Here is a 60,948-nt window from a genome sequence, read left to right on the forward strand (position 1 = left end):
ACCATTTCTGGTCAAATTATGAAAAAAACCTGACCACTTCCCCCCAAACCCCAGGACTTATCAGTCTGAAAGATTCAGCAAGGTAAAGTTTGTAAAAACTTACGTAGATTTAAGAGCCACTTCTAGAATCAGCTGCTAATGACAGACTTAGAGGTCCTTAAACCAACATAGTTACAAAAAATATTAATAGTGAAACGATTCAGAAAACTGCAAATGACTGAGGACTCTTTTCAACGGAAACCACTGCGAGCAAAGCTTTTGCTAAGGTGCCAGTGGTGAGTGGTTTGTGTACAACTTCTACTGAGATACAAGTTCCAGGCTTGCAGAAGACAGGACCAGCGGTTTATACTTCAAGGAAATGACATTATATACTGATGATTATTTTTATAGGTCTTCTTGTTGCTATTGAAACATGAAAGCACTTATCTTTATGTATTTTCCTCTATCTCTATCAACTAGCTGTAAACTCTATTTGATTTTCCAGATTCTTTTCAGTCAAATGTTATTTAATAAGGACTGTAGTGTATACAGAGCAGAGCAGCCAAAGAGCAGTTTTTAATTTGCAGGCTGAAGGAAGCTCTATTATAGCCAGACAGGGAGGAACTTCCTGGCCATTTTTTATAAACTAATAAATTTTTTTGAGAGAAGGCAGCTAATCTTCTCCATACTGCATGATTTCTCTTCACCTGGAACAGGAACCCTTTGCCAACAAAAGCAGAGCCGGTTGCAGAAAACAGCTCTGCTCAGCCTTTACGATCCTGTCTGCAGATGAAGGCGGGCGATAGCAGGATATGTTGCATATATATTTAAGTCCTTGCACCATTGTCAGGGAAGTGATGTGAGCTTCTGGGAAATCCATAGTTCCTCTTTAATATGTCGACAGGTTAACAGTGTTTTGCAGACTATCTGGCTGTGCAAGCAAGCTGATGTTTATATGGCTGGATAGTGATAATGATGACTGGATGGGATAAGTTCTGATTCCTTCTGGGCATATTATCTTTTCATCTGAGCCGTAAGCACAGGTATTGGCTTAATTTATCCTTACTAGCATGCTTTCATTACAGAACACCAATTCATTCAGCAAATTCCATTTACAGGAGTTTGTATGTCTTCATGTTTGCTCAAAACCCACCATACACTGCTTTTCTTTCATAACGAGTTTCGAGTTTGAGAACAAGTGCTCTGTTTAAAATCTTCTCCTTACTAAATGCTGGAGAAGTCTTTGAAAACTCAGAAGTCCCAAGTGATGCAACATTTTTCCTCCTATTCTCTGCCTGTGAAGAACCGCTTGGCTGCAGCAGAGTTTTGGCGGGGGGGGCCTGCAGGAAGGGTCCCCGGGTGCTGCCCACCCTCCCGGCCCCCACGCATGGAGTGGGTGGCCCATGCTGCACGTCATGGCCCTGCTGCAGGACGGGTGCGGAGCGGGGAGCTATTAGTGAGAGAAGTCAGACTGACTTCCTATCCTGTTTTTTGGCCTTTTCGTTCTCTCCTAGGGCATGTGCTCCAAAAAACAGTTATATCACAGCACAAGAAAGCACTGCAACCCTGTGAGATGCCTGCAAGCTGCAAGCAGAAGGAATAATTAGATTATTTCTCAGTTCCAGGAGGGAAGAACCAGGGACAGCCCAGTGGTCTCCTTCAACAGGAACTGAATCAGTACTCAGGAAGGACTTGGAAAATTATCTTTTTCTGATCACAAATTCTCCAGAAGCAGCCTCTTGGCAGAGGAAGGAAGTTTTCTCATATCTTAAGGTTATTTGTTGGAGGAGGGATCCTGGATAAATTTAGGTCTGTAGGGTTTTTCCCCGTGTATTTCAGAATGAATACACCATGTCCAGGCTTTTAATCTCTTTGGGCAAAACAGTGATGGTCAACATTTGTGTTTTGAGAGATTTCAGAAAGAGATTTCAGTGTTAAATAGGTTATGGGGTTTGTGTGTGAAACTACCTTCTTAGAACCCTTCTGCACTGCTGGCTTGAAATGCACTGGAAATCCCCTGCACCTATTGGGCATTTTTTGGCCAAGGACTCATTCTCTAAAGTACTATTTAAAAGTGATGCACAAGCTAAGAACAATCCAAAAGACCTTGTTTTAAAATTGTGACCAAGATTAAAACATAAATAAATAGAACCTGTTCAGCTCTGGTAATGGTAAATAAACTTTTTTTTTAAAAAAAATTATTTCTCCTTTCTTTCAAAAGTTACTTCCTTCAGTTTATTTATTTTTATCCCAGCTTTTATGTTTTTGTCCCTTGCCTTCCACCACAAGTGACCTCACTGGAAAGTCCAAGAAAGCCTCAACACAATGTTTGTAAATTCTCCCAAGGCAAGAAAAAAACCCCATTACTTCCCATGTGGTTATAAAATGTGATTCTATAAATGTTCTTTCTAGTGCTGATACCATTAGGAAAGAGCAATAGCTCCAGCTCTGGGGTAAAGTGCCAGTAAACATCCTCCAATCCTCAGCCATCAAACAAAATGCTGATTGTGTTTTATATTTTCCCCCTCCAAGAGTTTAATGTGCATCATTCATTGCATTGCTTTACCAACCTTGTCCCCTCTTAGAAAAACACATACTTTTCTTTTAAAAAGTCATTAAAAAAACCTAGCAAATGTAAAACCTGTCTTCCTTGGGAAGTTTTATGGGTGTATGCTGATTAGGTCTGTCTCTGTGCACCAGAAGCTGTGAGGCAGTCAGGTGTCAGGGAAATAACCTTGGTAAAAATCACAAAATCCTTGGGTAATAGGAGAAGGATGCTCAGAGCAAAGTGTATTACAAGAGCTGTGGACTGCGGAGGAGAAAGCCAGGCCACCACTGCGAAGGACAAACCACCCGAGTCTGAACACGGTGTAAGGCTGGAGAAGATGGGACAACCCCCCCCGCCTTGAGATGAGGTGGGCAGGGGAGAGGGCAGGGACACAGGCAAACAGGCTGGACGCGGTCTGGAGAGCTGGAAAGCGGGCAAAAGCAGGGCACTCCAAGGTGCAGCAGAAAGGCCAGCTCAGACCTCTGCAGCCAGGTAACAGAGGCCACCGATGTGAAGCCTGTGCAGCCCCAAGGGACCCCAGATGCCACAAACGTGCTGCGGCCAGTCTGATCTCAGCCTGCAAGAGCAAATACCTGCTTCCTCCTGTGCCACCCAGAGAGGGAACCAACCAGGACTGAGTCACGCCTGGTGAAATTCTGGGTGGTGTTCCTATGGGGGAAAAGTCGTTTGGATGAAAGTGAGACCAAGAACAGAAGGGAGAAGTACAAATGTTGCGTATCAGCAGAGGCGCAGAGAAGAAAATGCTGATGGCATTTCCATAGCAGCGTGGTGAATCTGTGGCGTGGATGTGCCCAGTGTGCCTGGGAACCTCTCGGTGCTGCTCGGCCAGCAGCACAAGTGAGTGCCCACAGCTGCACTTGGGTACCCCATGGGGAAGTAGAAGGAGGAAAAGACTGGAATGGAAGAAGGATGGAATTAAAAGAAAGTGGAATTGGGCTCTAAAATGGAAGGAAAGCAAGCCACAGTTGTCAGGGTGTCTGACAGGACGCTGGGATTGCAGGGTTGGGATTGGAGGCTCAGCAGCAGTGCAGCAGAAAATGCTCCAGTTCCCCATCCCCACCTGCTCGCTCCCAAATGTATTCAATTTTATTGTGAGATTGTTTTTAAGTCAGATTTAGTCCCAGGCAGGAGTGAGAGAGAGACATAGTCTGTCAGGGACAGACTCCTTGTTCCAGCTTTGCAGCCGGGACACGCTCGCATGACTCCACCTATGCAAACCGCACCAGGTGAGGCGGCACCCTGCAGTTTGCTGTTGAAGAAAATTCAGCTACAGTGGATTAAGTTTACAACACTGGTGAATTGACAAGTGCTTGCCATTTTCTAGTGAACAGCTCAGTAAGTTTATTTTTGCATAGAGGACATTTATGTGCTCTATGGTTCATGCTTCTTCTCTGACTCAAATTTATTCTTGCATCTGATGACTTTAAAGGTTTGTCCTATATTTTGTGGCAGTAAAGCTGAACTGCCTGTAAAATGCTTGTAACACCAAATTACCAGGACATTTACATTCCTAATTTAACCTGTGAAACCCAAGGGAGATCATGCTATGCTTGGGGATTTAAACTGAGCATTGCTGAAATCCTGTCCCTTGGTAGGTGAACGCTGGCTGCCGAGTCCATGGGCGGCTGGTGGCTGCCAGCAGAGCACAGAGTGACAAGGTGTCAGGCACTGTCTGCGCAGCAGACACCAAACCCACCTTTAGCACGTAACCCCTGTGCCCTCCCGGACATCTGCGCAGGCTCAGCCACATTTTGCACAGCCGGCCCCCCCGGAGGAAAGCAGGGAGCTGGTGCGATGCAAAACCAACCTGCCAGCCCACCGAGGGGAACACAGTTGCAATAGCTCTTCTTTCAGCCGGTCTGTCTTTCTCCCTGATCCCCTCCCGGGCTGCAGGGCATGAGACGCGCTGCTCCCAGCCGTGCAGCTCCCGCATACGTGGCAGGGGCATCACTAGATGGCGATCGAAGTTTTCAAACCGAGCTGGAGTCCTTTTAGGATTTGCACGAGGCTAAGGGATGTGGTTCAGGCTTTAGCTCCCCAAAATTGCTCTCCACTCCAGAGGAATGAGGCTGATTTTGGTAACACTGCTCCTGCAGTTCACAATCTGCAAAAACGTCAGTCAGAGAGAGCAGGAAAGAACTTAAATATTGTGTTAGTACTGTTCTGTACAGTGCCAGAATGATAGTCTAACTTCCCCTGCCTATACATAACCCTATGGGGCAGAAACTAAAACTTGGGCTGCTGATGGACCTCTTCAGCTCCAGCCATCACCCCCTTTCCCTCCTGGAGAGGTAATAAGACACATTATACTATACTTACACTTGTTTCAAGGCAAGAATCCAGCATGCTGGACTGGAGATATAGAGGCAGGTTGTGCAGTTGGAAGGCCTCTGTCTGCCAACGGGGCAATGCAAATCATCACGTCCCATTGCACCCGCTGCAGTTCCTGAGCACGGCTGAGCAACCTGAGCTTGGTCAACCGACCAGAATAATAACACTGATGTGCCCAGAGGGGTGTTTGCCACGTCATTCAGGAACAAAAGCATTTGGGCTCACTCCCAGGCGGCAGCATGCTGCCTTCCTACCAGTCAGCCATCCCCACAGCACTGCCCTGGCATATCTCCATCCTGCACTCAGGCTTTGGTTTAATTTAATTCTGTGCAAATAAAAGGGGGGGAAGAGGTCAAAGTGGAGAGGCCAAGAAAAAAATAAATTTAACTTTATATAGAATAAAAGTCTTCTGCAAGGAAGTCACTTGCTTGCCATTCTGGGTGTTAAGCTACTCCCCGGGGAACCTGTGGGAGGCATATCTCCTTATTATATGCTGCAAACGTGATTAACTTGTTTTTCTGTATAAATGACCCCTGTGATTCATTGTTGTCAGGCAACTTGCACAGAGTTTCAGTTCCAGTTGAATTTAAAAAATGGGTTGAGCAAATTGTTGGTGTTTTCTGGCCCATGATGCAAAATTGTAAAGTCACAAAAGGGTTAACTATCAAACCTACTTTGGAGTATTACTGAAGTTTCCAAGGCCAAGAATGTCAGTTTCTCACATGTTTCTGTTTGACCTCTGCTCTGCTGCTGCTTGCTGTGCTCTGCTAGGGGAGGAGAGATGGTATCCCAAAAGTGATGACATCCTTCTGCCTTGTAGCAGGGACAGCAAGGCCTGTTGGGACATTGAAATTTGTCCCCTGCTCCTCCAGTCCACATAGCACATCATCTTCAACATCGTCTTCATGGGCTTGCAGGGACATATTTTGATGGCCTTTACATGTCCCCATGCCCCAGATTTCCCCAATGACTCAGGAAACAACACACCTTGCTATAAGCACGTTGTCTCCTCCTGGGAGTTAAGGGCGAATATGGGCACAGGCAGGGTCTGGTGGCCTCTCTGCAGCGTGAAATCGAGTCGTCCCAGTGCCAGGGTGAAACCAAGAGCAAAAGCACTTTGCCGTGGGCTTCACATGCTCGTATCACTATCTAAATGACACGTCATTTTTATATACCCTGCAGCCCCACATCACACAGTGAGAGTCTGGATGAAATTGGACCCTGTGAGATAGATAGAAAGAAGAGGCCATTGTCTAGAAGGCAGTCTTTTCTAACTACAAACTTTCAGCCAGAAGGCAGAGGGTCTATCTGCATAGCCTTACAAGTTTTCATCTTCTCAATGGCTTTGTGAGCAGGAAAGTGTAGATGGGCACAGAGGCATCAGGAACAGGAGCGACCCACCAGCGTCCAGGGAGCCTGCAGCAGAGGAGGGATTTGCACCAGGGATGCACCCCCACCCCAGCCTCCGAGTCACCCTTTCAGTCACAGCTGGATCATTTTCAGGTAAAAGAGTCTGTGGAGCTGAGGGCAGAGAAGATTCATGCCCCCTGCAGCACTGCTCAACCACTGCAAGGCTCAGGAGCGGGGACACTGCCCTGCAGCACCCTGGGGAAAGGCATCGTCGAACATTTGCCGTGCTGGGGCAGACAACCTGGCATGTGTCACTATTAACAGCTTGGTACAGCCAGCTTTGGGTAAGGCTGGTGCTCACAGGTGACAGCCCCAGTAGTTGCTCTGGTTTTCCCCAGAAGTGGAAACCCAAACCACATACCCCGCCCCCCCCGCCCTCTGTCACTGTTCATAAACCAGATGTCTTTCAGAAAACATGCTGTCAGACTGTTTGAGAGAATTTTATGGGTTTTTCTCGTTTCTCTTGGCAATTCAAGTGTGTTAGCACCCACCAAGCATCTAACTGTGACGTGGTTAAGTGTTGGAAATCCTGGAACATCACAGAAGGCATTTAAAACACATTTATGTGTTTCTAAGGTGGTATTATGGAAAGAGGATGAAACCACGTTGTATCCTTCCTGACACACCACTGAGACTGGTAACATGAGCAGAAAGGCAGCAGCAAGCTGGGAGGGGAGCAGAAAGAGACAGGGCTGGGCAGCATGAGGGCTGGGTGAGGGATAGGAGCCATTGGTGGGGGGGACCATCGACAAGAAGGAGGGCAAAACCCTTGGGACACATCTGGTGTGGCTGCAAGGGCAGAGGGCTACCTCAAAAGGCAGGGGCTGGCGCACCAGAAATTCCCCCACCCGCTGGGCTGGGTTGCTGCCATGGCCAGGAATGCTGCTGGGCACTCCCCATGGTTCTAGAGGGTTGTCTGAGGGAAGGTCAGGACCTGCTTCTCCTACCAGTGGAAACCTCTCACAAACCCTGCTTACTCTGAGAGGCCTTAGGCTGAGCTAGCAAGCAGTTTTCTGCCAAAACAAGGGAGGTGGGATCAAACACCCTCCTCTCCACAACCAAGGCAAGGTCCTGGTGGTGGGATTTCCCTGGGACATTTGTACCTGGCAAAAAGGGAAAAGGAAATTCCCACAAGCTCCAAAGCTGTGTTTTGGACATTCGTAGTCAATGTCAGCAATTCGTATTTAATCTCTGTGTCTGGATAAGCAGCCCCCAGCCAGGCTGGAGGCAGATAGCCTGGCCCTCACCCCATGCCCTGGCAGAAATAACTGCAGTTGCACCAGCCTTCTCCCTTCAGGCTCCACCAAAAGCTCAGACCAATCTGAGAAGTTTTAGCTTTTTTTTTCCATTGGCAGTTCAAAGAAGTAAATGTAATTCTCTTTCTCCTGTCATCACCGTTTTCGTGTATGCTGGAGCTTCTGGTTTCCAGTTACCACCAAAAGCAGAAGTGGCATGAAAAGCTGTTCTCAGGGTATTTTAGGCTCAAGCAAAGTCAAGAGGTTTTGGAAACAAAACAGGGGCATTACGAGATAATTTGGTTTGTGCTTAGCTAAAGGAAAACCAAATTTTGACACTTGCCTATCCCTGTGAACCAGCCACATACTTTCTCCTCCCCCTGAAATACCCACGTGGTATCAGCATCCACAGCTCAGTTCCAGTTTTGCCTAGCAGAAAATGTTTGAGTAATAATGTTGTGCTGTTCAGTCAGAATTCCTGTCTGAAGGTCTCAAAATAACTGCAAAATTTTAATTTTGCCAAAGTAAGAGCTGAGAAAAACCAGATTTTCTGAACATGAGACCTTACCTTACTTGCCCAAGCTTGTGCTCTGTTTCTGCGATAGAGTCCAGCTATCCTGTTTCCTTAAGTACGTAATATTTCTTCACATTTTTCTTCAGTGAGTTGCCATATTTTGATATAGGTAGTAACTGTCTCTTTTTTGTAGTCACTTTTTTGTACAGATTTGGTGTTAGCCACCCAAGAAGGCAGCAGCAGAGCTGAGAACGATGCCGGAGTCCCTTAACACAAGGCACAGCAGTTCACCTGCCTTTCCCAGCTGTCCTGCCATGGACCAAGGATGTATAGAGAGGACCAGGTCATGCTACGGCCACTGATTTCTTCAGCCATTCAGATATCGTGAGAAGTGTTGGAATAGAGGCCAAGAGAAAGGCTCTGATTTTTGTTGTTGCTTTTAATCAGCCCTGAGTGTGTACAATGCTGCTGTGTAATGGAGATGGCCCGGATCCAGAAACCATGGAAGAACAAAGAGGTCAGGATGGAGAGATGAGATTCAGTTCAGTTTATCTACCTGTACACTTCTTAGGAGGGAAGTTGACAAGTTTCTCTGCAGAGCAAATGTGTTTGCCAAGAGCAATGACACCAAGTAAAGATTTGAAACTGCAAAGATCATCTGGGAGCAGTGAAAGCCTGTGGGTTTTTCTTTGTTTGACCAAATGGCTGTGAGCATTTCATACTGGAATAGGTCAGCACAGCTACAGCAGGCGATGGAAGATGCTTAAAGTGAAGAAGTTTTAGGTAATGTCCAGTGGAGTTTCCTGGCCACAGAAAAGGAGTGCAAAGTCCTGGCTGCACAATGAAAACAAACAGATGTTTCGAGACTTCGTGCTATGAGGACAACTTGAGGATGTGAGACCTTAGGGAGACATTCACAGCATGAAATCTATGTAGCTGAAAGACTGGCCTTTGGGGGCTGGATCTGGCCCAGCTGATCCTAGTCGATACTTCAAGTTAAAAAAAACCAAAACCAAAACCAAAACACCTTTTACTTTTGAAACTTAGATCTAGGCAGGGAATTGTTCTTGCAGCCTACAACCTACTGCCAGAGCAACTTCCCATTCAGCTCCAAGTTTCAACAGTTGAAAAAACTTTGCTAGCTGTGCCTAGTGTTACTAGACAGGAAGAGAAAAGTAAGATAGAGTAGCAGATACAAGAAGTCCAGAGGGCAGGAGAATGCGCATCAAGGAGAAAGGAAGTAGTCATGCTGATAAGGACAGTTATTAAGGAAATATTACAGTAAATGAGAGAACTGCGCCTGTTTCCGCTAAAAAATGTGATGATGTCAGACAGAAAGAATGAACAAAAAGCCCCAGGAAATCAAGAGGATTGTATGCAAATGCAGGCAGCCCAGGTAATAAAATGGAGGAGTATCTTGATACACCAGTGAAAGACATGAAATCAGCTGGTACAGAGATAACAGCAGCAGGAATGTCACCCGGGTCATAGGGTTGATAGCAAGCAGGAAAGAGAATAGCACCAGGGGAGGGGATGGAAAGTTTTCCTTGCTTCAAGAATGGGAAAGAAAAGAGTTTTGATCTGTGAAAAAATCAATTTGTCGAACCGACGTGTGCCTGCCACCCAACTGTGGAAAACCTGCCCGCATCTTTCAGCTGTATGGATGGGCAGCTGTTGTACACCCAAGAGGTCTCTAGTTGGTTGCATGAGAGATGCAAACAGGCCACATAGGAGAGAAAAAACACAGAGCCCTTGGTAGCCAGAGCAGCAGGGAACGGGCTGTGGGCTGGCAGGGCAATTCCCTGTCCAGGTATAAGTGTTGACAAGCTTACGAGCTATATGTTGTCCAAATCTCCTCCAAGCAGAAGATGCAGAAGCTGTTCGGAGAATCACCCCTCAAGAGAAAGAAGAAGGTGTGGAAAGGCTCTGTCCCTAATGGGATGAGTTAGTAGCTAAGTAGGGGTTTCAGGTGTAAGCAGGCGCCTACAGAGGCTGGGAAAAAGGACTGAGCAGCCGAGGTCATGCCTTGGACGTCTCAGAGTGCAAGGGGAAAGTGAGAGCTGTCATGAGGCAAGCTGAATCTGTCAAAGGACATCAAAACAAACAGCAAAGTATGGATTAAATTATGTGGAGAAAGAACTCACCGCAGAACTCTTCCTCTTTTGTGCAAGGTCTGCTGCATGATGCAGTAGTGCCCCGGGGAGGTGTTGCAAAAACCAGCAGGATTATACAGACATTTTCCCTGACAGTATTTTTACTACATCCTCTTAGTTTCTCCTTAGTTCTAGTTTTCCTCCAGTTCCTAGGGAAGTCTGGGCATAAAGAAAAAATAGAGAGGCTTTAGATGTAATCAAGGGTTGGCATTAGCTGATCAGGTGCCGGACTTCGGTTCCTATGTCCTTTTTAGGATCTGGCTCCAGACACCTTCCTCCTTTAAGCTCTCAGGAAATCCCCAGGCTAGAAGGGCTGAAAATAAAACTAGCCTAGACTTACTGGAATACAGAAAGGTGCTTGAAAATATAACAGAAAAAGAGCTTTTCTCTGCATTCAGGTGAAGTCTGAAAGTGGTTTTTAAAGTAAACTTTCCCCACTGCCAGCTCATTACTGCACTGATCTCATGCATAAGGCCTGAGAGAGACTTTTCCAAGAAAGTTGTCAAAGGGGTGCAAAATGGAAGCAGCCTCCACTGAGGGGGGGTCACCTCCCTTTCCCTGCCTTCACATGAGCTCGAGGTGCCCGAGGAGGGCCGGAGGCGGTGAGTCATGGGGAAGCTGGGCAGGGCAATACCAATTCCTCGGTGCCCATGGGTGCTCCCGGGGTGCCTCACCTGGCAGCAAGCACATGCAGCACCCTCCGGCTGCTGGGAGGGCACCAAAAACTATTGGGGCACCAAGCAGCAGCCTGGGAGGGAAGGAGGCAAAGCCTGGGGCTCGTTGGTCTGTGCAGGTGAAGGATGAGAGCAGAGTGGGTCTGGGATTGCAAAGACGAGAAGACACTGCATGAGGCAGATGAAGGAACTGGCAGGGATGTGGCAGCTAGGGTGGCTACCACCATGCTGGGGGCATGGGATGGGTCAGAGACAGTAGCCAGCTGCTGTATCCTTCCGACGTACACTTCCCACTACCAGCAGCAGAGATGGGAGAGGATCCTCTGCCCAGGGGCGGTCACAGTGCCCACACTGCACAGACCTGCTCAGCAGTCCTGCTGTGCTCCTCTGCTTGCAGCAGAAATCCACGTAGCTCACGTCCATGAGGCCGGTTTTTGCAGCTGGTATCACTCAGCCGTGGCGTTCGGGTCTTCTCATATTTCTGAAGTACTTCATCCACCGCTCTCCATCCCTCCTGCTCCAGGGAGCAGGGCAGGGCACAGGAGCTGGGAGAGTTTCTGTAAGGAGTCCCTTAGCTGCTGTTACGCAAAAAGTTAGACAAGACGATAATTACCCCTTTCAGTTTTAAGGTTTCTGAACCATTTCCTCTCTCTCTCTCTCACACGTTTGCTCTGTTTATTTTGCCCCTCTGCCTGAGCCAGTCCACAGCAAGGTCTGATCCCTGGGGCATCTCCACCACCCCACAGGGACTCCACAAAACCTTGCTGTGGAAAGCACCTCGAAGCTTGGGGAACCACAGCAGAGGAAGACACAAGACAGAGAGCATGCTGTTGCTGAAATGCCCAGCCCAAACCAGGGGGAGCCACCTTCCGTCCCGTGGTCCCAGGGGCCACCGCTTTCCTCTCGGGGAGCAAGGCAGGCTGCAAGCTCTGCCTCGCACGGGGCATGCGGACACGCTGCTCTCCGGGCACGAGCCTTTCCTTCCCGCACCCTGTGAAAGGCGAGACAAGCTTCAAGCACAAATAAATATTATACTGTGCTTGGCTTTCAACAGCAAGGAAATGAGCTGAGGACTCCAGCGCACATGGCTGAGAAACTATTTACTAACCGGGACAAATGCAGGAAGATATTCTGTCCCTGGCAGCACGCCCGTACAGTCACAAGCGTGACACTGGGAGTCAGCTACCCGCCAGGAGTGAGTCCGTGGGAGTTGTGGAGGTTGTGAATAATCCTGCGTGCACCGCCCTGGGATGGAAAGCTACGTGAAGCTCATCACTAGCAGTAACATAGCTCCTTAAATATGTGTGACTGCCTGTTGTCCCAGCAGACACAGGACAGACGTGCTCCATATGTGGTTTCTGAAGTGCACGTCTGGGACTACACTACTGGCTGCCGAGGAGGAGGTGGAGATAATTAGAAGGACCCTGCCACAAATGAGTAGCTCAGATCTCAAGTGTCAGCTGCCGCGGCTGGGGCAGGAGTGGGCTCGCTGAGTGCAGCAGCGTTCCTGTTCTGCTAGCTAGGTAGCTCCTTAGAGACTGCGCAGGACCTGGGCAGACACAAGGCAAGGGGCATGAAAGCATCAGCCTAGCAAAGCTGCAAGTCTCTTAGGGTACCTGAGGGCAGGGTGGCACAAACCAGTCTGTTCCTTTACTTGGAGGAGAGGAGGGATTTAAACTCAGAAACACCAGCCTGCTCAGCCAGGTGCAGAGAGCGAGCTGCTAATGTCCTGCAAAACAGGCAGGCGTGTGCAAGATGAAGGCACGCAAGAGACTTACTTCAAAGAAAGGAGAAACCTGTGTGCATGCTATGCATAAATGCATTAGGCAAATTAATAGGGTCAGACTACAGCGCGTGCCTCTGGTCAGCTTCTGCCTCCCCGGTGCCCTTTAGGTGCATGCATCACCCTATGGCCTTGACTCATGAGTTGACAGTGGAATGGCTTCAGATTTACTGTCTTGTGTCCCGAGAGGAGATGAGCTGGAGGCACTGACATCACTGGGAAAGTGGAAATAATCTTTAATCTTTCCGCTCTGTATTACAGCAGTATGCCAGTGCTCCCACAGGAGATGTGCTGGGTACCATGGCTGCTCAGCACCGGCTGAGGGCTAGCGCAGGACCCATTCCCACCGTGGTCGGCTTCCCACAGTACCTGCCATCTGAGCCAGCCCAGCACTGCCAGCACGCTGGCTCAGGGCAGGCACAGTATACAGGCCACCTCTGCTCTTCAGCACATTTTGGTGACAGTGCAGCTATGTCAAGTCTCATCCTCTGCTAAAGCCTTATACCCTTCCAGGCCTTCTGTTTGGCTCCTCTCCCAGCAAAACATTCCCTCACAGGGGCTGGCAGGAGAGAGGAGAGTAACCCTCATATCACGGCGCTAGCGCTTAAGTGGACTTTTCTGCTCAGAAAGGCACTGAGGTCCTGGTAGTCTCTCTCCCAGTGGCCTCGGAGGAGAGGGGTCAGAAGATGACTGAGTCAAGCTGGGGGAAGCATGGGGGGACAGTGCCCTGCAGACAGCAGGCATGTCCCTGCCCTGCAGCATGTCAAAAGTTGCCTGGATGGGGGAAACAAGGCTTCCTTCTGTAGTTTCTTCCAGGCACAAGAGATAGACTGGGAGAGCTGCAGGGACAGGGAGTAAAAGGCACTGTGTCACGGGGAAGTGGAAATTATAAAAGCCATTCCCAAGACCTTGCAAGATTGGGAACAGAGGTGAGGTAAGCAAGCAAAGGAGGAGGAACGGTCCCATGGCTCTGGGACACCAGCTGGAGGTGAGGGTGCAGGCAGATGCTGAAGGGAGACAAGGTTTGCCTTTTTGTGACTGCCTTTTTGTGCATCAGACTCTGCTCTCCATCCAAAACGTGGGTCAGCAGGCAATGGGATATAGGGTGGCTCAGCTTTCTCCTGCCTCCTGCCCCCCTTCAAGCTTCACGTCCACATGGAGCAGGACCTATCTGTAGTCCAAGCCCTGCTCCACACAGGGTGGATTACAAAGTTACACTTGGTTATTTGGGTTGTCCCATTCAAGCTTTGAAAATGTGTCCCTGTACCTGTAAAAATACCAATTTACAAACTTAAGGCAACTGACCTTATAAATTAGACTTGAAATTGTGCATGCAATCTTATGCACTCAGTTGGTTGCTCGTCTTTTCAAAACTCTGGTCTGAAACTGTTATGTTGCTGTGTGTGCATCACTTCAGCTTAGTATTCAGAGCCTCACGAGACTTGGGAGATGAGCACCCAGCAGGGAGTGTTACAAAGATGAGTTATCCTCAACAGGCTGATATTTAATAGCTGCACATGTTTCCCTGGTGTGTAACCTCTGCCTCATTTCATAATCTTTCAGGGGCAGAGGTGATGTTGCCTGAGACAACATTTGTGAATACAATACCGACAATATAATTTCGGAGAAGATGATCTGTCTTTATGGCTTCTGGTACAAATTGCTTCTGCAAGAAGCTTGACTGTGCTGTGATGACTTTTCACATAGTAGCACTATCCAGTTCACTAAAACCATTTCCTAAACATAAATAAGATCTTTTCTGATTAAAAAGGCACAATGAAGTACTGTAATCATCACTATTGCAAAATCTTGAAGAATAGTATATACTGAAATATGAAGGCTGGGCATGCAAAACGTTAAAGTCTAAGAGAAGGCAAATTCCAGCTTACAACAGCTGGAGTTAGCTGAAGTTTCCAAGGAACACCACATTTCCTTGCCTAAATCCAGAATTTTCCTCCTTTCCCCAGGCAGCTGAGGGATGAAAGGACTCTATTGCTGACCATCTCCAGCAGGCCTCCCTACCGTGCTGGTTTCATCTCTCCCGTGTCCTAACAAGTGGTCTGGAGGTGTGCATGCATGTGGGCTCTTGCTCATGGACCCACGGAGGGAATTGCTGAGTGGTTGCTCGGGTCCTCTGGTGTGCCATAACATGAGGCATACAGGGATGCCGGGCACGCGCGTTAACTCTGACTTCAGGTGTCTGAATGTGCAATGCTGCCCAAGCGCCCACCTGGTAAATCAGCGCTGGAAGATACACACCCCCCTTCATCATGGAAAAAAGAAATCCTTCTGGCTCCATTTACAGATTTAATGGGGTGCAGGAGGAAATACCACGCCTCTCTTTAAGATATGCATGCTCAGAGACACACCTCGAGGCCTCCTCCTTCCAGCTCATTTCTGACTTCTTATCAAACCTGCCCTTATTCACGTGCACTACAGGGAAGGGTAAGAGAAGATGCCACAGTTAATACTGGAGTCTTCCTGCAAGGCTGGAAAATAAAACCTAACTGGGCTAGCAGTTGCATAAAACAGTACAGAAAGGGAGCCAGACCTTCCTGAACATTTTTAACATTATTTGGGTCATTTCCCTTCCCTGAAATTTTGCTCTTTTGGCAAGACGAGTTGTTGATGTGTTGCAGCCAAAGACGTTTTCATACGTCTGTGAAAAAGCCAACTTGACTTCAAAGGGTACTTCCTTCCTTGCTTGAAAAGATCTTTTCTTACACAGAAACTGGTTCAGTTTTCCCTGAAAGTAACCCAGTGCATACATGAAAATGGCATTTGGCTAACTCTGCCTGAGACAGTGAAACCTGGTTTTCTGTTCTTTTAAAATTACCTACGCTCAGACCCACATGGATGCAGCATACGTGTCCCTCCACAGGGGGTTTGCAGGGCGAGCAGGGAGCTGGTTAGACCATACATCATTATACAGGGTTTCTGGATCATTTTTCAAACACATCCCTCAGTGGGAGCCTTCGCTGGCATCCCTGGTGCCCTGGTGTTGCTACCTCTGCATGCCAGAAAGCGCAGCCATGGTCCCCACGGTGCCTGGCCCTGGTGTCCTGGCAGGGTCTTGCCCGGCAGATGCTCCTGAAGGTCCCGCTTGTCCCTGGGCCACCAGCATCTGCGGGATGGGAGCACGGTGCTGCTGGGCTGCTGTCATCCCTGGGACATGGCCGCGCTCGCAGCCATGCCCAGGGCAGCAGCTGAAACCCACCATCTCCAGGCACTGCAGCAGGAGCTCAGTGGCCAATGGAGCCAGGGGTCCCCAAACATCTCCACCTGTGCCACTAGTGACAGTCAAGTCATCTCCAAGTGGCTGGTGACCAAGTGCAGAGGCAGACCCATGGTGCCAGCCTCCCCCAGCATCCCTCTGCGCCTGTGGCCGAGGGCCACCAGGCTGGCTGGCACTGCGGGATGTGCAGTGCTGTGACTCGCGGGAACCAGGCGGCGTTGCAGAGGGAGACTGTGGGATGGTCTGGCATGGGTGATGAGGACACCAAGTTCAGCTCAGAAGCTACTATTATTATGCACAAAAATAAGACACAACAGCTCAGTGGCTGGAGGGGATCTTTATACTGCTGGTGGATAAAGGCTCGTGAAGCAGCGTCTGCAGTGACAGTGTGGCACAGGGTCTGCTCAGGGTCAGCTCTGCCATGAGCTTACGTGTACCAGGACCACATGCAGCAGCTCCTGCTCACTTGCAGTTTAGACAGATGAGAGAGGAGCTGACAAAGGGAAAAGACTTACACTGGGAATTCACACACTGGTTTTGAAGACTTCTTCTTTGGACAAACTGTTTTTTTTCCTCTCCTCTCCCCTCCCCTCTCCTCTCCTCTTTTTGAGGGGCAGGGGAAGAAGGAAAGTTGACCTTGACTTACTGTAAGTGAGAGTTACAGGAGAAGGCAAGCCTTCGCACTGCCAGCAGCCTCAACAGGCCCCAGGCTGCTTGCTGGCTCCATGGAGCTCCAACTCTGCCGGAGGTTTGATGGATGCCTTCCTGCTGCCCCCTCCTCTTGGGCTCTGCATACATCTCTCCAAGTCCCTCCCAGCCCGTCTCTCATTTCCATCCCTCACCCTTCTTCAGTTGCATGCCACTTCAGTGTGTGTCTTGCTATCAGCACCAGGAGGGATTTTAAACTTTTCAAACATCACCATTTTTTTGAATTTTTCGTTTTGGCAAAGCTATGCCTAGCGTTGTAGTCTGAAAGTGGGCCATTGCCCTGCTGTGCATGGACACCATGGCAGCATCCTTCCTCTGAAATGGGCTCCTACTAGAGCAAGACCCACACCTGAGATCAAATTTATGGGTGACTGTGATGCTGCTGCTGCATGTAGCTTTGACGAGGATCAGCTATGCACAGCCATTTTCTCTTGCACATCTCACTCTGGGGCATCACTGGCTCATCCCCAGCTCTCTTCCCTCTGACAGCCTCTCTGCGGACAAACCCACCTTCTCCTGGGCACAGCTCAGACCGACCCCACGGCTGTGCCACCCCACCGCTCCAGTGGCACGTGGTGCTGCCTCGCGCGGGAGGTGTGGGGTGCAGTTGAGCAAAGGCTGGTGGCTGTCACGGCAGCTCGCCTCCTCCCCAGTGAGTCACCATGCCCCAGTATCAGTCGGCAGGGCTATTTCTGGTGGCCAGCCCAAAGCAGCACGAGTGCGTCCATGGGACTGTAGTGAGCCACTCCCAAGGTCCAGCTGAATTTTTTTGGGCGTTGCTGAGTTTGGCCAGCACATGCTATTTATAAATGACTTGTTTTCCTTTTGCCCAAATTATTAGCTTTGGATGGTGGCAGTTTTAGAAATGGACCTTGCTGGGCCTTTCCTGTAAGGAAAAGAAAAGGATGCTCGAGCTCCAATTAGTGCTTTGGTGCTTGTTCACTGGGAATTTGCAAAGTCCTTCCCTGGACATGGGATGCAAAGCAAAGTGCAGGAAGCCAAGTCCTCACCCCCGGTGTCTGAGCCTGCCTTCGAAGCAGCTGGTAGAGCCCCAAGGGAAGCTGTTTCCAGCCATCCACGTACAGCACTGTGTGGCTCCCTACACCTCAGTCCTTCCCAACTTGGTCTTCCCAGCCGCTGCAGGGGTTACACCTCCAGTGTCCCTTCCCCAGCTGCCTCTTTGCTTCTGCCATTTAGCCAGAAAAGCAACGCGCTGTTTTCCCCAAGGTCCCACCAAAGGGATTAGCGCTTGGCCGAGGTCCTCCATCCCCATCCTCACCACCACCACACACGGGCAGGGCTGGCAAACTGCTCTGTAGTACTGCAGCATCTCTCCAACTTCCATTTGGGTTGACAGGGAAGCTCATTTAACCCCCAGGCAAGAAAACCCTTATTTCTACTTCTTCCAATTGCTCCTCCCAGCCTCTTCTCTCCACTGACATCTTCGCAGGATTAGAAAATCAGGGGCCTGAGTTTAGGAGATAAGAAACGTGCAGAAACCAGGCAGCGAGCAAAACTCTCTCACTTGCAGGAGGCGTGGGAGACAGGAGGAGGGGGCAGGATGCAAAGATGCAGCTGCTACAAGAAAATGGGAAAAAAGGGACTTTGACTTCTCTCTCTCCTATGTTGTTTCAAAGGGATGACCTAAATCCGATCTTCCTTCATGAACAGAGTGGAGAGCTCAGCACTCCTTCACACGATCTCCAGAGCCGCTGTGGGCTGCTCACATCAGGAAGCCCTGCAGAGGAGCACAGTGGCAGGCTCAGCCTCAGGGTCACAAGCTGATCTGAGGACAAGAAACCTGCTAAGCCCAGGAAGAGAAAAGGCATGTCTGGCTCCCTAATTTCACCAGTTCTGTGAGCAGTGGGTTTCTGCACACACTTGTGTTTTCCTTTGCAGCTAGCATGAGTTTCAGTGTCCCCCTAGGAGAAAATGAAACTACACACCAGAAATTCACACAAACAGAGGCAAATCGTTTGCAAAATCCCACAGCTCAGTGCAGACCAGCCACCCCCCTGGGGCTTGTGCTGGCAGGGTTTTCTCCCATCCCTTTTCACTCCCTCCCCTTCACCTCCAGCTTTGATTGCTCCAAGTGCACAGCTGCTCAGGCAACCAAATAGAGAAACAATCTTCCCCCTCCCAGGTTATTTCTAACCCAGTTCATTTCCCTGATCTTGTTCCCCAGGTGGTGGCACAAACAGGTGAACCACAATGCAGGGATCAACCACTGTGGGATACACTGGAGAGATGTGATATGCTTGGGACGTGACGTATTGCTCCAGAGAGAAATCCCTGCTTAGCTGCAGCCTGGGGCTCACCTGAAAAATAGTCCTCAGCTATTAGAAAGCTCACAGAGCTGGTAGCAATGCTTGGTGTTCAGTGTACCTGAACAGCTAGTTATTGACTGTGTACCAGTCCTCTGAGACAGTATTTGTCATGAAGCCTCATACTGTTTAGACTTGTGGGTGTGCCTATACAGAGCTATTGGTTCACTCAGCCAAACCTTATCACCTATGTCTGGCAATACATAAACTGTAATTACTTTGGATAATCTGTCCACTTACTTCTTGTATAGTGTGAAGATACGTAACAGCCATATACTAAGAACAAATGAGCCAGTCCCCATGTGCAGATTTCCATGCTAAATTATTTAATTGGGTGGAGGAGAGGAGGGTGGCATCAAAGAGAAAAAAAAAAGAAGAAAAATCAGTGTAACATTTTTCAAATAATGGTAAAAGCCCCCCCCCAGATCTCATTGTTGAAGTATCTAGCCACTACGTAAGTATTTGCATAACATCTAGCCACTATTTGGTGGGGATAAACACCTTAACTTTGTGGAAGGGAAACTGGGGAAGAGATTTTGAGCTCACCTCTAGTTACCTGAAAAAGCTGCTTCCTACTAATTCTGTGAATCTCATTAAAGATCAAAAGCCATCAGCAAAAGACCAGAAAATTGAACCCAGGAGTCTCAAGGCAAAGGTGAGCATCCAAACCATTAGGCCATGTTTTCTTTAAGTCAGCTACACTGAAAGTCTGATCCCTGAATATCCTGATCACCACAGCCAGGATAAATATGAAGAGGGCTCCCCTATATAGCTCTCCTCAAAGCAGCTAGTCATCTAGAGATTTTGCACAAAGTAGTGGAGCAGGTGGGTTATTCCCAGCAGGATTTTTTGCAGCAATTAACATCAGGACTGAAGCACTGCACGTTGTACACAACTGCTGTGCAACAACCATGCAGTTGAGGAGTGTTGGAGTCTGAGAATGAGATTTTGTCAGAAACACTCATTGTCTGTTACCAAAATCCATCAGCAGTAACTTCAAACCAACTCCCCAGTAAGTGGAGCAATGTGTATAGTGTACCTGGGCGAGGGGAGGTTGGCCCAAATACAGTCATAGCCCCACACTGTTTTCAAAGATGACAGAACAGAGTGACCACGTCTTAAGGCACTGAGCTGGATTTATTCATTTGACAATATCAGTATCAAACTAGAAATCATCTGTTTAAAGATCATGTGTTAGATAGGAGCAGTATTAAATAACAGACATATGAAAAAGAGACTGTGCTTCAGAAAAGGTTCAGTGTACAACATACATAGTATGCCATTGTAACAAAAATGCTTATAAAGAATCATCTTAAGCATCAAAGAAAGTTTTATAAAAGTTTACGTTCTCATCCCATGGGATGTACAGAACTATGCAGTTTACATAGTTTTATTATCATCCAAAACATCATGTTTCAAATGTATGAGGCACAGTAAGAACAATATAATTCCATTTCCATAGGAACATAAACACAGCTTGTCACTAATGACACGCTTTCCAAACCATAGCATTCACGGCAATTATACACATGTACAATTTTAAAGTAATAAAAAGCAAGAGTCTGGAGCTCGCCCACTGTTACCAATAGGAGATAACATTTGCTCTACCCTTGAAAACTACTGAAGATACCCTTGCAGTAGCAGTAACATAGGAATCAGGTAGAGTCACTGCTGTGCTTTGTCAGGGTCAGCTTGCTGTGCTATTCCGAAAGCTAACTGATATAGCCAGTGAAGGATTCCCTACACCCACAGAGAAGTGGAACAGCGCTCTGCTTCACTCTGACTGCCCAGGGAAGATGCAAAGTTAAAACACATCCATAACCAAGTGATGCTTTGGCTCCAGAGATAGCTGATAGAAATTAGCTCAGCTTAAGGGAGGTCCATTAAGAATGACCAGAGACTGGCCAAGTCTCAACGACAGAACAAGACTGAACCAGTCTTTGACTGGTTAAATAAAGGACTTTTTTTTTTTTTTTTTTTGGAAGGTTTTCCTCTAAGGACAGCTCAGATAGACTGAATCTTACAGCCCACATGCTCAAATTTTTTTTTGACGACAGTATTTGCAAGCATGTACTACAAGTTTTATAAAAGTGCAAGGTCCAGCGCAAGAAGATATCCTGGATTAAGACATTCCCAGCAGTGTTCTTTTTGCCATCTTCTTGTTGGTCAACCAGTAGACGCACAATATCGTTGCTTGGGATCAGCTTATCAGAGCCCCTAAGGGTTTAGCTTAATCATCTGTGCAATTAAACACTATTCACATTTTGCAGCCTACAATGGCAATATTTTTATGTACAAATTCGAAAAATCAAGTCTTAAAATCAAGTTTTAAGAGGTAGAGGTCCAGTTCTGACCTGCCAACATACAACGTTACTCAGTCAGTCGTATTCTAAGGCTGGTGGTCCCCTAACAATATTGAAGTAACCAGCTAGAGCTCCAAGATCTATGTAGAGTGATCTTTGCCTCTTTAGCAGGTCTGACTCTTCCATGCTCCCGGTACACAACGAAGAATCTAAAAAGGAAAAAGAGACAAAGCACGTCCTATTGTTATTTTAAGGACAACATAACATAAACCTCATATAAAACAAATTAAAAGACACCAATTCAACCCACAACTCTAGGGCAAAGAAAGGTAAGCAGTTTGCTACTGAAGAGAGCGAGTGTGTTCAACTATTTCAAAAAAACCTCCATCAGCTGGGACAGCTAGGCAGACCTTCCTCATCCTTTGAGCCATAGTGCTAAAGGAGAGCTTGGTGCAAGAAAAAACTCTGCTAGCTTTCTGCCAGTTGAAAATTCCCCTTCATTACAGGGGAATTTTCATCTAAACAGATGACATCCTCTTTATGTTGCTGGGTGAGACAATACAGAACAAATACGAGACCACTGGTCTCATTTTTTTTTTTTCTTTTAAATCAAGGTCTGAAGAAAGCTTTGCAATGGCAGAACTCCTCTGAACACTTGTATAATGAGTGTTCTACAATCTCAAGCACCTAAACTAAAATTCCAGTTTAATGGTCAAATATTTTTTCATCTTCAAAAGAATCCGTTCAGATGGCCCGAGCTGGTTGAAGGATTACATACTCACAAAGCAAAATGCAGAAGGAGCAATGCCATTCTAGTTGCAAAGGCTGCGACTGATTTAAATGCTAAGTGGATTCATTGCAACAATTATGTATTACAGCACCCAAAACTTAGCATAGATATCTTTTCAAATACTTATCACAATCAAATAAACCACTTGTCTGGAGTCAGTTTTTAAATGCTTTTTGTCAGGACCCTCCAAACATATTTTCGAAGTAGAAGAAAAGCATTTTGAAGCCTGTTAGCAGGTTGCTGGCACCAAGTCTCTCTTAGTCTTGATACTATCTGAGGACACATAGAGTTTTCTAACTGGTTCATGTATTATCCTTCATAAAGCACCTATTAATGCACAAGGGAACTGTGTTCTATCCTACAGTTGTTTTTGTTTTAAAACAAAGGGCTTGCAGTGCTGACGCTCAGCAACATTACAGGTATGTTTTTGTGTGTGCCTTTACAGAAGCATTGGTTTTGGTGGTGTTTGTTGGGACTTTTTTTTTTTTTAAACGACGAAATCACTAGTATCAATAAAACATCTCTACTACTGTGGCAAATTAAGGCAATTTGGGAAAGCAGCCTAAACTTTGTGAAGAAGCGCCCTGAATGACTGCCAAGGCTTTTCCATAAGCCGGCCCTTCCGGAACTGCAGAATTCAAAGTTCTTCCCCTGCTGAAGTCAATGGGCGTTTTACATAACACTTAATAATGAGCTCTGGGTCTGATCTCATCTGATTGGGATTTTTACTGGTCTCTTTCCAGAAGCTTTTTGAGTTTCATTTGTTTCTAAACACTCACTCACATCAAGTTGTGACACAAAGTAAGATCTACAAAGTGCAAGGTAACTAAGCCTGATATCGTTACCTGTAATGTTTTCTGGCAACTGCAGCTCCTTCCTTGCGAGTAGTCTTTTCCTTTCAAACAATGCTGAGTCCAGACTCTGGCACCGTGGTTGCTCTTCTGGGGGTGGGTGTAAGGCTTCGTGTTTGAGTAAGTCTGCTGCAGACAGCCTATGATTAGGATTCCTTTCTAGAGCTGCTTCTAGCAACAGTCTCATGGAAGCGCTGCAGTCTTCAGCAATGTCCTCTAAAGGGGGAGCTTGCTTGTGTATCTGTCGGAATAAAAAAAGACCATTGAAACAGTTATTCCAAAAGCAATGGAAGAGGAAGTCACAGATAACCGCATGAGTGGTCTGGGAATTCCCCACTCATCATCTCCCTGAGGTGGGCTGATCAATTAGAACAGAACATGTAACTGCACAAAAGTTACCTTTTTTAAATCAGATTTTATCATAAATTTAAAAACTCAAAGCAACTCCAAGCAAGCCTAAAATCTGGTGCAATGCAAATTCACCAGATTTCTGTACCACATTGGAAGAACCAGAGAATCAAATTTGCCAGGCTCCAGCTTTATCTGCAACTTGTAAGCAAAACAGACAAGTAGAACATAAAATGTTTGATCAAGTTCCATGCTGTTCCAACCCTGTCCCTGCAGTAAACCCAAGGCCTGTAAATTGTACAACAAACCACAGAGATGACTCCAGCTCAGCCTCTGTCTTCCCCTAAATGATCAAAACCCAGTTCTTCCTTCCCCTCAAGCAAAAAGGATGATATCATCTCTCTGACAAATATTTTGATAGTTTTTATATGACTGGAGCTTTCCCAACAAGAGTACAGGAAACCCTTCAGCTGAAGTTGAGCTACAGCTTTGCTAAGGACACTTACAATATAGAGGTAGGATGGGTATGCAGAGCGAGGATATCTGTTCACCCAGGGTGGGATGCCGGTTTGCATATGAATAATAGTAGCTCCCATGCTGTAGATGTCTGCTTTAGTTGTGTGGCCTCTGCAGAGGATAACTTCAGGGCTCATGTAAATCTGTGAAGAATAGTCAAAAAAGATTCACCAACAGGGGAAAACAACAAGCATAGACGAATCGTTAACGTTTTGTGATCTGGCAAACCCCTCTCTGAAGAGATGCGTCCCACTAGCCCCTGCAGCCTAAAGACCGAGCACCATCCGGGGAGTAAGACTGTTCTGCTGTGCACATGACCACAATCACAGAGATTTTCTGGTTTGGCACCTGGACAGACAGACAGGCCCTCCCCAGCAGGCCACAGCTCAGTGACTATGGGACTTAGCTGAGCTGTGAGAGGCTGAGGTTCAAGCCTCAGCTCTGCTTCCTTCAGCCCAGTAGTAGGAACCTCATTCCTCCACAGCAAAAAGAGGTGCCTGAATAACCAGTTTATGTTGTGGGGCACTGCTGGGACCGCTCCATTCTGCCTGAACAACATGGGCATGCACTAGGCTGAAGAGAGAGGGTGACCTCACTGCTAGCCACCCAGCTAGGGGTAGGAGTCCACTCCTCAAATCCCTGTTACATTGGATACTGCACAATCTGGACAGAACTGACAGATATACACCTTCCTGTCTTCCTTACTCTTCTCCTCTGCCCCCCTTATCCAATAATCTGCGTGTTGGGGCATTATCCTAATAAACAGGACAGTGAGGAACAAGCCAGGTCTAAGGCAAGGCATAAATTACAAGCCAGGTCTCTTGAGTCCTGCTGCGTGCCCTTTCCACCAGGTTGCGCCAGAGCAGCTATTAAGGCAAGCATCACTCTTCCATCTTTTTTTTTTTTTTAAATCGAAAAATTCTAATCTCATCTAAACCAAAATAGAATTTCCATCCAAACATTTCACCGAAACGTCTGGATTTGTCAAGACTCTGAAGAAGGATGCGGTGGGAAGCTCCTGCCAGCTCCAGGCAGCTCGGGAGCGCAGCGGGAGGAGAACCAGCCGGGCAGGATGCAGGAGGCACACCCCGCGGTGCACGCACAGCTCTGCCACCAGCACTGGCTGAGGGAGTAGGTGTCAACACAACGCGGGCACAGCCCACAACACACTAGGTTAGCAAGCCACCCTATTTGCTTTGGTTTCTACTTTTCCCTCACCCAATTTCCCTCTAAAGGAGTCAAACAGAACTTTAATTAGTTCAAGTCATCCTGCCACAAAGAATCACATTAAGAGCCATTAACTGACACAAGAGCAGGAAGTTAAGTCATCACCCCGTGGTTTGACTACCTATTACCACAGATTGAGAACAGCTGTTATTCCAAGGAACTACAGCTCACTCAAATTCCAAGGAATATTTCCCAGTAAATCACATACCATATCTGCAAACAGAGCTTCAGATCGGAAGCACGTACAAAGGTTCAGCAGGTGCCTACAGCTGCCACTTACTCCTATCCACTGCTTTCCTCAGGGCTAAGATAGAGAAGGTACATCCGCACCTACCACCTTTGAGTCTCACAAGGAGCAAAGAACAGAATTTCTACTTTTTTTACAAAAGTCATTAGTAAATAGAGTGTAATCTATACAAGCAAAAAGCAGCTGCCTTCTTGAGGAAAAAAGGATGCTGGAACAAGAACCTGTCTGCAGTTAGAGTCAAAGTGTAAAACCAGTCAAGATGTACCTCGATTGCACAGGGCCAACACGCAAAAATGAGATGTGCATCCAAGCTGTGATTTCAGACTGATTTAGACCGGCCCACAACTCTGTTGCCACCAAAGCAGGCAGCCCAAGCCCCAGGTACCTTCCCATTCCCACTCCTTCCTCCCGCTGGGCTGGCACTTGTCTGCCAGTCAGACCAGAGACACAACCCAGCTAAAAACCAGTTCTTTTCTTCATGCTGTGCTAGTTTTAAATTCAGCATTCCTGCACATGAATCACACCTTCCACCTTCAATAATCCCAGGCAGACAACTTCTTCCTCGCCTCTAATGCCTGTAACTGGAGTTTCTTGTTATTTTCATATTTTTCTTTATATTTTAACAAAGTGACAGAAGCATAACAGAAAGTGTAGCATATGCTTAGAAAAAGTATTCCTGCAGAGCAGTTTCATGACAACCATGGTATATTGTGCTGTGTGCATTGTATACACACTGTTCAGAAACCCCAGGTTTTTCATGCTACATCAACCAAACAAAATTTAACTATCTTTCAACCGTTCTGTCCAGAATTGCAAACTATTCATTCACATACAGCAGATTCATTACATTTAGACTTTCTGTGGTATAGAAGCAAATAAAAATCCTAAATCCCTGCAGAACACACACAGGAGAAAGGTAACTCCAACTGCTACTTCCTTCGTGGACATGAGTCCCTGCCAATACCAGACGTAAAAGAAACCAGCCGGTTCATAGGCACGATGTTGCACAGCAGTGACAGAGCCCTAACGAGGGGTTGCACAATGACATGCAGAAACAGCACTCCTGGACAACTGCACCACTTCTTAACGCTGCACAATAGAGGGTGCAAAACTCAGGAGGACTTTTCCTTTCTTGAAAAAAAATCAAGAAAGCCTACAAAAGACTACAGGGAGCATTTGTGGGTGACTGGATTAGGCAGCCCACAAGGCTGAACACAGTGGAGAGGAAGATGCCTAGGAGGAAGACTGTGAGCAGAAAAACCTATAGACTAGCATTCACAATGTTCCTGTAAGTCTTTGACTGGTATCTGAAAATCTCCTTTCCTGGCGCTCTCTCTGCATGCAACCTTACTTCTGGCCTGCGATGCTGCGGCAGAACAGCAGGATTGCCAGTTCCCAGGACTGAGACAGCAAACAGCAGCATCGTCATGTTTCAGGGTTGTGAAAATTATCCTCTTTCTGAGGACATGACAGCAGGTGCTCAACAGTGCAGAGTAATTTTCTTCCTACTACATGAAGAACTAAGTGTTTTTGCAGTTGCTCTTCCCAATGTGAACTTGGCCTGTCTTCCAACAGCCAGGAGTGGATCAGTCCACTCCACAAACCTGGAAATTTCCTGTTTATATTCATCTCCATCCTTGGGAAATACCTTACACCAGGGCTTCCAACTCATTCCCACCATTTTCTTATTCTCATTAATAGCACAAAAAAACGCCCCAAACAAACAAATAAAACCTAACTCAAAATAAAAAGCCAACAAAGCACATACATTAAATGCCAGAAAGCATTTTAAGCTCTTAAGTCCCCTGACTCGAAAGACAGTGAAAACAAATGTTCAAGTATTTTCCCAAATATCTTGAAAACAAATAAACGAACAAGCCTGACATTCTGTGAAATCTTAGTTTATCCTACCCTTCCAAGGAGTGAAGTGCTCTTTCTGAGTTATATAACTATCTCCTCTAAATACATGCCTATGCTGTGGAAGACTATCAAAATGGTAAGCGCCAACATTTCAGCCGAAGTGTTTCCTGTAAAAAACCTCCTCCGGCATCAGAGAGTGTGCAAAGCCACATTTACAGCAGCTATCCAAGCTAGTTGTTGCTGCTTGACTGTTTGAAGCTCCAGCCCTGGAAACACTTGAGCATGAGGGTAGCCCAAGGGGCGTTGCAGGACCTCTGTGCATGTTCAGCCAAAGTTGCTGAGAACATTTAAAAGGTTCTCACCTCCATCACTGTAATGCCTAAGCAGTTTACCAGATAATCATGAATCGTGCTGTACGTAACCCCCAAAGAACGAGAAGGTTACATATAGATGGCAAACATAGTTTAGAAATGCTAAGGGACAAAACCCAGAGGTCTAATTTCTGCAGTTTCAAAGAAGGAATCAAACTATTGTGTTGAACAAGTCACCCCAGTCCATAGCTGGTATCTCAGAAGAAATCTTTGCTAGAGCAAAGAACCAAATTCCAGTCTGAAGCATCTCTGACCAGCAGCTGATTCACTGCAAACAACCCTCCTCAGAGCACTGTTCCTTTGTTTGACTTCAGTGAATCCCGATTTCTCTTTGACTTCAGATTTAAAAAACATTAACAAATGGGACTGCAGAGAAGGTGACATGGCTTTCAAAGTGTAACACCTGACTCTCCATTCACTAAGTTGAAAATAAAAATATAATTGAGATTATATTAATGTTTGTAATTTTTTATAAGTTATTATAAAACTCTTTTACCCAAGCTTCTACCTTCAAGCTCCAAATTTGAGCCTAAGCATCGCAACCATGGGAGTAATACAACATGAGGGCTTTTGTCCCTCTGGCTTCTTACCTCTGTTCCTCTAAGGTCTTTGGGATAGTAAATGTCTTCAGTCATTTGCACACTTAGGCCAAAATCCACCAAAACAGCCTTAGTTGACATAAAGACAATGTTGCTTGCTAAAAGAAAAACAAAAATGACACCATTTAAGTTTCTAGCACATTGGGCATTTATTTTACAACATGCTTGTTGTAAAAAAAGTTGGATGTTAGCCTGAAAAGGGAGATAAACACAATGAGTCTCTATAGCTGACAGAGTCCTCCTCCTAGCCAAAACAGGCCTGTTAGTGATTGGGTTCAATTTTAAATCATATCTTAAAAATCAAACTGGACTGGTTTACGTAAAAGAAGAATCAATGTTTGGTCATTTTCCTAGCTTAAAAAGAAAAAATTTAAAAAAAAAAAGAAAAAAAAAAGAGATAGAGATGAAGAAATGGCTGAGGGTAAGGGAGGAAGGTGGAAGACTGGCAGGCACATTAGTGCAGCGAGGGTTGCTCTGGAGATGTTTAATGGTGGCCCAGGTGGTGAGCAGGCTGTGCAGGTCTGGCTATAAACAACATATCTGTTGGTCACCAAGAGGTTTCTCTACACTAACAATTTAAATGAAGACAGAAGTAGAGAGGAACTGAGGCCACACTGGTCTCCTGCACCGGTCAGTGAGAGTGGCTCAGCGTGATGACAGAGAACTGACTATGGCGGCAAAAGTAATAAAAGACAGAGAGTTCCAAACTCCCACCAAATTGCAGCAATATCTAGGAGCTTAACTCACTTTCCTTCATAAAACTCTGCCTAAGGCACAACTTTGTACTGAGAGGCTTTCTTTGCAGTTGTATTTCTGATCACATATTTATGAACATAGCGCTCTGTGTAAGCCATCAGAAATTCTTGTTTGCTGTTTCAGAAGACGTGGACAAACGAAGTTGCCAAGTTACACAACAGAAACACATTTTCTCCCAGAGGAAAATGGGGGTCATTCTCCGCCTTGACAGAGCCCACCATGACCATCCAGTGGGAAGACGCAGGCTTGATTTCAGCGGTACTGGTTCCTGCAGCCATCCTTCACCTACCAGCCTCTTTACCAGTGCTACAAAACTACGTAAATAAATCTGTAATTTCAGAGATACTTTTGAAGATATGGATTTTAAACACCACATGAAAGACGGTGCAGAGGGCCACGCTGCCACAGCGCAGCAAGCTCTGCTGCCTGCTTGGGACTGCACCCAGCCCCAGCTTCAGCTGGTTTCAGATTAAAGCTACCCCCAGCAAATAACCCGAGATTTGCACCCTGGTGCCTCCAGGCCACCAGCCCCGAGCAGCCTCCATGGCCCTGGGCGGCCTCCACCTCAGCTCCTGCCCTGCATCCAGTAATACAGAAAAAGGCTGGAAAAAGCAAAACGTACTCACATCCACCACGTTCACAACGGGCTGGTTATCCTATCCACTATGTAGATGTAGTGGGTTGGGTTTTGGCTGGTTTAGTTTTTAAACCTTTTAATTAATGTCACTGCTACTACCAATTACAACAAACCCATAGGAAAAACTCTTACTACAAGTGAGAAAGCACAACTAAGGAAAAAATGAAACAGTTGTATAGTTGTCAGAATCTCCAAGGCTTACAGCTAAAGTACTGACTCATATTAACTAAAAAAAATGCAAAACCGAGATAAAAATTTAGCAATTCCTGATAATTGTCTTCTGTCACCTATTTATTGTAACACTTCAGCTTGAATATTTCTATTTTAAACCCTCAAGTTTAGCAAAAATTAATCTGCAGAAGAGATACGCCTTCATTAGAAGCATTGTTACTAGAAAGGCAGGATTTATCTGTCTGCGAGTGGAAGTAGTGATGGGAGAAACAGTATTTAATATTAAATGCGGTGCATTAAAATTAAAATTTAAAGCAATTTAATATTAATATATTTAACTTAGGTTTAATATCAATACATTTTGATTATTTATGCATGTTAATACCCAGAGCTTTTTAAAAGCAAACATATACTAAAATTTGAAGTAATTGTTGAAAGGAAAAAACTACAAAATATGTACTTAGTTCCAAAGTGTCTCAAACTGAGGAACAGCCATGGAGAAACATAAAACCTAAAAGAAGGTACAACTGGAAGGTGAGCATGGAAGTACTCAGGATGAATTTACATGGAAAGAGGGAAACTTCTGGCTTAACACAGACTGATAATTTCGCCCATTTTCTTCAGGTTTTTATTTCAAATAGAGTTTCTCAAGACAGGCAAAGGAACTATGACTCTCAAATCATCCTCTCCACTGAAGTGAATTAATAAACAGTGTAAATAACTACTATCTCCAGAACCTGACCTTGTCAATGTTGAGCATTATCCATCCCTCCCTCCCAGAGATGTGAGGTTATGCGCCTCAGCTCAGTCACAGACTCTCCATCGGACCCCCAGCCCAGCCCGGACCAGAGAGCACCCCAAGGAATCACACACACGTACGTTTGATATCGTGGTGGATAATCCTCTTGGAGTGGAGAAAGTCAAGTCCTTTCAGAATATGCTTTGTCACCCAAATGATTTCAAATTCTCTCATAGGACCACAACTCTCCAGCTTTTCCATGACAGATCCTCCCTCTCCAGCTTCCATAAAGAGATGGATCGTCTCATCCCACAGAATAGCACCGTATAATTCAGCAATGTTTTCATGACGGAAACATGCTTGTATTTCAACATCTGATGGTTTGAACTGTTCCACTGGAACCTAAAGACATTGAAACAAAATGACAGAAAAGCAGCTCAAAAAACAGGTTATCTGTACTAACACTAGTTATCCTACAGATTAAAATGGAAGAAGGAAGCAAAGCACTCCTATCCACTTGTTAAAATACGGAGCTTTATTTTGATCCTGTGATTTGTTCTTCCTTTCCAGTTGACATACATCCTGTTTAAAGTTGACAGTTTTTGGAATCATGCCCAAATAAAAAGTGCAATCTTCCAGAAAAAGCAATGTAGCAAGAGTTATTCCCATCAAAATCTGGTAGTTACGCAAAAGCTCTATGCAAACTTCCTGGTGAAGGAGATAAAAATCCCACTGCTTTTTCCATTAGCTTTGTGCAGGCTCATCTGCTCTACCAGAACTATACACCCATCTGACACGTGGATCAGTGCTTGCAGCACTCAGCGCAGTCTACAGACTAACCACGCTCAGGACCATTACTGACCTCGATTCAATCCTTATCAGCACTGTTTTATGGCTTGCAAGAAACACAACCTGCTTTAAAGCAAGCACCTGGCAGCACTATATTTCTTTAAAAAGTACTGACGGCAGATTGCTAAGACAATAAAAGCACTGTTTGCTTACACACGGAAAGGCTACTACCACTCCTTTTATTCTCCTTCCCTCAGATTTGTGGCTGTGAACCAAATAAGAGATCAATATTTTAACTGCAATAAGAAATACTGTTTGTATTTTCAGGAACATTAGGATGGTTTAATTCTGCAGTGGGTTATGCCAGAGTGGCACACTAATCTGTCCCCATGTGGATACATTGGCTGCAAGGGAAGGACATACAACTGCCTCCTCAACTCTTTCACACACAGAAGTAATACAGGTACTTATTCATGAGCTGGGGGATATAGAGCAATGCCCCAGCTGAGCTTTTACTGGTCCTAAATATATACTGATCAATTCAGAATAGTATGTTGAAAGGTAAAGTTGAAAGAAAACATTGGCTTGCATAAAAATAGGGGGGTGCCAAGCAGTTTTCTTGAGACATCTCACAACCTTAAGCTTAGTCAGTGCCCAAAACACAATGAGAGATGTACGTAAGCTGAGCTCTCAGGGACATTAACAGCACTGGAGTAAAGAAAACTTAAGTCTGAGGATCCCAGTTAAAGGACGAGATTCTAAAACCATCTGCAGCAACAGGGTTTTGCTACCATCTGCAGCGGGGAAGTGATCTCATGCTGGTATTTTACAACTGTGAGTACAACAGGATAAGTAGAAACTCCTCTATGCCCGCAGCACACAGTGGCAGTGACATGTACACCCAGATACTTTCAAAATGCAGAAACTTCTGCAGTCTCAGAGTCAAAAAATTAAAACAAGTTAGCAGTTAAAAAAGTGCATTTTTCTACCTTGTGTAGGTCAACAAAACCAAGATGATCATCAGCCTAACAGTGGAATTTGATGCTGACGTATTTGAAAATATACTGTATGTACTATGTCATACAATATTTGCTCAGAGATAAATCTGCTGAACAAACATACCAGTTTGCACGCCATTCGTTTCTTGGTTTCTCTATCTTGGGCTAAGTACACCTTCCCAAAAGCTCCCCGAGGAATAAAATCAGAGCCAATGTTCCTGTAAGTCAGCTTCCATGGAAACAGGAGCACATCTGAGTCAATTTGATAGCGCCCATTCTTGGGTGTGATCTGTGGAGTTAAATTAAAAAAAAAAAAAAAAATCACAATGAAGTTAAAACTACTTCAAGTCTAATTATTTCATACATGTAGTGGGGAAAAAAAATACATCACACATATATGTGCATGATGCATGTGATCTGTTCAGCAGTCTTTATTTAGAAACACCAAATGGGAACAGCATGTGAGGTGTGGCATTCATTCACAGCCCAGGCATCCACGTTTCTCTCTAGTGACTAACTTACAAAGTGTAAGTTGCAATTAATTGTCTTGAAACAACAACAACAGCAGCTGGGTTAATGAAATTACCCACCTCTTGTTATTAGATTTACCTGCACATGTTTGTCCTTCCTGTAATCTGCTAACTTGTTATGCCACATACCTGTTATTCACAGGCTATCTTATACGATGTGAGCAAGAGTTTCAGTATTTCCTAATATCACATGTACTGCTAGGGGTTCACATTTTAATTTTCCATCTTGTATAAGAGTTTCTGCTGCTTAATAACAGGTCAAAGAAGTCTGCTGTGATTTTACCAGCCACCACCTTCTAGTTTTATATTGTAGTTCAGTAAAAAAAGAGCAGGATTCACTCTGTCTGCTTTAGGTGGGTAATGGTGGGAACTGTGGTTGTCTAGAGCATCAACAAGGCGAGGGGGGCTCCTTCAGGAAGCGATTCAGAGCATCTAAGTCAGTATCTTGCTGTAAATCTTTCTCTGAAACAGCTCCCTCCCTCTGCACATAACAGAGAGACCAAACTCCTAACTACATGTGAGTACAGCTTGAGGTTTGATGTCATTTCTTCAGTCTCTTAATATTCTCTCAGCTAAAGAATTAGTAATGTTTCCTGTGAATGTGCTCCTAATTAAATTCAGGGATATACAGCATGGTCAGTATCTGGAATATCATTAAACTGTTTACTGCTACTTTATCAAGATTCTTGAAAATATGTAAAAGCAGATCAAGGATATTTATCACTTCATGTCTGTCACATGGCCTCACGTACTCAGCTCTTCAGCTACCCTTTTTAAGATAACAGCACATTAGGAAGATTATTTGGTTTAGATTTTTTTTTTAAGATGTAACACACATAATCCATCTGTGCTTTAACTACCTTAATATTTTTCAATTAGGAAAGTATCTTCTTGACTGCTAAAACTAATTTGTGACTAGTATCTGCATGAAATAATTAAGAACTTTGAAGAGTTTACTTTTGTGGAGGATAAGTTCTTAACTGTTGGGGGGATGTCTTTCAATAAAAAGTATTTTGCTTAGCCTCCCCTCCACTCATCAGAGGTAAAGGTAAAGACTCTAGCTATCCGGACATCTGACCTGCTGCTTCTGCATTTCAAGGGCTTGAGATTAGCTAATCCACATGGGTTACACCTGTCCTGGAAAGTAACACAGAATGAGTGGAGTGGATTTGGCAGAGCAAGAGGACAACGACCACCACACTATTCATGTTTTCAGGAGGCTTTCAGGACTCGTTCCTAGCCTGGTCCTGTGGAGTGAACGCTCCTTTGTGGCTGTAACACATCCTCCAGTTTAGTTTCAGCTGAAAGAAATCCAGCTTGTGCCCTCCAAGACCCTCTGTGACGCGAGCCACAGTGCAGTCAGTGAGGGTCACCAGGCAATCAGAAACGCTCCTGATCGTAACTAAAATGCTGCAGACATTTACAATGTAGATGCACCTGCTGAAATGCATGTACAGGCAATGCCCTGCCTCCAATCCTCAGGCGCTTAATGGGATCACGTGCACCTAATAGTACTTGGTTCATACCAATTGCATGCATCTGTAGAAACAATATGCAAGCAAAACAACCACGAGCATGTAGAACAGTGTCTATCCTAAGTATAGGAAACACTAAGTGTCATTTCAAAGTTACAGAGTTTAAAAGTGACTGTTTTGCAATACTGCAACACTCCCTCCAACTCACAATAAAGCAATACCCCCTGCTATTTCACACCTGAGTAACCAGTAAGCCTCAAGCAACCAATGTTCACATATAAAACATATCATATGCAAGATATTTAAGATGATAGATGTAGAACATCTTAAGAAAATAAGGCAGCAGCACAAACATCAGAGCAACTGATTTTAAATAGAAGTCCAATGAGCTACAGATACTTGTAGAACACAAATAATTTCAGGGAAAAAATTAACATATCTCAAAACAACTCATCTATACTTGAATTCAGCAGTGTGTGTTATCACCTAATACTGTAATTCTGAAAGTCACAGTTGACTGTATGTTTTTTCTCCTTACATTACTACTTTTTACATTTTGTGCAGAGAGAGTAAATTGAGTAACTATACCAAAATAGATCCTAGATCTTTATTTGGGAGTTTTGCATAATGAACTCTTTTTACTGCATGAACATAAGGGATTGGAAAACCTTTACCATCGTCCAAACCTGTAAGCCAACATAGCTGTAGCTTTTGCTTTTTTACTGCATGTCTCAAGTTGGTATTCAAAGTTGGGAAATATTTTGTAATATCCAGGGATACCAAGAGGCTACATAGAGTGGATCTTTCTGAACAACAGACCATTCTCCATAGCTGCCACAGGGGCTAGGCTTGATGACCTCAGAGATCCCCTCCAGTCCCACGTTTGCACGTAGATCAACAGCCTGACTGTTACTCCTGGGACCGGGAGTGATCTTTATTTAGATTCATTAAAAACTTCTAAAGCCTAAGGTCTACTAATTTTCAAGTTAAAAAAAAAAAAGAAAAAAAAAAGAGGCATACCATATTCAAGAGGATTCCAGATTCTTGCTGTCTGCATCCTTTAAATTGTTTGGCAGCATTAGACACCTGATTTGCAAAAGCAAGCAGGTCTTCCACAGTCCCATATTTGACGGAGGACATCAAAGAAACCTCCCTTTCACAAAACAGTAAAGATTCCGCACGTTCTTCATTTTGATTTGCCTCTTCACACATTGTAATTAAGCTGTCTTCATAGACGGCAAGGTTTTCCATGATGTCTATCACCTCAGACATATTTAAATTAGTTAGCAACAAGTCAATCTCCTCTTTGCTATCACTACCCGTGCTCATATACTCCATTACTGTCCACTTTGCAAAACCACTCCTGAAAAAAAAGAAACAAACCTGAAAACACTTTTCACCTAAACTTGTTTTAGCAAACTAAAAATGAAAAGAAGTCAACAGGGTGATAGACAGCTCATTAGTATACAGTTAGATTTAAAATTATTAATTTGCATTATGAAGAAAATCATAATTAGTAGACTGGGTGACGAAGAAATGGAGAAAAAGTCTTTCTAGTGAAATTTTATTTAGAAGTTATAAGTGAACCTCCCCTGTCACTTATTCTTGGAATTTACTTTGATAAAGCTTTTTGTTAGAGGAACTCGCACAGTAAGGAAGCATGAACTAGTTATGTTTTGCTGGATATGCAAAAATGAAGGGGCACCCTCAGTACAAATGAAGGACTACATTATTTGGAAATGAATGACAGAGAGAGATATAAATGTACTCAATTAGTTTATCCTCAAGTTTTTATGAGCAATTTATGTGATGTGTCCAGAAAGAAAAGGTGGTCATGGAGCAAGATCATTCCACTAGTAATAAACATCTGTTAATAACATTGCATAAAGCACAAGTCACTCACTACCTGAGATACACAATCCATCTTTTTTGCAAATAACTGATCAGAACTAGACTTGAACTGAAATTTTCACCAGTTTCAGAAGAAAGTAAAAAATTGAATTATTGTAAAAAAAATGAGCTTTTGAAGTAGTTTCTAGCAGTTTGTTCTGCCCTCACTAGTCCTAATAATAACTTTTTAAAAAATAAATCTTGACCATTTTGCTGAAGTGAACTTTCACTGCAAGAAACCGGGTTCAACATCCCAAAAAATCCCTTCCCATCCCAGGTTCCCACTTTAAGCCGGAGAGAGTTACTCTATTCAAGTTAAAAACATACGCATGGTCAGTCATTAAAATACTTACACAAATAGTTTTCAAGACATAAATGTGTAGAGCACTTACCTTGTATTTATCCTGGTTACATCACACAAAACCATCAAAAACTTCTCAATATAATCCCTAAAGTGGTCATGTTTCTTGAACCCGTATTTACCACCGATGATAATTTCACAGCGTTCTGTAGCAGTCTATTAAAAAAAAAAGCAAAACAAATAAAGTCACGGTGTACCAGCTCAAGCAGAAAGACTGGTTTATGCTCATATGATCATTTGCTTCACAGGCTCCACGGAAAGAAAAACTAGTAATCACAAGGCTGAGATAACAGGGGATTTTTCTGCAGAAAAAGATGACAGCTCAAAAAAGAATCAAGCTACTGTACGATCATCCAGATTTCCAAGTAGTAGCGAAAAATAGTTTTTCCATGGTTAGGTCCTGAGTTTTATTCTCCCTGCCTCATGCTTGTTAATAGCAAAGCAGCGAAGGATCTCCTTTTCCTCTAGCAGAACTGAGTAGAGCATGCCCTATTTAGAAAGCTTTCATTTCCCTTTTTCATAATCTACTGCAACCATCTATTTTCGGCAAAATCTAACAACCAGACAAAAAGACTCTTAAAGAAAAAAAATAAAGAAAAGCAGCAAATGCAACCTATTTATCTCAAGGACAAGCAGCAGACTCGGTCCCCTGAGGCCACGGAGCAATGCCGTTTACCCAGGTACAGTTTCTGGTTATGATCATTATCTTTCTTACCCTCCCCGCAAGGACGTGGAAGCTTTGTGGCACATATTTCTCATGGGTTAGAGTATTTACGTCAGCTCTAACGTTGAAGAAAACCGAGTAAAATGACGCGGCTGACTTGGCAAAGAAACTCAGACCATGTGTTGCGAGACGGAAAGGCAGGACAGGACAGCTCAGCAGATGCAGCACAGGAAAAGGCAAGGGGAGTGCCTGCGGTGCAAGGCGCTCCTTTTCAAACCTCTGGGGTGGCAGAGCAGCACCGTGCCCCCCCCGTACCCCCAAGACTGACAAAGTGACTTTCAGCAGCACTCTACACCAGTTCATCCAGCCTTGAATCAACCTGATGGCACCCCGAGCATTAGAGCAGCCGGGTAGGAAACCTTGCAGTCACTAGCACTGCTCAACCGGGGAGCACCCAGGCTTCATATCCGGGGTGCTAAGAGAGGTCAGGTTTTTCCAGCCTACACAAGCAAAAAAAGATGCTAGGGGTGTTTTCTAACCCCTAGCATCCCATCTTCCTGCTCTATACCCAAGCTAAAGGCTGTTAACAAAGCCTGAAAGTGTTTACTCTTTATTGTAAAGGAGATTTCTATTTCTCCCCACAGCAGGACTTTTATTCATTGGGGTTTTTTTTGGTGCTGAATTAGTGCGGGTGGAGAGAAAAGAAACAGTCCAGTCATAAAAGGAACTGAGAGACTGCATGTGTAAAGCCAGGTAAAGTCAAAAACTAGTCCTGAGGGACTTTCTGAAGAAAAACATGAGCCTCTAGATGCTCTAGTCTTTTGTGGATAAAGACAAGTACATATCACGATTAAACTAATAAACTCTGATGTTTTCATGTATAAGGCATCTGTACAGTTTAGACCAAATGCAGCTTTCCATAAGTGCCAGCTCTGCTCTGTTCCTCAAAATGTTCCCAAACTACAGGACAATAGTAATAATATTCTTGACAGTTTCACTACCACCCAAAAAGCTCTGAATAACAAGAAAAAGTGACTATAACCTGTGTGTTCCCAGTTCTGTTCTGTGCTTTTAGTGCTTGAGAAAAGCTGCAGACCCTTCATTTTTCCCTATATCTAGCAAATTCTAAACACTAATGTTTACATAATGAGAGCAGTGCCTTGACTATGTAAAATTGATTTTTTAAATTATGCAGCAATTTATGTATGATATTTCCACCAGTGGCAAAAAAAGGTGTCCATTTGCCAACAGGGAATTCATTCTTCCTTTTTATCCCTAAAATCCTGTACTAATATCTGTTGTGGGCTGTTAAGTAACATTCTAAATCATTCTATGCAATCCAGGTACATCACTAAGTATGCTTTACTTAGGTTCTCGGTTAAAAAGCTTTTTTTACCTACAGTGGAAGAAAAAACCTAAATGTAAGCACTTAAGTCAGTTGCTAAAGCACTCTTTCTCCAGATCTGCCTTTATTTCAACATCACCACAAGTAATTTGCAAGCCAAGAGTTTATTTCTCTATTTATCACGAGTGGCTTTTCCTTAAACCCTTTTTCTGAGAAGCATGCTGCTTGAAAGCATCCTTATATCCATCAGATTAAAATAAGAGTAACTGAATACCAGAGTTCTGAGCCCCTGTGGGATTTTTTTGTGTCAAGGAGCAACAAAGCAAACAAACAAACAAACCCGAATAAAACCTACAATAAAAATTACCACCCCCCCAAAAAAAACAACCAAACAAACCCAAACCCTAACCAAAAACTGCAGACTGGCTCAACACAATCATACATCCATAAAGATTTCTTGCGCTGCTTTTAGGGAATAATTTTCTGGTCTCAGTGGCAAGTAACTGTCCACCAGTGATGAAAAAAAAAGTCCTTATTTGCTTTTAAAAAAAGTTATCGACAAACCCTGAAAAACACACTCGCTTTGATAAAAAAGTTCTGCTGTTAAGGAACAAGAAATATGAACAATTTCAATTTCTGCATAATTCCAAATTTCCACTTGGGAAAAAGAAAAAACCTCCTAGCGCTGACAGTGTCAAAAAGCTCACCTCCAGCACGGAGCCGTTTCAGTACCCCCCTCCTCCCCGCAGCCCCCCTGGGGGCAGCACCGGTGCCGCAGACCACACGACTGACTCCGGTCCGGAGGCTGAGGGCAGCCAGGGGCCCGCCCAGCTGTAACCCCCCGCACCTCCGTCCCCCGCTGCCAGCCGGCCGGGCTGGAGGGCGAGCGGAGAGGCAGCCGAGCCCCCTCCGCAGCCCCGTCCCGCCGCGCCGGGGCTCTGCCGGCGCTTCTCCCCGGCGCTGGCCCTCTCCCGCCCCGCCGGGAGGCCGCGCTGCCCCCAGCCCCTTCCCAGCCCCGCTCCCCAGCCCCGCTTACCCGCGGGGCGCCAGGAGAGGCCGCGCCGCCCGTCCGCACGCAGCCAGCGCCGGGGCCGCTCAGGCCGGGTCCCGCGGGAAACTCCCCGGGGCGGGGAGGGCGCAGGTAGCGCCGCCCGGACCGGGGCGGCTCCGGCCAAGGTTTCTATTTCGGTTTCCTGGAAGGCGGGAGCGATGCGCCGCCCTACCCCGGGCGCGGAGCGGCGGGGCCACGCTGCCGTAATCCCGGCGAGAGCTCTCGTCGTGGCCCGGCTGGTGGCATCGGTGAGCCCCTTCCCACGGCCCCCGTGTGCACCCAGAGGGGATCCCACCAGCTTCCTGCACACACTTAGCTTAAACATTATCTGAATAAAACTTCAGCTGAAACTCCGGTGGAATTTAGGACAATAATGCGAAAGATCTGTTAGCTGCAGTAGGATTACTCTGGGAGACAGTAGCGCGAGTCTGGTAATTGCTAAAATCGGGCAGGAGTACATTTTATTTCCCACCCAAGAGGCAGTAACTCTTGCAGGACTGTGCTGCCCGATACCTTCTCTTCAGTGCATGAGTTTTTAAGGAGAGAAGTGGCACCTCTTGATCCCCAAAACCAGTTGCTGCAGCACTAGGAGCTGATGAGTTGAACCTGACTCCAGATCTCATGAGACAAGAGCTGTATTTTCTGTTTATTATCTGCACTATAATGACTACATGCTTGCCGAAGTCAATGGCAAAACTTTCATTATAAAGTTTCAGGACAAACACTCACCTTAGGATTCAGTGCTTATTATAAATACATACAACTCATTTTCTGTTTATATTACCCAGACTTACTGACTCCTTTGTTTAAAGATTACACTTCTGCTACTTCTCCTATGTTGTTCAAAATTGTCAAGGTATGGCACAAACGACATTCTGAATTGTGCAGGGATTCAGACAGACTCACTATCTGATTTTGTTTTCCTCAGCATCACAATTTATATGCGGAACACTGCTAGAAGGGTTAACCTGTGCTCACGTATGCTTTCTTCTCCAAAATATACAGATGATACATACATCAGCAAACCTCCATAAAGGAGTATGTATCTTCTTTGAGTCTGACCTTGTTTAATTACACTATTCAGTGCATTTGCTAAGAAACATCTGTGAAAAAATGCAAGACAGTTGGAGATGATTCAAGGAGGGAAAAACAGAGGAAGGAAATGAAGGGGATTTAGGAATAAGGAACAGGAGAATTAAAAAGGAGAGAGGCCAGGCCTGGGAGAGGGTAAAATTGGCAGCACCTTGAAAGTGGGAGGTTAAGGCTGAGTAACACATCCTTAACATGTAGCCCTCACGTTAGGAGAGCTCACCTAAGGTATCCTAGCATTTCAGGAACTCGCTAGGGTTGTTAGTTTTCCTAAACCCACAATTAATTTTAATGAAACCATTTTCCTTTTTTAGACCAGCTTCAAAGGGAAAAAGAGGAGGAGTTTCTCTCTCTCCACATCAATGAATTTAGGAAGAACAAGTCATAGAATTCCAGAGGAAACTTCCGTACTTACCTTGGAGAGATGGAGGAAACACAAGTTTCTGCTCCATGGCATGTGTTCATAGGATACAAATTGAAATGTAGTATTTTAAAAGCAACCTACTCTCTGTCTTCCGGATCATCCTGGGATACAAAACAAAGATTATAAAGCTATAGCAATTACCTACAGTCCCTGACTTAGCCGGAGGCGACCAAGAGCACAGCTCAGCAGTGAAGACCTGCTAACACACGAAGCAGTCATGTGGCCCCTAACATACACTACAGACGTACCCACGAGTTTTACACAAATCACTGGTTTAAGATATTAAAGAAAACAACGTCTTCTCCATTGCCCATCCAGGGAACCGCACAGCAGGCCAACAACAACTTCCCGGGCGCCCTGCAGCTCCGTGCCCCCACCATTGCCTTTCTGATCCCGCAGAACACGCGTCCTGCTGTCTCTAACGTAACCCCACTTTTGCACCCCCGGTATGGGACCAGACAAAGGTTTTATTTCCCCTTCAGGTTGACCTCCGTGCCCACCTCCATCCTCCTGCCCTCAGCTGGCGGGGCTCACGCCGGTGGTCACCGCAGGCCCTGGCAGCGGGGCGCGCAGGAGGCCCAGGCCGCTGTGTGCTCCCTCGCCTCGGGCAGGCAGCTGCCCCCCCCCCCCCCCGCCTTGGGCCGGGCCTGGCCTGGCCTAGACCGGCCGGATAGGTTTGCTCCCTCATGCCAGAGTAGGCAGCTGCCTGCTCTCACACGCCTCGGCGGCACCAACAGCCTCTCCCGGCGCAGGAAACGCCGCGCCCCTAACCCAGCGGCTGCCCGGTGCACCGTCAGCCGCTCCGCGCCAGACGGAGGAAGGCTGAGCCCCGCCGGCCGCCGTCGAACGCGGAGACGCGCGCCTGCGCAGAGGCAGCTGCCGGCGCTTGGCTGCCCGGTAATGGCGCACCGCGCGGGCGGGCGGGCGCTGTCCCTGCTGCGGGGCCGCCTGCGCCTCCCCGGTCCGGCGGCGGCCGGCGGCTGCGCGGTCCGAGGGCAGGCCCGCCTCGGCTCCTCCGGCGCCGCGGTGCAGAAGGCGCCGCGGGCAGCCGGCGCCGAGGAGGCGGGTGAAGGTAGGGGTCGCCGGGCCGGGCCGCGCCGCGTTCGCCTCAGGGCCCGGCAGCCGTGTGGGACCGGGGCGGCGCGGCTGTTTCTCCCGGGCGGGGATGAGGTCAGGCCAGGGCGTGGGGAGTGGAGTGGCCGCCTGTCGTGTTTGCGGCGGGCGGTTCGGCTCCGGGAGAGGCGCCTGGGCGCTAGCGGCGTCCCGGGCGTGATGTGCCCCTGGCGGCCCGGGCAGCTCTTGCCGGGGCGGGGGGGACCCCGACGGCAGCGAGGTTGGTCCCCGCTGTCCCGGCCGTAGCGCCAGGGTGCGGTCCAGGAGACCCGAATCCGCTGTCATTGTCTAGGACTTGGCTTAGCAAACGTAGAGGCCAGGTAGAAGTAAATGAAGTGACAGCGGTTATTCCCCAGAAACCCCTGTAAAAAGACACAGGACACGCCTGGCTGTTCACCGTGCCTTTAGTGCAAGGCAGTAACTGGTGAGCGCTGGCCATCGTTGGTGTGCTGTAACCTGGGTGTACCGTGTAAATTACACTTAATGCATTTGTGAGCGTGAGGCCTGTGCTTCTACTTACGTTCATGTTTCAAAGCTTGAAAAACATTAGGTAGCAACTTTTTTAGAGAGAGAGATGACATCAGGCTGTATGAACACAGTTTCACAAAACCAACAGTCTTTTGCTGTTTATATCATTGTGCTAACAAATATGCAGTAAATTGGATTAAGGAACAATTCCAGATTTCAGTTAATCATTCTTGTTTTGGTGTATAAATGTGATCATTAGCCTGGCTTGCTGCATGACTATGTGAATGCTTACATTAGCATCAGCATGCACAGAGGACAGTATTAGAATATGTACGAACACCACATGGAGGATGGGGTTGTTTCTTCCACCAGTAGTGTTGGTATATACCTGCTTAAAATAATTGTGAAACTCTGGCACGGGCTGGAAATGTTATGGAACAGGGGAAGAAAGCAAAGTGGACTGCCCCTCTTGCATTTAAAATGCTTACAACGACCGTTTGGATGTGATCATCTGCATCTGTGCTATGCTCAGACTCTGCAAACGTCAGCAGAGCGGGGAAGAGATGTCAGAACACACTGCTGTAGTAACTAAGCATGTTTGGGTAGTAAATCAGGCAAGAATCACATAGCCACGCTGGCCTAATGCAGAGAGCTGTGGGAGTGGAGAAGATCTGGGTTCATCTGATTGTGTCACTCGTCCATGGGACTTGTCCTTTCTGCATCTCAGTCACTTCACGCTTCTCTGCCCCACAGAAAGTAGGATAGTTGTCATCTTCATAAAGTGCTTCTTTGGTGTTCTGATGAAAAATGCTATATAAAACTAAACTATTGAAACAACTGTGTTGGGTATTTATTATTTACAAGGCTGTGTGAGAGCACAATAAACTTGTAAAATAAAATGTTTTTTAGAAATAATAATAAATGCTGACAAGTGTCATTAGATGGTAGATTTTCTTGAGGCCACATTATCCAGTGGGTTCCTCAAAATCAAAAATGTAGACTAAAGAGCTCTCTGTTGAATCTTTCTGTAGCAGATAGTCGCTGCAGGGAAATAACTGCATGTTCTCCAGCTTCCCAGTCTGAAGTACAAATGGCATTATTAATAGGGAGCAGCTTCACCAGCTCTGGTAATGTGATGTGGTTATTGGGTTAGTTTGAGTTCTGCAGGGAAGTGACTATGATTACAAATTTGGGGCATGGCCCCTTTGCCTGTAAGCAATCAAGAAAAAGGTTTCTGTGTTTCTGGATGTTCAGCATGTCTCATTTCCATGTTAGTTCTGTAGGCTGTCAGCAGCAATAGAGATTGCCAGCAGCATGGCGAGATATGACTGATCTGTGGGTTTATTGTAGTAGATGAAAGTATGGTATTAAACAAAAATTTTCAGTAGGAGTTTACTGTAAAAGAAGGTAATGAGTTGTAAAAGTAAGCAAGTCTTGAATTGTTCCAAAGGTGAAAGTGCTGGTTTTGTGGTAGCTGAGAGAGGTTATCTTTTCAGTGCAGTTTGGTATTTCCAGACTTGTATGTAGAGTCCAACTCTGAGCTTTTTGATGGTGAAAAGCAAATCAAAGAAGAGCAAAGATTCTTTGTATCATTGAGTTTCCTGTGGCATCAAGGCAAGTCAGTATGGTTTTCTTCCTGCATTTCCTCTTCCTTGTTCTTACAGATGTATGCATTTGTGAGAGAAATACACTATGTTCCTGTCTTTCATTCATTCTTGATTGTTTTCTCTTTTGCTGTAACCCTCTTAGAGAGCCAGGAGAAACCTTTGTTAAGTTGCTCAATCTAGAGGAAGAGATTAAGTGTACTAAAATCAGTTTTAAATCTTTCTGTTTATACAGAAAAGCCTTGATGCTCATTTCTTTTTACAGATGCTGAAGTCAATACCAGAAAGAAGACATTCACTGAGGTTCAAACAGAACGATCGGAGCAAGCAGAACGGACTGTTTTAATTAAGTGCCCACCAAAACTTAATGAAAAAAAATTATTGCAGTATTTATCCAGTCATGGAAACATTGAGAGTCATTTCTTTTTTGAAAATCGTGTAAGTAATTAACAACGTAAACTAAAATCTAGACTTAGACAAAAATAAATAGTAGCATTTGGTCAAGGCCTCATACATGCAAGTTAAGCAATTTATATGTAATTAGTATATTAAATTAGTTTTTGATAGCTAGCAACCTGTTTTGCACTAAATCTTTGAAACTTTTACATAGCACTGTTCATTGTTCTAACAATAGAGCTAACTCTTTTTTTATGTGTTTCTTGAGCATTACAGTTGTGACAATAAATAGATTTTGCAACTTCTATGTTTAGTGCTTACTGCCAAGAATGGCATGTCTTAAATATTTTTGACCTCTTGTGAAAAAGTGTCTAAAAAGTGTTGAAGTAGAGAACCTAGCGTTCAGCTTCAGGACTGTCATATTAAACTGTTTCAGTACTCTCAGGAACATCTGAATAATATCAGTACAATCATTTCAAGGCTTGCATGCATTTATCTAACCCTGTCTATTTCCCTTTTTAATGTTTTAGGGTATCCATGCTGTAATAGAATTTTCAGAAGAGAACAGTATAGCCTCACTGCAGGATGCTATTGGAATCCCAAGTTCTGCAGAGCATCATGTTGTCCCTTTTAAATCTAGACTTTTTACTTTCACGCTGAAAAACCCAGTGAGTCAAGCTGCTGAAGAGACACCAGTTCACCTCTCTCCTCAGTCTCACATTCCAGTGAAAGAGCTTATTCAAAAGCTTTGTGATGCAGACAGTGTAAGTACAGGTTTCTAGATCTCTCAATTAAAAATGAACCGTGTCCACTTCAGATTTGCAGGTGGTCATGTGCAACTTATAAAGCAATATTTTTTTTGTTAAACAAACAAACAAAAAAAGCCTGTTAGAATTTTGTGTGAATGGTTCTCCTATATTGAAACAAATAGGTGAAATTAGTCATCTTACTTGTCAAAATCACTTTTTCTGTATGAAATAAACCTGTTTGAGATTTAAAAAAAAATGATCTTGTAATTGCAATGAGATTAAGTAGATGAAAATATGTTAATAGATAGAAGGGCCACAAAGATGATCAGAGGGCTAGAGCACCTCTCCTATGAAGACAGGCTGAGAGAGTTGGGGTTGTTCAGCCTGGAGAAGAGAAGGCTCCAGGGACACCTTACAGCAGCCTTCCAGTACCTAAAGGGGCCTACAGGAAAGCTGGAGAGGGACTGTTTACAAGGGCATGGAGTGATAGGACGAGGGGTAATGGGTTTAAAATGAAGGAGGGTAGATTTAGATTAGATAATAGGAAGAAATTCTTTACTGTGAGGGTGGTGAGGCACTGGAACAGGTTGCCCAGAGAAGCTGTGGATGCCCCCTCCCTGGCAGTGTTCAAGGCCAGGTTGGATGAGGCTTTGGGCAACGTGGTCTAGTGGAGGGTGTCCCTGGCCATGGCAGGGGGGTTGGAACTAGATGATCTTTGAGGTCCCTTCCAACCCAAACCATTCTAGGATTCTCTGAAGATGGGTCATTGTATTTTTACAGTGTTTATTTTCTTAACTAGATAAGCAGTCAGATGTACATCCTACTGAATGAGTATCAGCTTACAGAAGAAAATATCAAGCTCCGATTTCTGGCCTGTTCTCTAGTTCGGGATTTCGCACGTGCGTATTTTCCAGACAGCACGGTAAAGCCATTTGGCTCTTCAGTCAACACCTTTGGCAAATTGGGATGTGATGTGGACATGTTTCTGGACTTCCATGACATACGAAAGCATGGAACAAAAATGGTAAGATTATGCTGTGCATCTTCAGTCTGTTGGATTTCTTCAACAGAGTAGCTTATTTGCTGTTTCACACACAGGAATCAGTTTATTTAGGTTTTACATGAGTTCATACTATAGACTGTGAACAAGTTTATTTGAACGTTTGGCTTTGAAGACTTTCAAAAGCTGGATGTGACGTGAAAGAGATCTTCCTTGCAACAGGAAGAAAATGATTCAGTATTTACTTAGGCTTTGTACTCTTAGGGAGAATTTCATTGCGAAAAACCCCCTCATCCTCTGAAATTGATTCAGGAATATCAGTCAGACCTTCCCATTCTACTGTTGTGTTTTTTTCTCTGGAGCTGCTGGCCTTCATCCATGCTGTTTTAAAGCTTGGCTTTGATTTTTAGGGCCCTCCATGTTCTAAAGCGTAATAGTTTTGTGCATGGGTGTGCAAGTGCATTTTGGGAGACTTGTCAAGTTCTTTTCCTTAAACAGTTTATTTCATGCCACAGAAACGTTACTGAATTATGTACTGGGGTGCATATATATACACACAAATAAGAGTGTGTAGAGGTGTGAAAGTTTAAGACCTGGGATAGTATTGGTGAATAATTGCATGTGGCACACATGTTAATGTTTATGTTGTCTGTCCAGGGAAAATTACCATGTTAACAGCACTTGATTTTTCATTGTGAAGGGAATTAGTTGGCTTACTTCTGAAAGGAACCTGAGAATAAGCTGATATATATGAACTGTAGTTGTTTTGGGGACCAGGTCCCAGGAGCAAAACAGAAACTGAGCCAGATCAATAATGCAGATATTTCACTTATCAGACTTTCCTTAAGATACTTCATAATTATTTGAATGCCTCATTGATAATACAGTAAGCACCAGGACAAGTGGTGATTACTAAGCAAGTGTAGAGGCTTGAAATTGAAATACACTCACTTGAATTTGCTGACCAAAGTACAGAATTTGCATCAATACCTTGAGAAGTTGGAGGGTTACAAGACTTCCAGTAAGCAATATTCAGTCAGCAGCATTGCCTTTTTCAATGCTCATTTAAATTTCATCCTAATCATGTCTCAACCCATACTGCGATTTGGAAATCTGCATTATATAACCAAGTTCACATGTTTAGTGTTGGGATTTGGGCAGCATCAAATCGTAATGGTTATTTAGAATGGGTTGTATCTCAGTCCTTGTGTGTGTAGGCACAGAAAGGACTAGACAAAGCATTTTTGGAAGTCTCTTTCCTCTTGGTGCTGTCTTTTGACTGTGGACAGTGTAAATATCCTTTTGGATTGCAGAATGAAATATTAAAAAGAGAGTTGAGAATCAGGATAGGAAGAAGGGAAGGTTCCTGCAGTGTGTGGAAGAGAACTTCCTGACACAGCTGGTCAGGGAGCCAACTAGGAAAGGCACCCGCTGGACCTGTTGTTTGCAAACGGAGAAGGACTTGCGGGTGATGTGATGGCTGCAGGCCATCTTGGGCATAGTGATCACAAAATGATATCTGATTCTCAGAGAAGTAAGAAGGGAAGTCAACAGAACTGCTGCCTTGGACTTCTGGAGGGCAGGCTTTGGCCTGATTAGGAGACTGGTTGACAGAGTCCCTTGGGGTGTAGTCCTGAGGGGCAAAGGAGTCCAGGAAGACTGGACATTCTTCAAGATGGAAATCTGAAAGGCACAGGAGGAGGCCATCCCCATGTGCCGAAAGACAAGCTGGCGGGGAAGACGACTGGCCTGGCTGAACAGAGAGCTTTGGCTGGAACTCAGGAAAAAAAAGGAGAGTTTATGACCTTTGGAAGAAGAGACAGGCAACTCAAGAGGACTACAAAGATGTCATAAGGTTATGAAGGGAGAAAATTAGAAGGGCCAAAGCCCAACTAGAACTTAATCTGGCTACTGCTGTAAAAGACAATAAAAAATGTTTCTATAAATACATCAGCAACAAAAGGAGAGATAAGGAGAATCTCCATCCTTTATTGGATGTGGGGGGAAGCATAGTGACAAAGGATGAGGAAAAGGCTGAGGCCTTCTGTGCCTAAGTCTTTAATAGTAAGACCAGTTGTTCTCTGGGTACCCAGCCCCCTGAGCTGGAAGACAGGGACAGGGAGCAGCATGAAGCCCCTATAATCCAAGGGCAAATGATTAGCGACCTGCTACACCACTTAGACACACACAAGTCTATGGGGCGGGATGAGATCTACCCAAGGGTACTGAGGGAGCTGGTGGAAGTGCTCACCAAGCTACTTTCCATCATTTATCAGCAGTGCTGGCTAACCAGGAAGGTCCTGGTTGACTGGAGGTTAGCAAACGTGACTCCCATCCATAAGAAGGGTCGGAAGGAGGATCCAGGGAATTACAGGCCTGTCAATCTGACCTTGGTGCCAGGGAAGGTTATGGAGCAGATCATCTTGAGTGCCATTACACAGGACATACAGGTCAACCAGGTGATCAGGCCCAGTCAGCATGGGTTTATGAAAGGCAGGTCCTGCTTGGCTAACCTGATCTCCTTCTGTGACAAGGTGACCCACTTAGTGGATGAGGGAAAGGCTGTGGATGTTGTTTCCTGGACTTTCGTAAAGCCTTTGACACCATTTCCCACGGCATTGTCCTGGAGAAACTGGCTGCCTGTGGCTTGGACGGGAAACGCTTCACTGGGTAAAAACCTGGCTAGATGGCCGGGCCCAAAGTATTATGGTGAATGGAGTTAAATCCATTTGGTGGCTGGTCACAAGTGGTGTTCCCCAGGACCAGTTCTGTGTAGTGTCTTCATCAACGATCTGGGCAAGGGGATCGAGTGCACCCTCAGTAAGTTTCCAGATCACACCAAGTTGTGCAGGAGTGTTGATCTGATTGAGGGCAGGAAGGCTCTACAGAGGGATCTGGACAGGCTGGATCGATGGGCCGAGGCAACTGTATGAGGTTCAACAAGGGTCAGTGCTGGGTCCTGCACTTGGGTCACAACAACCCCAGGCAACACTACAGGCTTGGGGAAGGGTGGCTGGAAAGCTGCCTGGTGGAAAAAGACCTGGGGGTGTTGGTTGACAGCCGGCTGAATGTGAGCCAGCAGTGTGCCCAGGTGGCCAAGACGACCAACAGCATCCTGGCTTGTATCAGAAATGGTGTGGCCAGCAGAACTAGGGAGGTGATCATCCCCCTGTACTTGGCACTGGCGAGGCCGCACCTCGAGTACTGTGTTCAGTTTTGGGCCCCTCACTACAAGAAGGACATTGAGGTGCTGGAGCATGTCCAGAGAAGGGCAACGAAACTGGTGAAGGGTCTGGAGCACAAGTCTTATGAGGAGTGGCTGAGGGAACTGGGGTTGTGTGAAAAGGAGTCTGAGGGGAGACCTTATTGCTCTCTACACCTACCTGAAAGAAGGTTGTAGCCAGGTGGGTGTTGCTCTTTTCTCCCAAGTGACAAGTGATAGGACAAGAGGAAATGGCCTCAAGTTGTACCAGGGGAGGTTTTAGATTAGATATTAGGAAAAAATTCTTCACCTAAAGGGTTGTCAAGCACTGGAACAGGCAGCCCAGGGAAGTGGTTGAGAGACCATCCTTGGAGTTATTGAAAAGATGTGCACATGTGGTGCTTAGGGACATGGTTTAGTGGTGGACTTGGCAGCGTTGGGTTAAAGGTTGGACTTGTTGATCTTAAAGGTCTTTTCCAACCTAAACAATTCCATGATTCTATGAAAGTTAGATCAGAAATGCCCTGTGGAGAAGTTGGAATTCTTCATGGATTCTGAATGGGTAATTAAGTGATTCCGGCATTTTGAAAACTTTTCATTTGTATGGTGACTGATAGTTTGGGGAAAATAGCTTTGTTTTCCTTAAAAAAATAAAAATAAAAAAAATTACGATGGGCTTAAGCTTTTGAGGATTGAAAATTCGGTCAGCTTCTCTGTGCAATTTGTATACTGACATGTACTTTACTTTTAAATAAATATCCCTTCAAACATACATACATTATTATTGCAGTGATCAAACAATGAAAGCAAATATGTCAGGTGAAGAGTAGAATCATTGTTCGTGTGTGGGAAGTGTTAAAATCTAGGAACCCTTTACATTTAAACAGTAAAGTTGCCTCTTAAATTTTGAGGGAAAAATCTTTCAAGTACAAATGTCTATTTTCAAAGCATGTTTTGTAACTAGCTGTTTCCTTTAGTATTCACCTAAATCCTCTCATCTTCATCCTGTAGAAATAGAAGTTCTGTTGTGAACTTTAGAGTTATTTAATGATGGATGGTGTTACTAGCAGTTGTGATTACTTGTGGATGGTTGACCAACTTAGTACTATCGGGATGCTGCAGCAAAAGCCAGCAGCCATACTATCTGAGCCTGTGTCTTAAGTTACATGACAGGTTACTAGGCTATGTGGCACACTTACAGAATCACAGAACCATAGAATAATTTGGGTTGCAAGGGACCTTTAAAGATCATGTAGTCCAACCCCCCTGCAATAAGCAGGGATATCTTCAACTAGATCAGGTTGCTCAGAGCCCTGTCCAACCTGACCTTGAATGTTTCCAGGGATGGGGCATCTACCACCTCTCTGGGCCACCTGTTCCAGCATCTCATTGTAAAAAAATTCTTCCTTATATCTAGTCTGAATCTACCCTCTTTTAGTTTAAAACCATTACACCTCGTCCTATCCCTACAGGCCCTGCTAAAAAGTTTGTCCCCGTCTTTCTTATAATCCCCTTTTAAGTATTGAAAGGCCACAATAAGGTCTCCCCAGAGCCTTCTCTTCTCCAGGCTGAACAAGCCCAACTCTCCCAGCCTTTCCTCACAGGAGAGGTGTTCCATCCCTCTGATCATTTTTGTGTCCCTCCTCTGGACCCACTCCAACAGCTCCATGTCTGTTTTGTACTGGGGCCCCCAGAGCTGGATGCAGTACTGCAGCTGGGGTCTCAGCAGAGCAGAGTAGAGGGGCAGAATCACCTCCCTTGGCCTGCTGGTCACACTTCTTTTGATGCAGCCCAGGATATGGTTGGCTTTCTGGGCTGCAAGCACACATTGCCAGGTCATGTCCAGCTTTTCATTCACCACCCCCCCAAGTCCTTCTCCGCAGGGCTGCTCTCAATTCCTTCATCCCCCAGCCTGTACTGATACCAGGCGTTACCCCAACCGATGTGTAGGTCCTTGCATTTGGCCTTGTTGAACCTCATGAGGTTCACAGGGGCTGACTTCTCGAGCTTGTCCAGGTCCCTCTGAATGGCATGCCATCCCTCAGACATGTCAACCACACCACTCAGCATGGGGTCATCTGCAAATTTGCTGAGGGTGCACTCGATCCCACTATGTCTTTGATGAAGATATTAAACAGCACTGGTCTCAGTACGGACCCCTGAGGGACACCACTTGTCACTTATACTCTGTGTGGTGCGATGAGGCTTTTGCCTTGGGTGCAAGCACAGTCTTTATGCACTAAAGATTATGATCTTGTTGGTTTTGTTGAAATTTTGGAGTGCTAAAATGTGGGCATATCTGCTGCATCAGTGTGAAAATATGTACAAAAATATGTTAGCTTTAGTTGTAAGATGATATAGCAGCAGTGGAAAGGGTATCTTCTGATCTCTGCACTATTGCAGCCTTTCAGGAGGTGCCAGCCATGGAGGAGGACCAGGCATTTCAGCACCTATTTACATTAAATACCATTTTTTGAGTCTTACGGCAAACTGATTACTGATTGTGAACTAAAAAAACAGCAAAAGTGAGAGCATTCTTTACCAAGAGTGGATTATCAATATAGTGTTTGAACACAGAATTGGCGTTTTTTAACAGGTGGGTAGTTTGGGACATTAGTGAATGACTTAAAACAGAGTTCTGTGATATTTTTAGAGTAACAGTTTTTGTGTTAAAAGAGTTATGCTTCCTGCTGAGCATACTTTATCAATTTTCCCTAAAGCAATAGTTTAGTTTATCTACATTTGCTGTTTTGAGCAACATAGCGAGAACAGGGGACAACCACAAGTTAGGGCAAGTGTATCAGCACTTCATCCCCCCCAGCTGGCACCAAAGCTGTATAGAAGGTCCTATCAATTATTAAGAGTGTCTGTTTTATTACTACAAAAAGTCTGCATCCATCTTTTGAAAGATATTGAGCCACTGTCTTGGAAGGCACATTGTGATTTTTGTCACAAACATAAAGGTCTGAACACAAGCACACCTACATGTCAGCCGAGTCCCCATCTTTTTCTCTTACCTACCTCAGTGTTGGTAGTTCCAGGCTCCTTTCACTTTGAACCCACCCTGCTGTAGCATGCAGCTATGCAGCCAAATGGGATTAGGGACCTCTGTCTTGGTATGTTCAAACACACGTGCTGGCTAGAGAACTATTGGCAAGAGGAGAGCAGGAACCGTCACCTCGGTGATTGCCAGAGTGACTCAGAAATTCAGCACCTAAATTGAGTTTGTGGGAAAGGTTGCAAGGTCTGTAACTTCTGAATTGGTTTGCTTGTCTGTGAGTGCACGTTTTATTGGCACTAACCTGGTGACAACAAAAGTAACCGCCTCTGTGTTTTGGAGGACTAGTTAGTTCACTGCATAATGCTGTTTGTATAGTATGCATTCACCCATGACAAGTTCCAAGGGGAAGGATAAGTCAGTATCAAGTATTCGATTAATAAGCAAAATTAGCTGAGGCTTAAAAACAGAGACTATAACAAGAGCAGAGATTTCATAGGTATGAAGTTAATTTATTGAGGTATAAACTACAAATATGACAATTTTCTTTACACTGCTGCTTGATTCACTAATAATGCATTGTTCTTTGAGGACTTGAAATGGAATTATTGTGGTTTGAAATTCACGGTGCTTTAGTTGTGTTTTGCACCTCTTTTTAATTTAATTGTATGCTTCTCTTTCCAGTCAGAGCATATATGCTCTCTTAGGAGTTCCAGAATTACTTGTTTTAGGCAACAGCGAGATGTAGTAGTATTATGCCCTCATCTGAACAAGTAACTTTACAGTAAGTTGATCACTATTAACCTGGAAAAACTGAATCACTGAAAAAGAATATAGATGAGAAATAAATATGTTTTTACCTTTTTAAAGTTCTGTGGGCTGGTTTGAATAATTCTTGTCTTTCAGTATCTCATTGTACAGACTCCTTTGCAAATTGGTGTAGTCTTTCAGAAGTAGTATTAAATGTATCCTTGGTTCCAGAACTAACAGTTTACTTTTCAAATTTTGTGTTAGAAAAAAGGTCCCTTTGAAATGGAGTATCAGATGAAAAGATTACCATCTGAAAGACTAGCAACTCAGAAAATTCTTTCTGTGATTGGTGATTGCCTTGATAATTTTGGTCCTGGATGTGTGGGCATACAGAAGATACTCAATGCTCGCTGCCCACTGGTGAAATTTTCCCATCAACCGACAGGATTCCAGTGTGACCTGTCAGTGAGCAACAGGTGAGACCCAGTTTTAAAACGTTTAGGAAGAATACTAATGTACTTACGTTCTGAAAACCTTATGTTTAGTCTACTCCTTTCTGTGTTCTTAACAAATGTGAATGTTGGCTCTGAAAGTAAAAAGGGTATTTTTGACTTCTAGAGCTTAGGTTTTAATGTGCTTAAGATATCTTTCTCTAGCATAGGAAATACTTGCTAGCTGAAACTGAAGACTTGAAAACCACTCTATACAGTAAGGTTGGCTTCTAAGGAATTGAAATAAGGCAGTGTTCGTTAGTCATTACTTCCTATAGGGGTATATGAACAGCCTTCTTGTGATTGTTCTTCAGATTAAGCAGCTCCTTTGTGTTAATTTTCAGTGATTTGGCTTCTAGTTATTTTGGTGTCCTTTTTTAATCCTTAAGGGTCTGCATACACCTGTTTGCTGGCAAGGTATCTTGAATGCTAAATTAACTCACTGCATCAGAAAACTGAGTCTAAAATGTTGCTGTCATTTAGGACCTTTCACAGCAGTGCCCAATAGAGGGAGCAGGCTTCTTAGAAATACCTCTCTCCACATCTATTTTTCCTCTTCCAACTTGCTCTCATTTGGTTGATAGTAAAGCATGTAATTTGTTTTGCTGTCACTAATTTTATTAGGAAACACTCACCTTACTCCAGTACGCATCCATAGCCCTGGCATAACAGTACGTAATTGAAAATGAGTTACTACCCCTTTTCATTGTTGTTAGGGAATAGTAAAATATGAGTGATAATCTTTCAGAATACTTTTGATATGACTTTCAATGCAAATTTTGTGATTTGTCAGCATCAGATACAATCAGATCCTTGACTGAATTTTCAGAATTACTCAAAGTTCTGCTTTGGAATATGCAGGAGCTGTTAAGGCAGTACTGAGCAAATGTCTTACAATAAAGTTACTTTAGTATATGCAGCCACAGTGAAAGTCAGCATGCAGCTCTGTGCAAACTTCCTTGTAATTCTCTGCTGATGGTTGGGCTGGTTGGGACTGTGTGTGTTGCCTTGTTATCATTTGGAGTAATAACAAACACAAGGAAGCACTTCACAGTGGAAAGTTTAGAAGTCCAGGTGTTACAAAACTTTGACGTGGTAAAGTTCCCCAAAACAGCATGGTGGATTTTTAGAAGAATATAGTGCAAGATTAGGAGTAAAAACTCCTGCAACTGTAGTTTAACAAGCACTGCAGACTAAAACTGACCCCAAAGTAAGTTTTGTTCTCACACCATTCTTCCATTATTTTTTCCCTTGCTTTTTCTTGCGCTCTTATTCGTACGCTACAAGAATGTTTGTATGAGCATATGATGAATCAGAACCAAAACTGATCCATCTGAAAACCTTTATCCTTCCAGGTTAGTTGTTTTTTTCAGCAGGCCCAAACATAAGTAAGTCATTTGAAAATTACCAAATTACCTTGTTTTGCAGATTTCATCGTGTCTCTGCACTGCATGTATTTTTCAGTCCATTATTTTATTACTTTTTAGTTTAAAGTTGTAAAAGAAGTTCTAGTTGTGTTTTGTTATATATTAGGATAGAGATATTATCTAATGTGCCTCAAAGGTGCTTGTGGCTAAATTGTATTTTTTGCCTTGATTCTGCATAGTTTCACTCCTGAATGATGGTGGGGTTTTTGTTTGGGGTTTTTTGTTGTTTTTTTCCTCCCACTGTGATGTGGAAGGAGGAAACAGGAAACAGAGCAAATGCAGTATTATTATTTACCCGTAACTGTATCCTTCTTACTATTGAAAGCTACCAGGTATTTAATCCTGGACAATTTCAGGCATTATCTTCTATTTTTTTAGATGCATAAAAGTTAAATGTTTCTTTTTATGGATACCTTCTTCCCTTACAACTGATGCTCTAGGGCTGAACAACAAACGCTGCATCTGATGCTTCACAATTCTGTCATTATTTACATGTCTTTTACTTTTCATTTTTCCTTCAGCATTGCTATAAAAAGTTCAGAACTCTTGTATATCTATGGCTGTCTTGATTCCCGTGTAAGAGCACTAGTGTTCAGTGTACGATGTTGGGCCCGCATTCATGGACTTACAAATAGTGTTCCTGGTACCTGGATTACAAACTTCTCTCTGACCATGATGGTCATGTTTTTTCTGCAAAAGAGATCACCACCTATCATTCCAACACTAGACCAACTTAAAGAACTGGCAGGTGAGGACAGCTCTTCGGGTGTTTATTGAAGTGACTTTCACATTTGTTTTCTCTAAAGTGATGAGTAAACCCAAGCAATTTCTTTACGCTCTCCAATCCTGATGCATATTATGTAAGACTTAGGTTTGTGGGAATATGCAAGTTTAACTTGTATTTTTGTGTGTGAAAATAATGCATTTTTAAAGGCAAAATAAATACATAAATAAATAATTTTCAATACAATACTAAATTCTACTTAGAGATAATTGAAAGTCTTTTTAGAAGACTTGTAAGGTCTCAAATGTCTCTGCAGTTCTTAAGGATTTTGTGCAGATTGATATGATGCATATTGTTTTATAGAAACCAAATGTTTAAAAGAAAGGCTATATTTTCCCTCACAATTTGTAATATCCTTGAGACCATTCAGGCCATCTGCAAATAATTTTTATATCTTCTCAAACAAGCTGTTCTGGCTGTTTTATACATAGCTTTTAGGGTGTGTTATCTTCAGTAAATCTAATGAAAGCACAGAGGATGACACCCCAAGTTCTTGATTCCTCATTCATGTCTTCTGCTTATTGACATGCTTCCTTGGAAGCTTTGAGTTGAGAAAAAGGTCTGTGTTCAGTTGTTTTAAAATCAATTTAAGCATTTCCATCAGAATTCTATAGAATTTTTAAACACAAACCACAACACCTGTCCTGAATTTTTACAAGAATATTCCTAATGCTTTTAAGTTTTTCAGAAAAAGACAGTAGATGCTTTGGGTCTGATTTTTTTGAAATGCTTTTATAGGTATTAACCTCAGAGATTTGTGCTGTCTAGAATATAATAAAGCTCTGTATGCAGAGATACCAGGTTTGTTACTTAAAAGAAGTAACTTCAGAGATACAAAGACGTCATATATGTTATTCCTGTAGGCTTTTGAAAAGATGCTATTTACTCGTGCTTCTTTTCCTGTCCATAGGCTTTTTTCATTTACATCTTTAACCACTGAAGTTGAATCTTAACCTGAAAGTTCGTTTTGGAACTCCTGATTTGATTTACTTAATATGATAGCATTCATTGAATTCAGTCATGTCTGTTACCTGAATTTTGTTAAATACAATGGCGTTTTATTGTTTATTACTTCAAAATAATGCCTGCGATTTTTGTTACAGATGAAAAAGACAAGCATGTAATTGGAGGATATGATTGCTCATTTGTTAGTGATTTAAGCAAGATTAAACCTACAAAAAATACAGAAACACTTGGTAGGTAAATCTTCATTGGCTTATTTATTTATTTATTTTTATGAGCCTACTGAAAATAAGCTTTTCCTTAATGTTACTGATGGCTATTGTTTTCTTTGCCTTAGATGTATTGTTGGGTGACTTCTTTGAATATTTTGGAAACTTTGATTTCAGAAGGAATTCCATAAATCTTCGAAAGGTAAATGTAATTTAATGTCTCATCATTATCAGTTGAATTTCTCTGTCTGCCATTTGACAAACTACATATGCTAAGCAACATTTTTTGTCATTTTTAATTGTGTATACAAAGTACATTTAAATTGGTTGTATCCAGAAACTGAGTCCTTTTTGTGAAGGAAGGGAGTTTTCCTCTTGGATCATAGTCACAGCACCATTAAGAACATTACAGTGTCATTACTTGGAGATGGTGGAAAGCACAATCTCTGATGCTTAAGCCTGTATGATTTTTCCTGACAACCCTGTAATAAAAGTGGTGGTTTGAAAAATTAGAAGATATTTTGCTTCTGTGAGAAGAAAACTTTTAAAATGTCATGATGTATGTCATAGCAAAAGTCTATGACAAACGCTGTACACCAACAGGCTCTGCATTTACAGTTGGGAGCCCAGACCCAAAGAGCGTCTGCATTAAAACTTATAACTGAGTTCTGAAATTTGCTTTTGGCATTTGACTTTCCTACTGCAGTTTGCATCAGCCCACAGTAAGCATACTTACAACTCAGTAAGCATGACGGATAACATCATTTCTGTGCTTGCCAGGAGGTCTGCACTACCACTTTGGTTTGCTTCATATGTTTAAGTCATGCTATTTATTGATACGTGTGTGTGTGTGCATGCAAGTATAATAGAAATATATATATAAATGTAACTACCTTCACTCACACTTGTTCCTGCTGGGCTGCTTACAGAATGGGGGTTTCAGTGCCATGTTGCTGTGTGGACACTTGTCTGTGTTCTGTTTCCTGCTTGGGGACTATGGATTACTGGCATGAGAGCTCTTTTTGCTGCTGCAGGTTGATCCTAGAAACTGATTCATTAAGCTGGAGAACTTTTGTTTGCCATTAAACCTTAAAAAAGGCAAGCAAAAACGTACACGTGTTGGAGCCTGAGCTAGTCAGGGGAAATGTCTGTGCTGCTGATGTTTTTCCGTTTAGCTAGTCAGAAGCTAGCAAGAGTATGTATGTAGCATGTATGTGGACACTTCCTGGACTAGCATTATCTGGTTCCTGCTAGAGCTTGTGGTGGAAGGCTTGCAGAGGTTCTGTAATACAGAGCAGGTCATCTGAGGAGCACTGATAAGCACTGAGATGGAAGTGCATTTAAATAGCAAACTACGTAGTTGTCAACAACTTGCATTGCGCTATATCAAGTGCCCAAAAGTGGACCATGACCTGAATAGTTTGTATTTAAAAGACTGAACTGGGAGGAATTTCAGCCAAGTAAGTGATCTTGTTTTGTTATACTAGCTCTTAATGAGCACTGTGAGAGGAGTGGTTTGAACAGTCTAAGTGCTTGTAGTAGTTTATCAGACTGGGCTGTGCAGGCTAATATGACACACTCATGCTGCCCATACACAAATGGAGATAGGAGTAGGAGGTTGCAATGAGTGAGATTTGCGGAAAAACAAATGGGAGAATGGCCAAAAAGACAGGCTAAGCTGTAGTTGTGTCGTCTTTGCCTTGAAGGAAATCTAAGCTGAATGTGGCAAGGAAAACCACCACTAAGAGGACTCAGAGAACAGGAGTCATACAGTCAAGTTAACAGGAAAATTAACTTGATTAATAATGACTTTTCTGGGTTTTTTTCCCAAAAAAGTTCTTTACTAGGTCAAAATACTTTTACTCTTGATGCTAATGTAATAACTCAAGTGATTTGTCATTTGCTCAGCCTATAATGCATATGTGTAACTTTGTTTTTTTCTTTACACTGCAGGGAAAGGAAGTAAATAAACCTGAGTCATCTCCTCTTTATATCTGGAATCCTTTTGAACAAGACCTTAATATCAGCAAGAATGTTAATCAGCCACAGCTGGAGAAATTTGTAGCTATGGCCAGAGAAAGTGCCTGGATTTTACAGAAGGAAGATAAAACTCAGCAAGTGATCAATAAAGAGCCTTGGGGACTGGCAGCACTACTGATACCATTTGGAAAAAGTAATCCCAGCAAGATGAAGAATAGGATGAAAGGACTAGGAAGTGAAACAATCAGAAGCCTCTTGGACTCTTTAAAGTTAAATAATGCAAACAGTCTACAAAAAGCAGTGGGAAAGTGACTTTCAGCACAGAAACACAGTAGCTGATATTCTGTTTTAGGAATTGAATGTGACACACAGTCCGAAGAACATTACTTTTAATACTTATGGTGAAATGGAGAGTTAAATAACCTCTGTTTTCCATCGTGATGCTTTTTGTACAGATCTGCTTTTCTTTCTGTACATTTTTCTCCTCCTTACTCTTCACCTTTCCATCTGTTTTTTGAATGAAGAGCATTCAAATACAAGTTTTACCAATACATTTTGGAAGTAGCCTTCAGTTGGGCACTCTTAAAAAAAAAAAAACCACCCCAAACCAAACTGACAGGAGCTGCATGGGAAAAAGCCTTTGGGAATTCTGTTGGCTAACATACAAATGATATGCTAAGTAAAAGCTCAAGAAACAACAACCTTTCAGTGAAACCACAGTTTAAAAGCAGATGAATGTTAGAACCATTGCTTCCAATTCCAGTTATGTTGTGGAAGCCAGTAAAACCAAAGTGCATGTATCTATTTTTGCAAATGTTTTCCATTCATGTAGATAGTGCCAAGACAAAATAAAGAGAATGGAATTAGATACTAAGGTTTGTAGTTTCATAAAGCATGCTCTCCAAGGGTAGTGCAGCTGTTTTGTGTTGGAGAAGTGGTTTTGCTCTTGTGTTTACTACCTGATCTCAAATTTCTTCAGTCAAATCTCTTTGTTTTCTGTACCCATAGGACTGGTTCCCACCCACACTTGTATATACATACACTCATGTTTCTCATTTTGCCTTCAACTTCACTTCAAACCTGTATTTCAGGTTCAGGCAGGGGCTTTTGCATGCCCTTCTTGCCTCATCACTCTCCTCAAAGTTGCTGCCTACTAGGCAACACCAAAGCCTTCCTCTCACTATCCTTGCAGAGGGATCTGTTCCTTGCAGAGATGCATAGGGAATCATATGTCGTGCTGGAGTCCTGTTCTCAGTCTTGCCCTGCTCTTCAGATATTCAGCAGAACAGTGACTGTCCCCCTTCCAGATCAGTTGGGCCAGCAAGTCAATTGTTCTTGTTGACTTAAAACATTGATCTCTGTCCACCTGCCACATAAGAGAGTGTTTTCAGAGGAAGAGGAAGAGAGGAGGGAAGGAAGTCAGAAAGGGAAATGGAGAGCAGGCAAATGTCAGATAGATTTTCCAGGTACGTTTGTGAGTATTCTACCTGTCCAGTTTGAAAGCCACTCGTGCATTACAACTAAAGGACAATGGTGATTACAACTCTACAGACTGTTGTCTTTATTCTTAACAGAAATGCCATACAAGAAATTACTGTAACTCAGAGATTATCATACAGATGCAACAGTGATGATGATTACTGTTTCATTTTCAGTAGTTTTAGATTCTTTAATGTTGCAGTGCTACATGATTGTATGTAGACTTTCCTTCTAATGGTGGAGTCTAAACAGTTAATGAACAGTTAAAGAGTGTGTTTTCTCTTTCCCCTGAGGAATTATTTGTTGGAAATACCGTGAGCAGTAATGCATACTTCCAAAGTACTTGTAAAAACTGGGCAAGGAATAGTATTTTCTGGCAGTTGGCAGAC

General features: G+C 44.2%; 2 protein-coding genes across 4 annotated transcripts; one reads left to right on the top strand and one right to left on the bottom strand.

Annotated features, from left to right (window-relative positions):
• Positions 1-21,200: 21,200 nt before the first annotated feature.
• MAP3K8 (mitogen-activated protein kinase kinase kinase 8) lies at positions 21,201-41,573 on the bottom strand. 3 transcript variants are annotated; one of them, XM_075746432.1, is made up of 10 exons: positions 41,447-41,573; positions 40,938-41,047; positions 36,405-36,529; positions 35,143-35,485; positions 32,242-32,406; positions 30,471-30,732; positions 28,019-28,125; positions 23,714-23,866; positions 22,854-23,100; positions 21,201-21,427 (listed from the first exon to the last, which is right to left on the bottom strand). In XM_075746432.1, exons 2-10 carry the CDS (start codon positions 40,977-40,979, stop codon positions 21,294-21,296), a joined length of 1,578 nt encoding a protein of 525 aa, XP_075602547.1. In that variant the 5' UTR covers positions 40,980-41,047; positions 41,447-41,573; the 3' UTR covers positions 21,201-21,293. The 3 variants fall into 3 exon arrangements, with proteins under 3 accessions (XP_075602547.1, XP_075602548.1, XP_075602549.1); XM_075746433.1 differs by lacking the exon at positions 41,447-41,573 and having other exon boundaries at positions 40,938-41,109; XM_075746434.1 differs by lacking the exons at positions 40,938-41,047; positions 41,447-41,573 and adding an exon at positions 39,419-39,501.
• A 232-nt stretch (positions 41,574-41,805) lies between these two features.
• Positions 41,806-59,631, top strand: MTPAP (mitochondrial poly(A) polymerase). Its single transcript, XM_075746431.1, is given in 10 exon segments — positions 41,806-42,018; positions 44,397-44,569; positions 45,058-45,291; positions 46,076-46,300; positions 53,491-53,702; positions 55,666-55,892; positions 57,032-57,124; positions 57,229-57,302; positions 59,054-59,366; positions 59,369-59,631. Coding segments are annotated over 10 exon segments (1,770 nt in total). The 5' UTR covers positions 41,806-41,846; the 3' UTR covers positions 59,416-59,631.
• The last annotated feature ends 1,317 nt before the right edge of the window (positions 59,632-60,948 follow it).

The sequence above is a fragment of the Balearica regulorum genome, chromosome 2 (assembly GCF_011004875.1).
Source record: "Balearica regulorum gibbericeps isolate bBalReg1 chromosome 2, bBalReg1.pri, whole genome shotgun sequence".
NCBI lineage: Eukaryota > Metazoa > Chordata > Aves > Gruiformes > Gruidae > Balearica > Balearica regulorum.

Coding starts and splice junctions, on each gene's coding strand:
- MAP3K8 (XM_075746432.1), bottom strand. CDS start 40,979: ATGCCATGGAGCAGAAACTTGTGTTTCCTCCATCTCTCCAAG. Junction 32,407..35,142: donor CTGGAATCCTCTTGAATATG/GTATGCCTCTTT, acceptor TTAACTCCACAG/ATCACACCCAAGAATGGGCG. Junction 30,733..32,241: donor AACGAATGGCGTGCAAACTG/GTATGTTTGTTC, acceptor CAATGTCTTTAG/GTTCCAGTGGAACAGTTCAA.